Source organism: Zeus faber (genome assembly GCF_960531495.2).
Source record: "Zeus faber genome assembly, chromosome: 7".
Taxonomy (NCBI): Eukaryota; Metazoa; Chordata; class Actinopteri; order Zeiformes; family Zeidae; genus Zeus; species Zeus faber.
Window position 1 is genome coordinate 28263667 of NC_137203.1, and position 71351 is coordinate 28335017.

General features: G+C 43.0%; 6 protein-coding genes across 6 annotated transcripts in view; 1 reads left to right on the plus strand and 5 right to left on the minus strand.

Moving 5' to 3' along the window:
* The window catches only part of LOC307233100 (prominin-2-like), a gene marked incomplete at both ends in the record, with an annotated part of 20149 nt that extends 13569 nt beyond the window's left edge, over positions 1-6580 (minus strand). The window contains 8 exons of the mRNA XM_080004313.1: positions 1775-1843; positions 2181-2365; positions 3964-4053; positions 4136-4199; positions 4998-5118; positions 5249-5454; positions 5923-5969; positions 6349-6580. Coding sequence (XP_079860439.1) covers positions 1775-1843; positions 2181-2365; positions 3964-4053; positions 4136-4199; positions 4998-5118; positions 5249-5454; positions 5923-5969; positions 6349-6580 — 1014 coding nt within the window. The remainder of the gene's footprint in view (positions 1-1774; positions 1844-2180; positions 2366-3963; positions 4054-4135; positions 4200-4997; positions 5119-5248; positions 5455-5922; positions 5970-6348) is intronic.
* Positions 6581-10320: 3740 nt separating this feature from the next.
* Positions 10321-18215, plus strand: LOC307232305 (transmembrane protein 150A-like; the record flags this gene model as incomplete). The annotated part of the gene is made up of 7 exons (XM_080003260.1): positions 10321-10456; positions 10586-10633; positions 11479-11565; positions 12203-12270; positions 14500-14627; positions 15291-15468; positions 17887-18215. The coding sequence occupies exons 1-7, from the start codon at positions 10392-10394 to the stop codon at positions 18213-18215; spliced, it is 903 nt and encodes a 300-aa protein (XP_079859386.1). The 5' UTR covers positions 10321-10391.
* A 532-nt stretch (positions 18216-18747) lies between these two features.
* Positions 18748-27356, minus strand: rnf181 (ring finger protein 181). Its single transcript, XM_080004085.1, has 6 exons — positions 26801-27356; positions 26419-26523; positions 25062-25195; positions 24500-24615; positions 24337-24411; positions 18748-24256 (listed from the first exon to the last, which is right to left on the minus strand). Exons 2-6 carry the CDS (start codon positions 26502-26504, stop codon positions 24197-24199), a joined length of 471 nt encoding a protein of 156 aa, XP_079860211.1. The 5' UTR covers positions 26505-26523; positions 26801-27356; the 3' UTR covers positions 18748-24196.
* A 1069-nt stretch (positions 27357-28425) lies between these two features.
* Positions 28426-34468, minus strand: vamp5 (vesicle-associated membrane protein 5). The gene is made up of 3 exons (XM_080003407.1): positions 34237-34468; positions 31778-31915; positions 28426-30278 (listed from the first exon to the last, which is right to left on the minus strand). The coding sequence occupies exons 1-3, from the start codon at positions 34237-34239 to the stop codon at positions 30120-30122; spliced, it is 300 nt and encodes a 99-aa protein (XP_079859533.1). The 5' UTR covers positions 34240-34468; the 3' UTR covers positions 28426-30119.
* A 5496-nt stretch (positions 34469-39964) lies between these two features.
* On the minus strand, positions 39965-48871 carry vamp8 (vesicle-associated membrane protein 8 (endobrevin)). Its single transcript, XM_080004043.1, has 3 exons — positions 48651-48871; positions 45723-45890; positions 39965-43169 (listed from the first exon to the last, which is right to left on the minus strand). Exons 1-3 carry the CDS (start codon positions 48663-48665, stop codon positions 42984-42986), a joined length of 369 nt encoding a protein of 122 aa, XP_079860169.1. The 5' UTR covers positions 48666-48871; the 3' UTR covers positions 39965-42983.
* A 13841-nt stretch (positions 48872-62712) lies between these two features.
* ncaph (non-SMC condensin I complex, subunit H) overlaps positions 62713-71351 on the minus strand; it is a 15870-nt gene continuing 7231 nt past the window's right edge. Inside the window, exons 9-18 of the mRNA XM_080003360.1 lie at positions 71061-71260; positions 69327-69472; positions 69125-69231; positions 66497-66616; positions 66252-66359; positions 63975-64097; positions 63758-63868; positions 63521-63597; positions 63058-63133; positions 62713-62961 (exon numbers count right to left, since the gene is read on the minus strand). Coding sequence (XP_079859486.1) covers positions 62902-62961; positions 63058-63133; positions 63521-63597; positions 63758-63868; positions 63975-64097; positions 66252-66359; positions 66497-66616; positions 69125-69231; positions 69327-69472; positions 71061-71260 — 1128 coding nt within the window. The 3' untranslated portion in view covers positions 62713-62901. The remainder of the gene's footprint in view (positions 62962-63057; positions 63134-63520; positions 63598-63757; positions 63869-63974; positions 64098-66251; positions 66360-66496; positions 66617-69124; positions 69232-69326; positions 69473-71060; positions 71261-71351) is intronic.

Here is a 71351-nt window from a genome sequence, read left to right on the forward strand (position 1 = left end):
TGTACCTATGATGAAAATTACAGGCCTCTCTCACCTTTTTAAGTGGGAGAACTTGCACAATTGGTGGCTGACTAAATACTTTTTTGCCCCACTGTAACTATATAATAACTATAACTATATAACTATATAACTAATAACTATATAATACAAACTCTCATCTCTTGACCTGATATGTGCATAAGTATATTTATGTGGCATGCTGGATTTGTAATAGGTCCCTGTTTAAGGCTTCTTTCTTAGGTTTTCATTTGGATCTATTTTAATTGTTATAGATATAAAATTACTTATCCCCATATCCAGGACAACCGGCTATAAGCTCCTTATTCTTTAACACCTGGTCTATTGATATCCCTGCATATATGAACATGATATCAACTAATAATTTAGTTGTGGTTAATTTGATAAGCAAGACGGAATGGGTATAGTGCCCACTCTGCACAAAACCCAGCAAGCACCATGATATAATTTATCTATAAAAGCCATCTATGATTGGGATTATATATATATTTTACTGTACATATGGCCATCATGTTTTGACTCGTCATAAATTCAAGTTCAAGTTCAAGAGATTATTTGTCACATACATATACATACGGTCATACAGTACATATATGCAGTGAAATTTCATGACACCCGGTGATTACATACAAAAAGCTCAATAAGCTCTAAAAATACTAAAAAATACCAAAATGTGCATAATCAACACAAGGTGCTCGCGCAGGCAGCCGCAAGGGGAGGTGCCACAATCGCGATTCTGGGTTCTATAATTATATAATAGAATTAATTGACTGTGTTGTATTAAATATACATTTAAATCCTCCTAAATGAAACTTACCTGAACTTACGTACCTCCAGCACTTACCTCACAGAGTAGAAGTCCTGGCTATTACAATTATTAGAAGATATTAAAACTTGGTCAATATACACACACACACACACACACACACATAAACACACACACACACACACACACACACACATACATATACATATACATATACATATATATATATATATATATATATATATATATATATATATATATATATATATATATATATACACACACACACACACACACACACACACACACACACACACACACACACACACACACACACACACACTAAAGTTGGACATCTTGAATAGAATAGCCTACTGTGTAAAAAGTGCAAGAATATCTTTGGGTGTTTTCAAGAGAGATAAGACAATTACGAGCCGAAATCAATATCCAGACGGTTGAACCAATTTGTCTTGATAACCACACATTAACTTTAATTTGTGTGTGTTTTAATTGAATAAGTTGCTCATTCAAAATTCCTTTCTACAATGGACGCTGCATGTGTTTTAGACACCATCAGCTCTATTTCTATTCATTCCTATCCAACTCAAGATCCGCCTTAGTAGTCTTATTATTGAACCAGGATGTCCGTTCTACCCACCTATTCCAATCAGGGACACTTAAAATATCCCAATTTAAACCGGAAAATGAATGCGCAATTGCCCATGTATTCTGCTTATTCAGCATGGCTATGGCTGTAATTGTGATAAAAACTCAGTTATTATAGGATAAAAATACTGTGCCATACATGTCATACACTGTATGTCCATCCTCCATCCAATTGTATTCTTATTTACAGAATATAGTTCCTTATAACGCTATATATACTCTTTTCCCCCTCATTCAACATTTCCCCCAAACACTTATTAGATGTATGTTATCACATCAGCGAAAGCCTTTTCCGGGTGACAAAACAAATCTGTTCATCCTTACTTGCTCGACAAGGACACTGAAAATACTCTTTGGGGGCATGGCGTCCAGCTTGTCCTGCACGCTAGGAATCTGAAATGACAAATTTGGAGTCAGATCGGGTGGGAGGCTCCATTCATTACAGGCATTGTGTGTGTGTGTGTGTGTGTGTGTGTGTGTGTGTGTGTGTGTGTGTGTGTGTGTGTGTGTGTGTGTGTGTGTGTGTGTGTGTGTGTGCGTGAGTTTGCGTGCGTTAGAGACTAATCGTCCAAGGGTTGGGGGGAATTAGGGCTTCAATATCAATTCAATTTAAATGACTGAAACTAAGACCAAGAGTAGAAGCACAGAAGTAGAAGCGAATAACATAGTCAGTTAACTATTTTGTTGTGATATATTAGTGTGTGCGAATTAATCAAAGCAGAAGAGGTACCTCGGTGTAATCTGCGTCTGTCTCCAGGTCGCTGGAGTCGGGGATGCCGCACCCGGGGCATTTCTCCAGATTCTTCAAACGGCCCTCCAGCTCTTGCAGCCCCTTCTCTAAGGTTTGCTGTCGGCTGCTAAGCGACAGTCTCATCGTCTCCATGATCTGCAAGTTGTCAATGCTACCGCTTGCATCTGTGGGGTTATGTAAGTCAATGTTACACAATTATTACACAGTGCTGTGGAATGCTCTATTCTGATTGGTCAATTAGGCTGTATCGGAAGCATTTCTGATACTGGTATTGGAACAACTCTATTAATATTGACCGTTATCACGGGCATGCCACTTCTCCCTGTCTGTCTTTACGTCTCTTGTGACTCAGTCACGCCGCCTACATTCTAATGCTGACACTAGCTTGTGGCGCCATCTTATGATGCTATATAGAAACTACCATGGAAGACTTAAAGAGATGAATGCGGATGTGTCCAATTTCAACTTTACAACAGTAAATAGGTCAGTCATATGTAGGAAGAATAGTTTGTTACGTGGTAGCAGTGTAAGCTACATTCTCGTGGACTGTTTTTTTAGTGGATGATCTTAAACTAAACATACTCCTTATGAAATTGTTCAGAATCATTCTGTCTCAGTGTTTCTTTCATTTAGTAATTAGCTATGTAATAAGCTGGATAATGGGCAGCCAGGCAGTCGTTATTGCAAAATAACCCCCACGGTGTGATCAGGGCATGTATTCACATCCCTCATCATCACTCCGCCGACATGCTGATGCTGTCACCCGCTAGTGCCGCCATCTTGTGACGCTGCATAGAATTTAAGAGATGAATTACGGATATGTCCAATTTAACAGTAATACCAGTAAATTGGTTCGTAATTTGTAGAGGAAAGTTGTTTTTTTGTAGAGCGAATAGTTCGCTACTGTACATTGCAGCGTTATCTACGTTGTTGTTGAACTATATTTTCCTAAGCAGAAGCTTTTAAAAACGAGTACATTTCAAATATATATTCCATCTCATTGTATTGTTTTATTTAGAAAGTAGCCATATTTAGCAACCCGCAGTGCATGAAGTGGGCCGGTACTCACTAATATGCAGTACCCGGCACTTACACGTTTTACTCTTTGGTGTACCGGTACTTTTTCTTACGGACCAGCACTCCTCACAAGCTGCCGGTGCTCTGTTCTGTCCTCTCAAGTGGACGTATAAAGTGGACGTATTGTAAAATATATCATAGTTTATTGAGTCGGAGAACACTTTTTCCTTTAATTATTAGAACGCACCAGCAGCGAGCTCCTCGGCTCGAGCTGCGAGCTCCGTGACGTAGGCGTCCCCGTTACCCGTTTCTCCAAACAAAACAAATAAAAACAGTGTGTTTTTATTTCTTATGTATTTATTTTCCTCCATTTCCTAATAGAACAAAACAAAAAAAAGATCTGTGCGCCCTGTGCCGTGCCCTGACCCGCCAAGTGTTATATTTTATAAGAGCATAGCATGCAAGACACAATGTCCAATTTTCTACAGGTTGCTGGGTAAATTCCGGTTTTGTTGGGACTTTTGTTATATTTTTAACTATAATATGATTTGTTTACCTAGCTGATGATGATAGAAATGACGATAGACGTTGAAGTATGTCAGCTAGGGAGCAATAGGCACACCCTGGTGTGAAAGGGGTGTTTCCAAAACAAAAGATCATAAAAACAACACACGTTTGTTTTTTTTGTTTGAAATAAGACCGGTCTGCCACCACGATGACACTGCAATGCCTCTGACGTACAAACCTTCTACTGCGGAAGACAAATTTGCGAGAGCTTTCCGGAAATCGTCGCTGAGAGACGCGATTATTGCCGAGCCGATGACGTCGTCCACCTCTGTAAACACAAAGCAACGCACGCTGCTCAGGATACAGAACACTCACGGAACGAAAACCAAAGACCCACAATTTTTATTTACCATTTATGGTCTTTGAGAGTTCAGATTTTGGAATTTTGTACAGTTCTGTGATCGATTCCATTTTCTGTGGGGAAAGGGGAAAAAAAACGGTCAAATTTTAACTTCTCCTGTGTGTGTGTATATACAGTATATATACTTATATACTGTGTGTGAATATAATGTTAATAATAATAGTAATAATAATACATAAAAAAATAAAAATACATCACAAAACAAATAAACAAACAAATACATAAAAAAATAATAGTAATAATAGTAATACATCCAAAAATACATTACAAAATAAATGAAAATAATAATAATAATAATAAAAAAATTATAAAAAAAATACATAAACAAACAAATAAACAAACAAATGTATATTTATTTATTTATTTATTTATTTATTTATTTGTTTATTTATTTATTGTTTCATATTATGTTTATGTATGCTTGACATGGGTGATGTTATGCTTATGACACAAAAGAAAATCTGTCTCAGAAAATAGCAGCATGCCAGCAATAATATGCGTAATAGATAGATAGATAGATAGATAGACAGACAGACAGACAGACAGACAGACAGACAGACAGACAGTTAGACAGACAGACAGACAGACAGACAGACAGACAGACAGACAGACAGACAGACAGACAGACAGACAGACAGACAGACAGATAGATAGATAGATAGATAGATAGATAGATAGATAGATAGATAGATAGATACTTTATTGACCCCCTGAGGGTTAGGGTTAGGTAAATTTCAGATATGAGTTATGGGCTATAATATTAGCTATTACCTTTTTTTCGAAGGATTCACTGTCATGTTTGTCAGGATGTTCAGATATCTCTAGATCCACTTCCCCTCATTGTGTCCTACCTGGGGAATGGAGCGCAGGCCGTCCTCGATGGCGCCCATGTTGGCGTCAAGCTGCTGGAGCGCGGGATGCATGTTGTCACGGGTTCGGTCGTTGGTCGAGAACGCTAGGATCACCCCGATCCTACACACATGCAGAAATGAAACAGTTACACAAACTCACTGTCTGAACTATTGTATAAGGGGCCACAAATGATCAGTTTGTTTCAAATAAAAAGAGAAAGGAAAATGGTTTGGGGAGATGGGGGCGTTACAGGAGCAGGAGCGTGACGAGGATGATGCATCCCGCCGCGGCGACATCCCTGTGATGACGCCAACCGGACAAATGGTTGTACAGTCTGAAGCGGCCGCCGCTGTGGAAATGCCGCCACGCCAGGACACCGCCCACTGTGGGCATGAGCAGCAAGTAGAGCACAGCCAGGATCAGACACACCAGGTACCCTGCCTGGTACTGCACCAGCTGTGGACAGGAACAGCAGGTCACACACACACACACACACACACACACACACACACACACACACACACACACACACACACACACACACACACACACACACACACACACACACACACACACACACACACACACAAATTGGTCAATACTGCATGTGACATCATCAAATCCACTGTACTAACAACTGAGAACACAGATTAAAATAAATGTACTGTATACAGTATGTGGCACCATGAGGGGACAAAGCCCTCATGGTGGACATGCCCTCCTTCTGAAATATGCTGCAGATGAGATTATACTGCGTGAGAAGAAACAGCCAAGACACATTCCTGGTGATAAGGTTGAAAGGCAGTCATTCACCACTCACATCACGAGTTAACTAATTCCACAGATAATTGACGTCAAAGATTATTTAGAAAAAAAAATGAAAACACAAGAAATGTATAAATAACTGATATCAATTTTATGTACCTTAGCCATGTCTTGGTGCTCATTCCTCAAGGCTTTAGAAACAATATCTGAAACAGAAAATGATAATAAGCATCATTGTGGAACAATGATTCTCAACCTGTTTTCATCTGAAGGACCCTCAATTTTATACGCATTAGGTCACAGATCCCCCTTTGATAACATTTTGCAACAAAGCAACAAAATGATGTTACAGTAGATATTATTTAGTCCAAATTTCCATGCCTTGTCTATTGTTATGGCGATAACAGCTCAAAGCAGCCATTATTGAACATTTTCTAACTGAAGTTGAACACTACTAATAATTTTGCTGGGGACCCCCTCACGAGGCGTCCCTTAGGGGGGTCCCCGGACCTCATGTTGAGATCCACTGACCTAACTTATACCTTTCTCTTATAGATCTTGTATCTTTTTTTTTTTTGGTGCTACCTTGAGGAAAAGGATTGGGTTGCACGACTTGGAGGAAGGAGCGGCCGAAGCGGTACAGGGGAATGAGTCCGTCCGGAGAGCGGCGCACCCGCCGGACCAGAGGCTGCAGGAGCGACGGGAAGGGCGGCGGGTCGCTGCCGGCGCCGGGGCAGCGCGGAGCGGCAGCGTCCGGAGAACCGAGCCCGAGCCAGGCGGCGAAACACAGAAAGACACCGATCCAGTGGCCCCGCATACTGGCACCCTGCAAACGAATGATGGAGTGAATGAGATTAGATGATAAAAAATAACGAATAAATAAATAAATGAACAAATAAATAAATAAATAAATAAATAAAACTTAAAAAAAGGGAGAGCGAGACAGATATTTGATGAATGATGCCATTTAAGCACAAAATGATGATTATGATTATTTTTTTTATTATTGTCAATGATAATAATAATCAAAGTGTATTTAATGAAAAATATAAATAAAGTTTCGGGTCACAAATTATGCCAAGATTTTTTAGTCTTGAACTACTCTAAGCAATTCTCAAGCAACTCTCAAAAGAATCGTCCCAATTGTTAAAGGCCACTTTCATATTAAACTTCGACTTTATATCGTCGACAATATCAACCACTTCAAACTATATTGCGGGTAATACATTTACATCGAAATAAATCAGTATGGAATGGCACATATTTTACCTTTAGTTTGAAATTAAAACTGCCAACACCTTTAAGGACTGTAGAGACTCACCTGTCGTCTCCTGATTCTGCCTTATTTCTTGTGATGGGATGTGTCCCAAAATAAGTCTGTTAACTATAATAGCTGGTGAAAACAAGTTTTTCAAGCCCCAATCTCTCTGTCTGATCACGTCCTAAAGAAACAGAGTAGGACACAGGCCACTCAGTAATTGACAAAAAACACCCACCTTTTCAATTGAAGTTTATGATGATATTTAATACCGCCAACGTAAATATATGTGGCCTTCATAACACGTGTTTTGAGGATTTATTTGAAATTGCAAAATGGTTATTAAAATTAAATTATTATTATTATTATTAAAAAAGGCAAAACATTTCTCATTATTATTTTATTCTGTTGTTATTATTATTATTATTATTATTATTATTATTATTATTATTATTATTTCATGGCAACTGGGTTCAATTACGGGACAAACTGCATGAATAATATCAGGGCATAATACACAGCTGTAATCATACTGACAACGGGTCGCAATTCTTCAAAATATCATTACTAAAATATCACTTTGGTCGTTGTTCTCTGCGCGCTACCTATGGTGCGGTGCGTTGAGTAGAATTAAGACCTCACAAAGATGGCGTCGGTAATTACGTGTCTGCCTCAGTGAATGGAGGCAACCAGGGTTTCTACGTCTGTGGCGCAGCGGAGGCTTTATTTCCGTAGAACATTGTTTATCTTAATACTCATCACACCTGATTCAAGACATTTATTCTTCAGACCTCTCAGTCGTTTTTGCTGTGATCTGTTTTGTATGTTGTGACTGCTGGACTGCTGGTACATTAATGTTTGACAAGTTAGTAAAACAAAATTAAAAAAATAAAAAATAAAATAAACAGGCGCAAAGAGATTCTATACAGCAACTGGCAAATCAGAACACAACGGGACATTTTAACTAATGCACTTTTTTTTTTACAAAGCTATGTTAATATTTATAGTTTGAATTGTGTTTTCTTCAAGTATGTTTTCCTTGCACTGCATTCTCTGTCTGGTTGTAAGATTAAATAATGTAAGGCTATTTAAAATTACTTTTAGGAGGATTTAAATCTATATTTAATACAACACAGTCAATTAATTCAATTATATAATTATAGGACCCAGAATCGCGATTGTGGCGCCTCCCCTTGCGGCTGCCTGCGCGAGCACCTTGTGTCGATTACGCACATTTTGGTATTTTTCAGTATTTATAGAGCTTATTGTGCGTAATCACCGGGTGTCATGACATTTCACTGCATATATGTATGAACGTATGTATATGTATGTGACAAATAATCTCTTGAACTTGAACTTGAACTTCATTCGCCGTGAGCCGCGAGTGCGCCCATCTCGCTGACGCGGAGGACCGATTTTCCGAGTTCCACCTTCACTGGAACGCGGCATCACTTTTGGTCCTTCCCCAGATCCCGTACGCGCCGGCTCCGAAGTACGGAGTACAGACCTAAAACCAAGACTAGTAAAACCCAGGTGTATATGGACTCGCGTCGATATACCCCCCAAAAAAAACACACACAGAACCATATATCATGGACCTCGCGCACGGGAAAATTATTACGAATTGATATGAACAGGCACAGATGGGATAGAAACCATACGTGTCGCGTCTGGTGGGTAATGTAGTCCTTCTTCGTCAACAGCCTGGCTTGAAGCAACGCTAGAGCGTCTCACCAAAAACTACAAACAGTCGCCCAGTGAAGCGGCACCTGGCCTCAGGAGTGGGGTTGTTTTTTTTTTTTTAGGGGAAACCAAGGTTGTTGGGAGTCGGTGTTGGACACGGAGGGACCGGGGTAGGTGAGCGGCGACATTTGGATAAATGGCTACCTCACAGTATCACTCGCACGATAATTATTTTCATTTGATTCGCATATTACTGCTTATTGGGGGCTTGAGTGTGTGTGCGTGCGTGCGTGCGTGTGTGCGTGTGTGTCGGGGGTGGGGGGGTGTCCGGCTAACCGGCTAGCTTCAAAGCTAACGTTAACTCTCCAGCTTCCAACAGCTGTCCACCGAACTGATGCTCCATCCTTTACCCTTCCGCCGTAGCGTTACCAGGTGTAACAAATGTACGATCATGTTATTTAAAAATGAAAAAAACCCAAAACGAAAAAAAAAAAATAAACCATGGCTGGTTGTACGATTTAAATCCTGTATTCGTCAACTGCCTTCGCTCGTCAACAGAGGCACCATTGACACGGGTCGAGCTGGAATGCACAAAAGAACCTGGACGTTAAGTCGTGTTATTATGGACAGCAGAGCATATGATTTAAGAATGTAATAGTCATGCTCAGTTAGTTGAAGGGGAAGTTAGTTTGTGTAGCACATTTCACACACAATGGCAATGCCAAGAGCTTTGCATTAGGCATGCCGTGTATTACATAAAAGCAGAGAACAATTAAATCAATTAAAGGGAAAAGTTACAACACATAAAAGACACGATAAAATCACAGAAGTGCGATTGTAAAACAGGCTCACGCAGTTTAACATGGCTGCAACCGTCTCTCTCTCTCTCCACTTTTCACAACCATACAAAGACATAACTTGAATTTAGAAAACCTAACTATCCTTTGTATTAATTAGTATGTTATGTACAGGGCTCTTATAGATAAGGGCTAGTGTGTAAGGTATGATAACACTTGATATCTTGAGTGCCTTCCAGCGATAGATACATCGAATGTGGATGTTCTCATTAGAAAGTAGAATTCTTAATCCAAATAGTTTTCTGGCCAAGATCGCCTGTGAGAGTGGTTAGAGAAGTTTGTTCACAGTTCAGTATAATCCCCCTTTTGAGCAAAAGACGGAATTGTAATTGGACACTGTTGCTAAACGATACGGCCGCGGTGGTGGTTGGTTGGTCGCTGCTTTGTCATAGAACTGACCTTGGTGGCGTTTACATTCCCGCAAGTGAAGGCATCAGTTTTACTACTTTTTTTTATTATTATTATTATTTTTTTTAAGAGGTACACATCCCGGCTTTGAGCATTCTTACCCGTCATTAAAACCTCTGATTGTATGGTAATTTGAAAGAATCACACCCTCTGTCTCTCTCTGACCCTTTCAGATTGTGGCTGGTTGCAGGGCTCTCTGGGGCACTAGAGGTGTGTCATTTCCCGTCCCCGTTCCCCCCCACCCCTCCCCTCCCCCGGTGTGTGTTTTCCCCCCTCCCTTCTCCCTCTCAGCCGCCCCCCCCCCCCCCACCCCGTCCTTGTCGCCAAGCTTGTCCACCCTCACCCAAAGCCCCGCCCTCCCCACCCCCCACCCCCAATGCTTCGGACGGGGCCCGCTCACCGCCACCTCCGCCGCTGACCTGATGACTGCCTGGATCGTCCTGCCCGTCAGCCTCTCCGCCTTCTCCATCACCGGAATATGGATCGTGTGAGTGAAAGGGTCAATAGAGGGCGGTCATGGGAGGCTTTGGCCACGTTGAACGCTTCTGTGTTGTGCTCTCGTGTTTGTTTTCTGTTTCAGTTTTTTTGACATTTGTGCCTCTGTTTTCTCTCACAGCTATGCCATGGCTGTGATGAATCACCACGTCTGTCCCGTGGAGAACTGGTGAGCGATGAAGATGATGATGATGATGATGATGAGGAGAATAATTTCGTAAGGGGCTTGGGGAGCAGGAAGTTGTGAAATGCTTTCAACGCTTTAATTATCTGAACCTCGAACCAGGGTTCTTTCTGGGTCCTGAGGTGCTTGAATTTCGTCCTCAGAAATTTAAAGTACCGAAATACCTTGAAATTACCCTAATTTTGTGCCACGGTGCTTGAAAAGTCCTTGGGGTCCCCTGGTTTTGTTATTCAAATCGTAACGTAATAAAATATTATTGAATTATTCAAATAAAATTTTAATCAAAAACAAAATAAATGTGGCAAGTAGTTCTAAATAAATAATACAGTTTGTGGTGTTGAATGTCTTCATCGGGACGTCCTGTCGACATATTTTACACAATGAATATTTACCGTTTGCTTTGGGTCGAAACTTAAATATCCAACAAAAACACCAAACTATGGATGAACTGTATGTGTCCCAACGATACATCATCTTTCTTTTTCTTCTCAGAGTTGTAGTCACTGCGGCTCTGTCTCCGCTCCGTGTGTGTGAGTTTACAAGCCAAAAATTGGCAATTACCGGATAACTGAAATGTTGTATAATAGATATACTACATAAATAATAGAAAATGAGATTACAATTAAATTATATTCAAATTATAAAAATCACCTTGAAAATGTTTTTTTTTTATATTTGTTATGCGTGAAGTTCTTGAAAATGGAAAAAATAGTGCTTTAAAAAGTACTTGAAAGTCCTTGGATTTGAATGCGATTCCAGAATGAAACTTGTTGAACCTCATCTAGGAATCTACGTCCCATTAAAATGAACTATGCTGTTGACTCTCGCAGGTCGTACAACGTGACGTGCAGCGAGGAGCTCCCGCGGCCGGGCTTCCCCAAGACATGCTGCACCATCCAGGACATTCCACTCATCAGGTCTCCTCTCCCATTCTGCCTTCCTTCACCACCTCCCCTCCCTTGCCCCTCTGAGTGTGAATTAGCAGCTCGCATTAATACTGTTACTAACCTGCTAAGGATTTGTTCCAATCTGCAAAATCTGGCTTTGCGCCATCTTTCAGCACAGAAAGGCTTTTGTCCGCGTTTCCCACAATGACATGGGAGTCCGCCAAGACACACTGGCCTCTGTGTACATACGATCACATACAGTGGAAGTAACCGATCCGTCTCGAGCCGTTTGTCTGGCATCCAAATCAACAGATAAATTGAAATATTATAATAAATAGAACGTCAATTGGGTGTTTTTACATCAGTTGGGTTGAGGCAAACTGTCTAGCCTCTCTAATGTTAATGGTCCTCTCTTCTGCAATAGGTAGATGTGTTGATAGGTTATCCTAAGCTTATACTATGATAGAGGCATAAAAAGGTAAAAAAAAAAGGCAATTTAATTGTTAATTGCAACTAAATTTCCATGATGGTTCTAGCCCTCTACATGTGGGAGTTATTTGAACCATTTTCAGGAAGCTGCTTGCTCTTTAGTGTCATCCTGTGTTATGACTCCTCTTCTTCCTGTTTTTGTTAATGACTTGTTTTTCCTCTTCCTCCATCAACGCAGTAAGTGTGGCTCCTTCCCACCGGAGAGCTGCCTGTTCAGTCTGATCGGCAACGTCGGAGCTTTCATGGGTGAGGCCATGCTCCCTTTTCTACCCCTCAGTGTTTGGCTCTGTAAACACCACGTGCTGAACCTGGATGAAGCCGGTCTGCTGTGGCTCCGCTAATCCCTCCCAAGTCGTTTCGATGACGACTTGAAACAGAATGGGTCCTTCTTCGCTTACCGTGCATATGCACAAATCTGTGCTTAAACCAGTGATTTTCAACCGCCAGTGTACTGCGAGAGTCTTCCAGGTGTGCCGTGAAAACTCTTCAAATTCCACTTGGAAATGGTGGAAATGGTGGAAATTAACTTTTGTGTTGGAAGATAAAAATTGCAAGGCTGTGCTAATTCATCAGTTCCAGCCAGAGCACCAGCTCTCCGTCCGTCAGAACAAGTTTAACTCTGAAAGTTGTAATGAAAGGGTTTTTTTTGGGGGGAGGGGGGGGTTTCGGTTCTCGATAAGTCACTCCATAAAGAGTAATTATATTTTCCAACTCTTCGTTAATTTGATTCAGTTGATTTTGGGAGTGGAAGATTCGCTCCCTCGCCCTCTCTTGTTGCAGTAGCTCCCAAGTCATTTACATAAATGTTTGTTACGAATGAATCGTTTGGAAATCACTATTATAAAGAAACAGTTCTACATGTTTCAAATGTTTTATTATTATTATTATTATTATTATTATTATTAACAATAATAATAATAATGAAAATGATGATGATGATGATGATGATAATAATAATAATAATAATAATAATAATAATAATAATAATAATAATAAATATAGCTGTAGGCAGCAATACATGGGGACCATTTTTTTCAAGTTCCCATGGAATGCAGCATCAGTTCCTGCTGACACTCGACATTAAGAGAAAACGAGTTACAATTTTCAGAGTTTCCCTTGAACGCATCATCGGCGGACGTAATGACCCAGTGGCACGAGTTTTCGAAGTCCTGGTGAAACTCAGAATTACTACCACAAGCTGATACACTTGTTGCCTGTTATGACTTTATCCGAAAAAATTTGGTGGCTGTCTCGTAGCTAGTCCGTGGAGTCCTGCCTCACGGTGTCTGTGGAAGGAAATGACTCAGTGTGGAAGTTCCCAACAGCACGGTTCCATTCAAAAGGATTAAACACTGCATGTCCCTCAGAGATATTAACTTTTTAAACTTTTAGAACTAAAATAAAAGGACACAATTCAGACCTGTTTCTCTGGAGCTGCAAGCGAACTCCATGTGTGAGGACTCCAACAAGGAATATGTTTTGGACTGTTTTACACTCCTACAGTTTGTGTTACGCTTGTGTACCGCAAAATAAGGAGGAACGCGGCACCGGGTTAGATGTGTACAGAACGCGTTTATATTTACAAAAAGTGCAAAAGGGATAACATATTAAACAAAACGCTCTGCCAACATCAAGCAGGTAAGGCGATACACACACACACACACAGTTTGCAACCACTACAGAGCGATGGAGTCCACACTATGTCGCTCTCACCGTGCAAATGTGTGTTCGTAGCCACAACCTGCACATTTATAACAAATTGGATAATGACTTGAGCCACGAGATGTCTGATAGGTCTGTCTGTCTGTCTGTCTGTCTGTCTGTCTATCTATCCATCTAATATTATTATTATTATTATTATTATTATTATTATTATTATTAATAATAATAATAATAACAATAATAATAATAATAATAATTGTAATGTAATGATATTTCACAGCCAGCTGTGTAGACTGTGCCAGCTGCTGACCGGTTGGGAGATGCAGACCGGTCTTTAAATAGCCTGTGCTCCCTAATCAATAATGAATGTGGTCCTTCTTTTTTTTTTTTTTTTTTTTTTTACTTCCCTTCCCTTCCCTACCCCCACCCTCCAAACCCCCCCTCCCACAACCTTCCCTCTCATCTTCCATGACCTTCTCTCCCTCCTCCCTCAATCTTGTGTCATCTACTTGACTCCCCTTTCTCTCGCTCTTTCCCCCCAACTCTCCTTCTGTTCTCCCCTCTCATCCTATCCTCATCATCCCTCCTGTCATCTCTCCTCCCCTTTTCCCCCACCCATGTCTTTCCTTTCTTTTTTTTTGAGCACTAGAGGGAGCGCTTGTTTATCACAACCTGATTAAAACAAACACAATATTACATTTTTGAGTGTCATTGAGAGTGTTGGGTATAAAGTCATTGTAATGTAACAATGCTCACATCACCTTTTCCTCCCCCTTCCTGCTCTCTCTCTCTCTCTCTCTCTCTCTCACCCAGTGGTGATGGTGTGCCTTCTGCGGTACGCCCAGGTTATCGAGCACAGCCACCGCTGCTGGATCAACACCAGTGCCCTGGTGTCAGGCTGCACCAACGCTGTGGGCCTGGTCATGGTGGGGAATTTCCAGGTGATTTTCCCACACGCTTTCAATTTCATTGCAGGGTCCCACTTGCATGGATGTCGGTCGTATTTATGGGTAATTCAATTTTTGATTAAAATCAAATTGGAATGATAAAGAAAAGTAATAAATTCATATTTTACCTCCAATTACTATGAAATCCATAGTGTTAAAGGAACTATGGCCTCAAAATCCACTGTGTATGACCCGATTTTGCTTTAAGGAAAGTGAATGTCTTTTGTAGAATTCAGAATGGGGACACTGAAGATGTTGTTTAATGCGGTTCAGGCTTGGATCACAACGATAGTTTAGTAAACTTTTGTTGTACAATGCTGAAGATAAAACATTCAGAGGATAGAGGATTCTTTTGCCATACATTTTTTTTTTGTTGAAAACCAATATTAACAAAATCTTCTAAATTCTTCTAAAATCTTCTTGTGATAGCTCATCACCTAATCTACTGTCGCGGGACTTGCTAGTCGCTATACACTCCAGAGCTGTTTGAGAACTTATTTTCCTCTGTAAATTACTAACTTTCTCACCGACACCGGAGTCAAGCAGAGTGGAATTTTCCATTAGCTGGTGGAAAGTGTTTTTCAAGTGCTTCATGGACCTTATATCTGTGCACGTCCATAGTTTTCCATTTCAAACGATACTCTGCACTCTCGACAGGTGGACCACGCCAAGTCCCTGCACTACGTGGGTGCCGGCGTTGCGTTCCCAGCGGGACTTCTATTTGTGTGCCTGCAGTGCGTGCTCACCTATCGCGTGGCCCTGACGGCGCTGGACTACTGGATGGCCCACTTCCGCGTGGCGCTGGCGATCGGAGCCATGGTGTCGCTCGTCCTCAGTATCCTTTCTAGAGCCCGACCGAGGCCAGATTTTCGGGTCCGATGCTGATCCCGATTTTGGAGAGTCCTAGCCGACCGATGACCAGTGTTTTGACGGATATTTTGTCAACAAGTGCAACACATTCAAATCAATTTGAAAAATTTACATCTTATTGAAGTTTCTATATTTGAGAACATTTAACTTACAACCAAAAAATAAATAAAACAAACACACAAAGACTTTTTTGATAGATAAAAGAAATGTAAAAGATGATATTAAATTAAAAAAATATATTTTGTATTGTTTTTGTGAGTTCGAGTGAACACATCATCACTTCCGTTAAACGTAGTGTCAAACAGACAAGTACAGGATAAATAATCAATGTTTGATTATTATACTTGTTTAAAAATCGGGATACATCGACTGCATAACTGCCGATCCCCATGTGGTCAAAAAACTCAGATAATGGCTGATATGTTGGCCAAACCGACATATCAGTCAGGCTCTAATCCTTTCTGTGCTGCCAGGGGGCACAGGAAAAAGGATACGTAGATTTTGATGACCACTGATTTTCTGAGTCTGAGATTTGTGTACTAGGTTATGTGGCCGTATGATTCCTATAAACCGGTGTTCCCACCGGTCCTTATCTTTTTCTGCCAAGGCAACCCTTTACGTTTACATTTAGTCATTTAGAAGACGCTTTTATCCAAAGCGACTTACAAGGGAGAATAAAATTCAAGCTACATTGCAACAGAAACATTAGTGTAACAATAAATAAATACAACACAATGAAGTTAGCCTATGGCACACCATTGTTCACCACTAAAATATCAGAAAACCATAGAATTGTGTTCATTATTATGGCCTGCTAATAGTGAGTGATGTTAGATCCGCAAACAATTTGTTCATAGCTAAGAAATTTTTTAAATGGCTCGGGAGTCTGGAGTTAATCAAGATTCAATAGGTTTATTCGTCACATACATATACATACTTTCATACATATATGCAGTGAAATGTAATGCAACGCACCCGGTGATTACGCACAATATGTCCTCGGAAAATTTCTTTCTACTAGACCAACTAACTGACTTCTAAAACGTAACACAGTAAGTCGAATAGTTATAGAATAAAGTAAAAATATATAGAATGAAATAAAATAAAATAAAATAGAATAGATAAGGGGAATGGCTTACGTATATGGGGTAGACTTATGTATATGGGATAGGCAATTATGTATATACAGATATGTGCATTAAAGTGGCATGTGAATGAAGTGAGGTAGTGTTTGTGGGATAATACAGCACAGTATACAACGGTACGGCGCAGCAATACGGCATCACGAACAAACCTGAACAGTGACAGTATGCGGTACAGTATGCTACATATAGTACAGTAAGGTAGTGGAGCCTATGTGTGTGGCTCAGTGAGGACCCCTGGTGAGGTCAGCATTGACAGTTCTTATGGCTTGCGGGAAAAAACTCAGTCTCAGTCTCTCTGTTCTCGCTGTGTGACTGCGGAGGCGCTTGCCTGACCGCAGCAGCTGGAACAGTCCGTTGTTGGGGTGATGAGGATCCTTCATGATCCTGCGTGCGATCTGGCGAAAGAGTGGGAGAGCGAGTCTTCAACTTCCAAACTGAAAGTAATTACCGACAAAAACATTTTAGGCATTTGGCATTCCACCAAAATAGATAATTTTGACAGAATTAAACAATTCATTGTGAAAATTACATTCACAACTCGGAGCCAAACCGACTTTCGTCCATCGTTCACCGGCAGTCCTCCCTCACTCACCATGCACTACACCAACTGAATCAAATGAACGAAGAGTCTGAAAATGTAATGACTCTTTGCTGAGTGACCCGCAAAGAACTGAATCTCAAAAAAAGTTGAACCCGTATATCACTACTGAGACTTATCACTTTCAGTGTGAAACTTCAGCTTGTTCTAATGAACACAGCGTTGGCATCCTGACTGGAAGTGATAGCACATTCCAGCCTTGTAAATTCACAAGAGCTCCATTATGTCTTTTAAGTGGCATTTGAAACATTTTCACGGCACACTTAGCAAGCTCTCACGGCACAGTGGTTGTAAAATCACAGAGGCAGAGAAATAATAGGATTGTGAAAACCGCCACGAGCTGCCAGTGGGAGTCGCTCTTGGGTCTCGAAGCCGCATATTTTGTAGACGCTCTTGAAAAGTGGGGGTTTTGAAGGACCAAGTAGGTAGGAAAAGAGATGCGGGAGGGCTTTTAGATGAGCAGCGGATAGGTGCTTCATGAAACATGAGGTTCTGTCATATGGGTGTCAGTAGATGGCCCTTCGCTCCCTCTTTCCACTCGTCCTTTACAGTTCAGGGCCTATTCTCTCCGGTGGAGAGAATAGGCCCTGTTGGCTCCTTACGGCAGACATGTTGTCGCTCCTTAACGCGCTCCTTCCAGGCGGCATTTTCTTCATCCACGAGAGCTTCGTGCTGCAGCACGCGGCCGCCATCTGCGAGTGGGTCTTCACCGTGGACATCTTGGTCTTCTACGGCACCTTCACCTACGAGTTCGGCGCCGTCACCAACGAGACCATGATGGCCGGCCTGCCGCAGAGCCACCTGCACCGCCGCCACCACCTCCACCACCACGGCTCCGGGGTTATCATGGGCCCCGGGGCCCATGGCGCCTCGCTCGGCGGGGGCTCCAAGGGGCCCCTAAAGTCGCCCGGCGGGAGCAGCACGTCCACCCACCTCAACTGCACCCCGGAGAGTATAGCCATGCTGTAGCTCCCCCCCGCCCCAGGAGGTGCGATGGGGGGACGGGACATGTGGATTTTGGTGACGGGTGTTGGGAGAGACCACGTTTGATCTCTATCGCTCTTTTGTTTTCTTTTTCTTCCTAAATGTCTTCACAAACCGTCCCTTTACCAGCTACAGTCTGATCCTCCCCTTCGTACCCACCGAACTGACACTTGAACGAGAGTTTAATGTGTGAAGGAGCCGGAGGAGCATGCGTTTAGCGAATGTTTGATTTTATTATTTTTTTAAATGTTTTTTTACTCTGGGAATTTCCTCCCCACTGGGACAGTGTTTGGCTAAATGATGACATCCGTCGTTTGGATTTAAACCAGCGTTCATCCTCTTGCGAGAGGTTTTATCGGCCACTAAAATTGTTTTTTTTTTTGTTGCACCCAAAACCCAGACCCCCCCCCCCCCCCCACTCACTGATCTTTGCACGTCACACTTTTGAATGAGAAAAAAAAATAGTCTAGTGTGTGTCTGAGTTCTTACTAAGCATCATAGGTAGAAAATCTTGAATGTCTCCAAAGTGATTAGTTAAGGTAGTTAACGATGACTGTAACTCTGACAGGCTGTGTATGACCATGGCCTTAAAAAGACAAAAAATATATATCAATCAAGTATCAATTCAAATGATAAAAATTGTGATAATAGGATTTGTGTGCACATAATCTGCCTATAATCTGGATTGGATGCCCCACGAAGGCAGGTGATTTTAATGATTTTGTTTCGTTTTTTTTATTTATCAATTTTTTTGTTATACATTCCATATTCCTCTGTGTTTTGTGCCACCTTGGTTGTTCTCACCAGGTCCTAAATGTGTTTTTGCGTGGATCCTTTGCATAATCCTGCAGGTTTTGTTTTGCCTTTGGACTGAGTAGGTCATGTTGCATCTCAATGTCAAGCTCTTTCGTATTTCACCCTCAACACCACTACTGCCACCCATACACACCCAGGTCATGTGCTTTGTATTGTTTTTGTTTGGATTTTTACTATTATTTTTCTCCTTGGCATTTTTCCATCTGAAAGTGTCTGGCACACAGCAACTGCCAAATCAATGGACATGAATGAGGTGTTGTTGGATCCGGGGCATTTCAGACATCTTGTGGCCCAAGTTTGATTCAAATTGATCTCTATTTGGAGCACGAATTATTGCAAATACTTGTTACCTCATCATCCAATTTGTCATATATGTGCAGATTGTGGCTCTGGAGGGGCTTTTGCATGGGGAGAGGTGTGCTGCGTAGATTCCATTGGTCTGCAGTGGTTTCTTCGCGCAGGATGTGCGCTGGGTCGAGACGATAGACAGCAGGAGCTTATGCTGCGTGTCACCAGAATTCAGAGAACTAATTTGTCACAGAGAGTCGTCATTATGTCACTGCGTCATGATTGCCCAACATGGCACCAAACGGTCAAGTGGAAACACTGCAGAGTACCCATTGGTCACAGACAATCGCCTTTCCATTACTCCGTCATCATTGTGCAACACAGCACACTCCCGAAATACAAGCATACTTTCACATGGGGCACGTTGGGCGGTGCGCTACGCTCTACACTCCATTGGTATGTATTGGTTGCTTTGCACAGAAGCTGCGCTGGGTAAAGACGAGTGACGGCACAAACTGATGCTGCGTTCCGTGGGAACTCGTAAATTTGTAATTGGTGTCGGTAGGAAGTGATGCTGCGTTTCAGGGAAACTCGGAAAACTAATTTGTAACTAACACGATTAACTTGGACCCCCTGCATCGCCTGCAGCGTTATTGTCCCCTGCGGTTGTTTTTGTTCAGATTTTTATTATTTTATCATTTTTCCGGCTGAAGGTGTCTGGTGCACAGCAACCAACAAACATGTTTATTTGGAGTATTGGTGAAAAATTGTATTATAGTGAAAAAAACATTGCCAATCTACAAGGAGTAGCCGAACATTGGCGGAGCGGGGTGGGCTGGGGTGGTGGAGCCGGCTGAGGTGGAGCGAGACGCTTTGTGACATCATCCAATTTGTTATGTGCAGGTAGTGGCTCTGGGGGGGCTTTCCCATGCCGCGCATTGCACTGCGGTCCAGACTTCATTGGTGTGTATCAGGAGTATCGAGAGGTTTATTTGTTACATATACATACGTTCACGCACCTGGTGGTTACGCACTGGTTGTTTCACCCAGGATCTGCGCCGTGTCCAGATGAGAGGGAGCTGCTGCTGCGTTCCATGGAAACTTGGAAAAAAGTATTTTGGCTCGATAGGAAGTGATGCGGCTTTTCACGGGAACTCGGGAAACTATAATTCGTGTTGGTAGGAAGTAATGCTGAATTCCATGGCAAGTTGGAAAATTAGTTTGAACTGATTCTGCGTTCCATGGGAACTTGGAAAATTGTAATTCGGCTCGATAGGAAGTAATGCTGCGTTTCACAGGGACTGTAATTTGTGACTTAACTTGGACCCCATGCATTGCTGGCTGCAGATATTTTTATTATAATTATTAGGTGACACTTTTGATACCATCTCATATTTTTCACCAGGTCAATTATGTTTTTAATGTACAAGAGCAAGGCTTTACCCATGCAATCCAATAATTAAAGGAATTGGGGTGCGCGGCACCCTATCAAGGCATTTTTAGAGCACAGTAGATAGATGTTAATTTGAGAGAATGTTTTATGGTTGTGAAACAGGCATCGATGTGAGAAGTTGTTTGCAGACCTCGCGCCACAGAAAAACCCTTTTGGCCGTCACATGGCCTGACTGCCTAAACCACAGCTTTACGACCAGGCACCACCTATTTATTACTGTGAGAAGTGAAACCACTGATGGCGTAAAGTTCAAATCTAAGAGGAAACGTTAAACGTTTTGATGGCCCAGATTGTTTTGGTGGGTTACTGAAACCCTTTTCAGAATTTCAGATTTCTTTGTGCCTGCCAATTCGCTGTCCTTTTTATACACACACACACACACACACACCGATCAGCCACAACATTAAAACCACCACTGATATTGTGTAGCATTCCCTCGTGCCGCCAAAACAGCTCTGACCCGTGGAGGCATGGACTCCACAAGACCTCTGGAGGTGTCCTGTGGTATCTGGCACCGAGAAGTTAGCAGCAGATCCTTTAAGTCCTGTAAGTTGTGAGGTGGGGCCCCCATGGATCGGGCTTGTTGTTCCAGCACATCTTTACTCTTGCCCATATTTCCTGCTTCCAACACATCAACTTCAAGGACTGACTGTTCACTTGCTGCCTAATATATCACACCTCTTGACAGGTGCCATGATCGATGTCATTTACTTTATCTGTCAGTAGTTTTAATGTTGTGGCTGAGCTGTGTGCATGCACACACACACACCTCAAAAAGTTGTCCCGCCACACCTACCTCAACACCCCCCCCCCCATTGTTGTATTATCTGGACTAACTGGATTGGTGTATTTCAGTCGAAGGTCAATACAGAGTATACGGTAGAAGTTGAAGTCCCTATTAATCAAAAATAATTGTGTTTTGAGTTTGTCACACCACAGAAAAATGTTATGGGGATGCTCAGCAGAGTGGAGATCGCTCCACACACAATGCGCAGTTTGCCTCCCTGTCTGTCTGTCTTCTCCCTCTGCATTATTCTTGTGGGCGCTCGGGCCCGGAAGTACCCACGATCGGCGCCAAGACTTGGCATGAGTTCAGGGAGGGGCCATGCCAAGTAAGACAGCTCAATGTCATTGAGTCATGATCTGGGCCCTTACATAAAATCCGGACCACAAAAGGTGGTGAGAAACAGTTTAATGGTCTAAATCAAAAATCCAGTACTACAATGTTGAGGCTTTTCACGTTTTCAGCAATTGCCATCCAACATGTACAATGTTTAGAAACAAATCTCTGAATTCACTTAAGGACTTTACCAAAAGAAGTATTTCAGATGATAGTTGTTTTAACCGAATACAAGAGTTTATTTTTTCTTGTGCATCAAAGATGTTTTTCGTTACAGCTAAATTCACATCTACACTGGAATTCTACTGGGGTCCCTCTGGAGGAAACCCTGTCATCATGCACTATTGGGTTGGTTATTATTTTTGCCTTAACTGCGACGTTTCTGTGCCAGACATGGTTAAACGGTTTTGTACAGTCTGATGTGTTACTGATGTAGCCCTACTGTATTTCCAACCTTTTGTACCAAGGTGCTGTGGTGGGAACTTCCCTCTGGCAGTTGGTGTGAACCCTCCCAACTGGTTAGATCCCCCCCCCCTGTCATCACTGGACAGGCCAGAAATGTACAAGTGGCTTTACAACCTTGTTTTAATTTGTGTCAGCTTTTGCACTTCACTTGAATAAATAGCTAGAGCATGTTTTTATTAGTGCAAAAAGGCTGCCCCTGACCCCTGGATGTCCTCAGCAACAATACAGAATAAAAGACATCTGCAGTGAAACTGAATTGTATGTAAACCTCCCTCCCTCCCTCCCAGAGTACAAAAACAATGTAAAACCGGTATTATTCTCACATGTATTAGTCACTGACATCCCCTAAAAAAAACAAAACGCAGAATATTTTGTTTTCTTTTATAAATCCTGTAAATATATCAGATTTATATTCAAATATGAAATTAAAAGGAAAAGTTATTCGCAAATGTTGTCCTTGGTTTTTTGGCGTCATGACGCATGCAGTACAGCATTCTTTGAGGAGCAAAATGAAACACTTTGTGCGTCAGGGCATTCATATAAGTCAAGGCGATTTAATATTTGGGTGTCTATTTTGTGATGAAGGGCTGGTTTATTCCCCAAACAAATAAAACACGCCAGCAGGAACTCTCCATGCAAGGCGAGGTGATGCAACAATGGGACATTTCGGAAAAGTCCCACTGCTGGTTCTCAATCTCGACACACAAAAGCCAACGCCTTTTATGCTCCAAAGAAAATCTGGTCTGGTCATTCAGTGCTTGTTTTCCTAAGTCAGTTTCACACAATTCCTTTAAAAGGAATACCTGCTAAATGGTTTTCAGTTGTTGAATTGTTTGGACAGCACACAATGAATGACTTCTCATTCAAGGAAACAATCCAAGAATTGATTCTTAAGATTAAGGATAAACACATATATACACACAAACAGACCTATAGACAGCCGCAAATGAATCCAGCCGCGCATTGTGAGCCAAGTCGTAACGTACTGTGGCTCATCGGGTTTATTCGACGGGGCGTGTAATAAATACCCAATTACCAACCCCGACATCTGGGGTGTTTAAACAGACTTTAGCCTGTAACAATTATTTCAAATGACATCTTGGCCTGGTGGGTATGGGAGTGACGTTCTGTTTTGACAAACCCACCTCGAGTTGGATGATGATGGGTCCTAGCCCTGAAACACCCAGCATGTCACTTCCAATATGGCCTGAAGCGACACACTGAAACCACACTGTGCTCGTATATTTGCTCTCACTCCACGTGTTAGCAAATTACTTGCATTGGGTAGATCCTGCATATATATATATATATATTTTTTTTTTAAGCATTGATAAGCAGTCATCAGTCGTACCTGAGATGCGATGCCTTCCAAGGGGTTCCGACATTTTCATTGGACAACAAAAGCAAAGGATAGAATCTGATCATTTGTAGTCAAAACATCTCATAAAATTGGGTCGAAAACAATAAAAAGTTAACAACGAGGGGCAGAGGAAAGAAAAATATTGAATTGTCTTCTAGGAGCAAAGTGGTTCAATAACCCCGTCTGTGAATATTTCATATCTCTTGGAATGTAGGTGCAAAGGAAATAGTTTTGCATTTTGAGCCGACCCGCTCAGGAGCACATGCTTTCTTTGGAAAAAGGAAAAAAGGATATTTTGCCTCCTAACAAGATAGAAATGAATCAAAACCAGATGGCATTTCCAAAAGAAGAGACGTGGCGCTTTACAATTTTCCCAGCTCATCTACCTATAAATGTTTTCCTGCGCAGCCTTGAATGGAAACAGAACCGCCGTTTCAGAGGCCAGAGTCCCACACTGCCGGCTGTCATGTGTACATCGCTCCGTGTAGGTCCTCCAGTCTGTGCACCCTCTGCTTCCTTCTCTCCTGGAAGCCAATGAAGAAGCAAGACCGGTCAGAGATTGTGAACTTCGACAAGAAACAATGACGTATTTTCCCCCGCCCACCTTGTCCTTTTTGAACTCCTCATACTCTGGGTTGTCGGTCGGTAACTCGAGGCGACACAGCGGACAGGAGTTAGTCTGTGATGGCGAAATAATACAAATTCGGAACTTCATTTTCGGTCGGAGGTGGATGCCAACCGTTGAATTACAAATTCCTGCGCGTTACCTTCCCCAGCCAGGGCAGGATGCAGCCCGAGTGGAAGAGGTGTTTGCAAGGCATCTCCCGGACGGTCTCTTGTTCTTCAAACTCCAGTAAACACACGGGACATTTAAGGCCTTTGTCTGGCAGGACAGAGGCAGCCAGGTTATGAGATACTATGCACCAGAGCTTTACTCTACTCCAGGTAACATGGCCAAAGAAAGGCAGGAAAGGGCAAGGCAAGCTTATTTGTATAGCACTTTTCATAAACAAGACGGTATATTAAAGCAAAAAATAATAATTATAATAAAAATGGGTAAAAGCATATAAATAGAAAGCTACAAACCAATGACAACAACATAATAAAAATCATAGAAATGACAGGTTTTAGGTGCAATTTAAAACAGGACGGAAATCCACTCCCACTTTGGTATATTGGGACTCTAGCTCAACTAGAAACTGAACATGCCTGTTATGACACTTAGCGATGAAAATTAATAATAATAATAATGTAATGTCATGTAATAACAAGTGAATACAAGGGAAAGCAGCCACAAACATCAAAAGGGCACACGTCAAAAGCTCTCACCTGCTTGCTCTGGGGAAATAATGACGACAGAAAGGGTTTGCACTGCGGTTTTGGCAGCCGGAGGAGGAAGACGCTGGTCCCAGTCCGATGCGTCGAATGCGTCCGAGTCAATGTCCAAACCCTGCATCAAGGACCTGTGAGCAGGAAGGTCAACAGTCATTTCCCACCACTATCCCAAGAAAACGTGATGACCACGTTTCTCGACGACTCCTCCTCTACGTCAGTGTTTTTCACCGTGTGACGTGAGAGCTCACCAGGTGTGCTGTGAACACTTTTCACATTCCACCTAAAAAATTTAATCATGGAAATGGGCTTTTGTGTTGCAAGATCCAAAATTGCAAAGCAAATTGTAATCCGATCACTTATATTCGGCAGGTACATTTACATAAACAACAATTTCTTCTTCAACGAATTCATCAGTTCCCGCCAGAATAGCAGCTCTGTGTTCAGACTGAAAATGATAACTCTACATAGTGCGGAAAGGTTCCACTCTTTTTTTGGGATTCAGTGCTTGACGACTCATTCAGTAAAAGGAGTCATTTGTTTTTCAGACTCTTGGCTCATTCCATTCAGTTGGTTTAAATCAGAAGAGTCAGTTTCGGCTCTTGGTTGTGAGTGAAATTCTTACTAGGATCATTTAATTCTGTTAAAGCTATTTATTTTGGTGGAATGCAAAGTTTTTACAAAGTTTTAATCGGTCGTATTCAACATTTGCGGGAAAGGCCTCAGCCCTTTGGTGGCACTTGCCTCACAGTAAGAAGGTCCTGGGTTCGATTCCCGCCTGGGGCGCTGTTGGCACCGTGCTCCGGCGGGTTATCTCCCAAATAGGAGCCTTTCTGTGTGGAGTTTGCATGTTCCCCCCGTGCTCACATGGGGTTTCCTCCACCTAACGTCAGTAAGGACCCCCACCAAAAACATGCAGACATCATCGTCTGACCAGCGATGGACACTCATCACCTGCTCCCCGGGCGCGTCCACGTATGCTGCCCACTGCTCCTGGCTGCCCCCCCGGAGGAAGGACAAGCCAGGATGGGTCAAATGCAGAGGCCTCATTTCACCGGCCACCATCCAAAGCGTGTGCGTGTTTTGTAGTGTGGTGTGTTGCGTGACAATTAAAGATTCTTCTCCTAACATAGTCAGTTGTTGTTTACAGTTTGTGAATTGAAGATTCACTCGCTCGCCCACTTTAGCCGGAGTGACTCCAGAGCCCTTTCCGATATGTGTTCACTGTGAACAGATCGTTTACAAGTCTTGCATCGCATGGTTGAGTTTTATTTTATTTTTTTAATGGTTGACAGGACAGCGGTGTGCTGTGGAATCACTATACAATTGGGACACGCCGCTCTATAACCCTCACCTGGCCAGTTCAAGAAGGGCATTCTGGCGGTACTGCTCCTCGGGGTTGGTAGGCTCGCAGTCATGCTCATCGAAGTAAGATGCCATTTCCTTTGCATTCAGACACCTTGAAGAAAAACATGAATAATATGTCTCGTTATTTTGTAAAACATACCATAGATCGATATATGGACAGATATCAATACAAATTAAAATTAAAAATAGACAATAAATGTGTTTATTTTTGTATTCTAAATGTAAAAATAGTTGATTGGGGCATCCCTTTTGTGAATAACAATTATTTGCAACAATCACTATTCAACCACTCCCGGAAGTCAGCTGTTAGCCATAGCCATCGGAGCAGTGAACTCTGGCTAACATGCTAAGATAATGTCCACGCTTACCTGGCGCTGTCTCCAACCTTTTGGTTGTTTCGGCGTCGCCTCCTCAGCCTTTGGCAACATGCAGCCTCGGACGGGGCGGACGGGGCGGCCGCAGACCGACGCGTCGACGCCTGTTCACCCCGGACTCGCACGGCGACAACGCGGTAGCTCGGTGGCGCTTCCGAGGTTGTGACGTCAGACGCTTCGAACGGCCACTGGGCCCCACGTGACCGGAAGTGGCTGAATAGCGTTCGAACGTTCCGGCGCCGACGGAGATTGAATGAACAAACACACTTGTACGACGCGTTATGACGTATTGTCCCGCTGATGACGGTGCGGGTTTTTTTTTCCTTCTCATCGCGCAATCGCACCGCCCACTCAGATTCAGCGCTTTTGACATAAAATGCAAATCGTGCGGGAGACTTCGATTACTGAGCGCGAGTATCCGAATATTATTGCGCATGCATGAGATTGGAACTACGAAATGAACGAGCCGTGCGTGGGGGCAGAGCTCCGTCTCCCGCGGACCGACCGCCAGGCGCCGCGGACCGACCGCCAGGCGCCGCGGACCGACCGCCAGGCGCCGCCGTCCTCCGCGCTCCGCTGTCCACCGCGTAGCCGCTCGTCAGGGTGGGAAACGCCCATGTCCCCTTCCGGGTGGCAGCGCGGCGCCACGTGACATTTCTGGCCAATCACAGTAGGCCGCATTCAATCATGCGGTTGATCAACTTGTCAACGTCATTATACGTTCAAACCATGAGAAAATCAAGTCATTTACAGTAAATGTTCTTTGGCAAAACATTCATAAGATAATTAAATGCGTGACTTTCTGATAATAATAATAATAATAATTATTATTATTATTATTATTATTATTATTATCATTATTATTATTATTATTATTAATTGTTATTACGAATTATAATTACTATTATAATAATCATTGTTAATAATAATAATAATAATGATTATTATAATAATTAGTATTAGTATTAGTATTATTAGTATTATTAGTATTAGTATTATTATTAGTAGTATTTGTATTAGTATTATTATTATTATTATTATTATTATATTATTATTATAATTATTATTACTATTCCTATTAATAACAATAATAGTAACAATAACTTATTGTTACTGTTATTATTATTATTATCATATAGTTAAGCATCTCAATAAGAATTAAAGAGTTTGCAGTCCTCTGACGTCGTTGGGGCTGAGACATTATGCAAAAAAAAATCTATCTGAGTAATGAGGAATAAACTATGATACAGCCCCGTCCACCGGTAGGCATTGTGGCGAGCCAAAGTAAACATCATATTAATCAGAGACCACGTTGCGAAAATTCAAGTCAAAGCAGTAGGTTCAAGATATAATGTAAATTTGATTATAATTTATTTTTCTTTACTTTTATTTAAATAAACTCTCATGCAGCACTGCATTGCATATATACTCATCAATTTATTTTTGCTATCTATTACATCTATTATATGTTTATTAAACCATGTAATACATTTTACAATAATAAAAATAATAATGTTGATGATAAAAGATGTGCACCTTTTATGACCTTTTATTTATGGAAAGGATGTTTACTATTATAAACAAGAGGCAAACAAAAATGCTTTAGAAAAAAAAGCAGAGAGATTTGAGGATGTTTATTAACATTCTGTTGTAAAAACAAAAACACATACAAAAAAACAACCCAAAACAACAACATTTTAAGCTTTTGACATCTTTTACAAGAGATTTATTCTTTCTCAGCAGCAACATTTGTACACCGAGCATCACATTCAGCATTCATTCGCCACGGCTCCATACACACCAGACCTTATATAAGATAAAAACGTTTTTCATCCCCAAAATATTAACAATTCCTTATCAAGAGCACATCCAGATTGAGTCAACCGGTTACTTAATCACTCTCAAAACAAAACATTTACTCTTTGGTCTCTAGCCGAAGCAATCTGCAAAATAGACGGTGAAGACCTTCCAATATTCCAAAAAGCTACACTTCCAAGACCAGTGGTATTCAAACTGTGCGGCGTGGCCCCTTGGTGGGGCGCAGAGGAGCCCGAGGGGGCATAAGAAAATGTATGATTAAAAGCTCAAATAAATTGGCACTTAATATATATTTTATGGACTAATCTCACGTGACTTATTCAATTTAAATAAATATTTTTATTTCAAATTTCTAAATCGAATAGTACAATAGTTCATTAATTTGGCACAATCTAATTTTCATTATTATTATTTTTTTTTTTCATTAATTCGGCACCTTTTTGCCCCTGGTAGCCTGTGTGAATAGGCAATTAAAGCCACAAATAAATGTGACTGCTCTCCCTGGTTTACTATAAACGACATTAGTTTGCGTATCACACCTTTGCTGTCATGCCAAGTCCTTGAAATCCTAGGGAGAGGGGCTTGGCAAAAAAGGTTTCAATACCACTGTCCTAGAATAAAGTGGAACCAATTGGAGTAGATGTATAGCTATCAACATGCTTTTTATGCATTTGCTCAATTACATACATTTAGTTAGAATATTTCCAGCGGGGAAAAGTCCAAATAATGTGATTTTTTTCCCTTCATTCATAGAAGCTTTCACCAATTGAAATGTCAAGTTATGGCAAAAAAAAAAAACAGATCACAAGGGCAACATATACTGCATCATTTACACAATTTCACCTCAGTTTGTTATCAAGAGGTGAGGATGGCTGAGAAGTTGTACCTATTATAACGTTAATGAAATTTAAATCGTATTGTATAACAATACATGCCATTCTGAACAGTTATGCCAATACTCTTACAAGTTACCTACAAGTTATCACCAAACAATAGACTGGACTTTATGGAATTAAATGCATTTTTCAAGCACTTCTTCTCATCAGGAGTGCATATCACTAAGGTAACACCTCATTCTTGAGCCACTGAGCGATAAGAAACCAGTCCATTGACCACAACAGTTCTCATGACTATTAAGACGGATGTGTGCTTTCAAACTCGGACGGGCTGAGAGGTAATTTCTTTTTTAATGGATAGAAAAAGCAGCTGGGCATGGATGGTACCATTTAAAACTGAAGGCCGAGACAAACTGTGAAGGAAGGGCGAGCATCATGTGAGACCCTTAAATTCCTCTAAATAAAAAAGGTCAGAGAGCGGGGAGCACACAGTGCTTGAAAACCTGCTCACGTGACACCAGTTTTTTTCCCATTGTACTCCTTGTTTTTTTGTTTCACAGGAAGCCAAAACTTTCCTCCGCTTCCACTATCACTATAGAATTTTTCAATTTTTATCTTATTTCCCCAAAATGCCACTTTCGCTTCAGTTGTGACAGAAATTACTCGCCCTGCAAAGAGCTGACAATGGCGTGTATTATTAACCCGAGGATAACGGCTCCCGCCACCACTCCGACGCCAATCAGCACCACTCTCATCTTCATATTGTCCCATTGCTTCTTTTGCTTCACCTTCTGGGTGGTCTTTGAGAAGGCTTTACTCTGGAAATAAAGAGGAAAAAACAGTTCTCAAGTGGTTGACATGTATTGCACAATTCTTAAATGATATCATTAATTATTATTAACACTTGTGATCTTTCAGAGAAGACAAACCTTCCGACATCCGCAGCCCTGCTTTATGAAGCTATTTCAAATGCAGGCAGCTAAATCCGTTAAATGGATTGTGGACCCGTTTCAGAATCGTCCCAGGGTCCTCTTCCTGAAACTGAACCAGAGTTTAAAACACTCTGGTTCGGTGACAAGTCGGTTTAAATAATCCCGGACCGACGGTCGGATTCGGAATATTCCTTTCGCCGAAGGTTCGGAAAATTTCACGTTGATGGTTTTTCAACCAATTGTAAATCAGATATGGACTTGTGGAAATGTGCGTGTATCGCAATTATTTTTGATTTTTTCGTTATAACTATGTTTTATTTTAATGTATTTCATCTCTTCTGTGAGGCAAAAAATGAAACAAAAGGTTTGCACAGTTAACAGGAAGTGAGTCCGAAGTGATGTTTTTTTTTTAAAAGGAATTCATATTTAAAAACTATGTTTATACTCTTTTTTTCCGACGTTGAAAAAAAAGTCGTTATCGACAAGATATATTGTTAAAAACACCAAAATAAACTTGTGAAGTGAAGTGACTTTGCTAATGCACCTCATTTATCTGATATTGTAAACGTTGTTTATGTTACTGTTGAGATACCGATGCAAAATATTATTATTATTATTATTGTTATTATTATTATTATTATTATTTTTATTTCTATATTTGTTATATTGGTATACAATATTGTTTCCATGGTTTGTTTCTGGAGTCGGTGTAGGCCACGACCCTCAACTCCCTTTATGTAACGCTCCACCCCATGACGGAGCCATGTGGGAAGGATTTGACCCGCTGGCCTGACCCCCCCACCCCCCGGACAGACGGACGGACGGCAGGCCGTGGACCCTGCTCTGCTCTGTCCTATACCTATGAAGACCATTTTGCATCATTCATCTTCCCACACAATGGGAAATACCTTTCTAATAATAGGGCCATTAACCACAATCAGGATGTAAATTGTACATTTGTTTGTCCTCCTCTGTTCCACCTCAGCAGTATTTATAGACATCGATGTAACCTTTCCTTGTATATTCCCTGGACGCAGCAAACGCTCTTAATCTTGCCCGGCATGCTGTTTTTTCCCCCAAGTCCACTCCATCAACTCGGCCAACTCAACCGCCCAACTTTTTTATTAATTTATTTATTTCGTTTTTTAACCTGTGCTGTCAGCATGCTGGGCATACAACACAGAGTATGTGTATGCCATTGCATCTAGGACAGGGTTAGTCTGCAAATGGAGTTCAAGTTCTCTACCTGCAATGCAACAGTTTATCTTAACACTTTGCTCAACCGCCCAACTTAGCCCTGACCTTGTGTCACACACGGCTGTTTCCCCAACGTCATAAACAACCGATGTCTGATCGCTCAGATTGTCTCTCTCCGCTCACTGTACCTTCATGTGCAGCTCGTCCGCCCTGTCTTCCAGTTCGTCCAGTTTCTCGGACCTCTCGTTGGCCTTGTTCATGTTTTCCAACATGATGACCTTCACCTCCTCCACCTCGTCTTGGGCCCGCTGCAGTTTACTGTTCTCCTGTGCCGCCAACAAGAACCAAAGTCCCGTGTCAACAAATGAGGCCTTTTTTTTTTTATACATGGTACTCATTCTATTCTAATATTCTGTAATGTATAGAGATCCGATGGAAATGCTAAGGTTGAAAGAAAAAGCCTGATACTGCTGTATTCAGTTGGCTGTTGTAAAAAGCTCCGAATGGTGAACGAATGGGGCAGTTGGCTATTTGTCCAGTCCTTTGGGTCTTTTAAAATAGACATTTCATAGGTCTTTCCCAATCGAAAAAGCAACAAAGGCCTATTTTGCAGCCTTATAAAAGGTCTTTACAAGTTAAATAAAACCACAATGCGCATTAAAAGAAGCAGGTCAATTTGCAAAACCATTATTTGGGTCCGAGACTTGCGAGTTTTGCTGAGAGCAAACATCAATTGCGTCATGAACAAGTCAGGGCAGCTCTGCACCGCAGAGCAAATAAAAATGAAGCAGAGCAGGTTATGAGTTCAGGAGACTGTTTACTGTGAGCTCTAGGCCTGTCCTTGTAGAATGTCGGCACCCCTTAATATTGGCATTGTATTTTATTTGGAGTGACATGTAGTTTGAGATTGTCGCCTTGTAAGCCACAGCACAACAGGAAGTTCCCACAAGTACATTCTCTGCCTCTCAAAGTGAAACGCAACCGCCGAAACAAACCCGTTCTCTACCTCTCAAGAGCCTGCAAGTCTGGTTCATATTCAAATTTTGTTCCGGTTTATTGTTTTTATTGTTTATGGTTAGGTTATTGTATATTGACGGGTTAGGGCACTGTATAGTGCCATTTCTTCTTGCTTATTGTTGACTGCTGGCTTATTTTATTTATTTATTTTTATTCTAGATTTATACTTATTGCCTATCAGTACATTGTTGTAATAGCCAATTTTATTTTTTATTGTTTATCTTAGGTTTATAGTATTTATTGTTTATTGTACATACCCTATTTTTCTATCTTCAGGTTAATCCTCAGCTTTACTGTATATTTCCAATTGTTCAGGCGATCCTCAGGTTTTTTGCATATTGCCATTTCCTTTTTTCTATTGTATTATTATGTTATTACTATTATTGCCTATTTTTCATGCATGCTGCTGTGACACAGATTTCCCTATAATTATCTATCTATCTATCTATTTATCTATCTATCTATCTATCTATGTATCTATCTATCTATCTATCTATGTATCTATCTATGTATCTATCTATCTATCTATCTATCTATGTATCTATCTATCTATGTATCTATCTATCTATCTACCTATCTATGTATCTATCTATCTATCTATCTATGTATCTATCTATCTATCTATCTATCTATCTATCTATCTATCTATGTATCTATCTATGTATCTATCTATCTATCTACCTATCTATCTATGTATCTATCTATCTATCTATCTATCTATCTATCTATCTATCTATCTATGTATCTATCTATCTATCTATCTATCTATCTATGTACTCAAGTGGCAGTTTTGACACTTTGACACTGGAGTTGGTTGTTTTTTTTTTTTCAAATCCCAAAATAAATCCAATAGTCGAACAATGGCAGCCTATGTGTTTATAATTTGAGCACAGGAACTGCTGCCCCCCATTCCTCTTCACCTCCTTGCTTCCTTCCTTCCTTCCTTCCTTCACTCACTCCCTCACTCTCGCCCAAATGAGTGTAGCTGGCACAATTCAGAGAAAGCTCAAATTCCAATGCAAGATGTGTGCTGCTATTCAACAGGGTCTGCCAACACAGTTTATCACGTTACGGGGTGTATTGTTACAGGCTCTTAAAATGACTTTATTGTCATTCTTCTTCTTATTATTATTATTATTATTATTGTTTACATTAATAAAACTGTAACACTGCTTTATTGTAGTTTAATAACATTGTGTGATCAGAAGTTTGGATGGGGAAGGTATAGTGATCATTGGTTTTGTCACAGTAAACAATTTAGACGATATTGTTTACAGTGACAAAACCAATGATCACTATACCTTGATACAGATAACTTGATATTTTTTAAGGAGATATTTACACAATATTCAACAAACAATTATTAGTAATGTGGACATTAATAGGCATCGATTAGAACAGTCTATGATGCTCAGGAAATGGCAATACTTCACTGTTATGTAAAATACAACATGATCAAGTCGCGATAATACAATATCGACCCTCATGTCGTAACATCCATGCATGCAGTCGCACTATTCACTTGGAAGGACTTTTCACACCAAACTTGCGCCAAGTTACTGACAACAGCCTGAACTTTTTACAGCAGAGTTAAAAATAAGAATAATTGGGAAACTTGACGCACACTCACCATGTTTTATTTTTGTCCTCGAGTCGCACTCCCCGCGTCTCAGAGATTCGCACGACTCTCAAAACGTCCCGCTCCGCGTCCGAAAGGTCGCCGCGATCGCGCTCCCGTCACGCCTATTTAATCGCACCTTCCTTCCTGTTTTGGCGTCTTTTATTCTCCGCCACGGGTCTTGCGTTCCCCTTTCTCCGCCGTCGTGCTCTCCTCCTCACCGCGCACTACCACTGCCCTTCACTTTCGCTCTGTTTGGTGGAGGTGTAACGTTGGTTTTGGTGACACCCACCAACTTCACCACCCCCCCCCCCCCCCTTATCTGGAAGTGCACGGCTCAGTGCGTGTGACGTCACATCGCGGCCAGCACTCACCGAGCGACAATCGACACTTGTTGCTTTCGTAGCGAGGGCATTGTGTAGCTACGACAACATTTTGCAATGACTTGTGCACATCTTTAAGAATAGCTCTCACACATTTTTCATCTTAAAGTAAATACAAGCTCATAATAAATGATATCTACATATTTATCTTAATTTCTTAGTTTGTATGTTTTATATTTCCTTCCAGCACTTTATCCCTGTTATAGTTTGTTGCCCTCTATCTTTCAGTGGAACGTGTTGAATCCCTGCTTTCTTTGTAGATGTATGTTTACACTTATAATAAAAACAAAAACTAAATGAAAAAGGTAAAGGAAAAAGTAAAAAGTAACAGTGATGCTCTGCTGTGCCCAGTGGAAGCCAATAAATAACAAATAACACATATTGTCATGAATCTTGCCAAGCTCGATCTCTGGAACGCTCGTCATCTGGTCCGCATCAAGGAATGAGACGAATGGAAAACGGCTTTCAACACCCCCGGGGACATTGGGAGTACCTGGTTATGCCCTTTGATCTCACCAACGCTCCTGCAGTCTTCCAGGCCATAGTGGCATGTACTCAAAGACTTCATTAATGTATTTGTTTTTATCTACCTGGATGATGTCGGTATCTTCTCCAGATCTGAGCAGGAGCACGTCCACCATGTCAAGTGTGGTCTCCAGAGGGTTCTGGATAACAACCTGTTGGTAAAGGCAGAGAAGTGCGAATTCTCCTTCTTGGGCTTTGTGGTTGATGAGGGGAGCGTGGGAACTGGCCGGTACCAGTCTCCAGGAAGAAGTTGCAGCAGTTCTTGGGGTTTCGCCAGCTTCTACTGAAGGTTCACCCAAAACTATAGCCTGGTGGCGGCACCACTCACTCATTGACCTCCGTTCCTTTGGTCACCTGTAGTGGACATGGCCTTCGTGAGTTAAAGAGATGGTTCACCGACATTCTCAACCTGCCTGACCCCTCCCGTCAGTTTGTGGTGGAGGTGGATCAGATTTGGGCGTACCGCTGATGGCAGTTTCGCCTACACACGCCATCGAAGTGGCGTTTTAAGGGACCCCCGGCACAGAGACACAGGCGACGGGGTTGTACACACACCAGTTTATTGTAGAGAGTGGTCTAGTTGGAATAAGCCCAGGAGCAGATGGGCATGTGTCATGACAAGGGCTTCTCTCCTGAGCGTGTGTTGGGATGGGGGTTTTACCTGTTGCTTGTTAGACCAACCAACCAACCAACGAGCAACAGGTATGCAGCCACTCTGATTCTGGGCCCCAATTACCGAAACCCAGGACAGGTGTGGTTGCTCAAACCACACCATCGGCACACCACAGGATGGTACTCTCCCAGAAAGCTGCTGTCGACCAAAAACGTCACCCCTGTGCCTTCTTCTCACGCAAGTTATCCTCTGCAGAACGTAATGTAGTTTCTTGATGAATTTGATGTGTTGATGAAGAAGGAGTGACCGCTGACGCTGACTTGGGTAAAATAATAGGTTTATTACAAAAGAACAGCATCAGACTGGACTTGCCCAGGATGCCCAGGAGAGAACCGAGCCGGATGGATTCTCTGTCGAATGAAACTTGGGCAGGTGCTTATATGCTTAACCAGAGACAACGTTGAGCCTCTGATTCCCCTACATAGGTCACCGTTCACGTTTTCACCTCCCTTATCACCGGGACCCCTGACAATGGGCTCTGTCTTTCTCTCTTGAGACCCCTGTCTGTTATTAATTATTATTTTATACAATGGGCACCGTCTTGGGACGGCACATATTCCAAGACACCTCAGTCACTATGACATTGAGAACTGGTAGCTGTTGGCAGTCAAGATGGTGTTGGAGGAGTGGAGTCACTGGTTGGCCGGAGCAGGGCAACCGTTCATTGTCTGGACTGACCACAAGAACCTTGAATATGTCCGGTCAGCCAGGCGGCTGAGTCCCAGACCTTCAAAGAAAGAACACCAATCCTGGTGCCCTTTCTCACGTCTACCAAGCACAGGGTCATCCTTCACAGCCAGAGGAGATTCTGCCCCGATCCTGCATAGTTGGTGTGGATCGCTGCAGGGAATCCATGGATCGTCCCGACCTGGGAGTTTGTGGCCGCGTATCCTGTATGCTCACAGAACAAGAACTCCCGTTAAGCCCAAGCTGGTCTTCTCCAGCCTCTTCCCATTCCCCGTCGCCTGTGATCCCATGTCTCTCTGGACCTCGTCACTGGGCTCATCACCTCGGAAGGTAACACTACTATCCTCACTGTGGTAGACAGGTTCTGCTCACTTTATTCCACTGCCTAAATTGCCCACAGCCAGAGTGCTAAAGTCATGTTATATCAAGTGTTTAGAGTGCACAGCCTAATAGAGACATTATCTCTGATAGGGGGCCTCAATTCACTTCTCGTTTCTCGACTGAGTTTTGCAGTCTGCTGGGGGCCACAGTCAGCGTCTCTTCGGGTTTCCATCCCCAGTCCAATGGTCTCACGCTTATACAGTCAGTCGCCTACTGAGGTCCCGGCACGGAGGAGGGGTCTGAGTCAGTGAGTGTAACACATACTGTATATAATACATACAAGACATATACAGGACAGCCATTAGTTGCTGCAGCCCACTTTTAGGATAATGCATGTTTTTCTTGAAGTGGCACGGCAACATGGCAACCCAGAGTGGGAGCTCGCAGCTTGTGCGTTCTAATAATTTAAAAAAAAAAAAGTGCGCTCTGACTCAATAAAATATGATATAGTACCGGCCCACTTCGAGCACGAAGATAAAGAAAATAAAGATGTTGGGGCAGGGGTAGCTGTTTCTAATGGAATTCTGGGACTTTGCAGACAATCTCATGGATTTTTACTTTAAAGCGTCAATGAGGTCGAGGGCTTTATCAGAAGAGCAACGATACCGATTTTTAAAGTGTAAAGGAAAATGAATATCAAAGAGAGGTCAATCATCGCTCTGACGACCAGAGGCTCCTCCAGCGTTGTAAAGTTTGCTCCGACTGTGGCTTTTATACTGACAGATGAAAAAACAACATCTGTGTTGTAGACTTTTCTAAGAGCATGCTCAATTAAAATTCCCCTCGCAGCAATCTTAAGCTGTTTATTCAGTATGGAGCGTTCTGCCAAACAACCCCGATCACCAAAGGGTTCCATTGTGCTGAGGAGACGGCCCAACAGCACAGCCAGGAATGAAGAAACCAGTGCATTGAAACCCTAAAATGACTATACAAACGAATTCTGAACCCACGCGGGAGAGAAGTCGTGGTTGGGTTTGTTAAGAGCTTTTGAAGGGCTTTAATATGTAATACGTAACAATATGAAACATGATCGACTACGACTACGAACTTTGCAACATAAAATTTGTGTTTAAAAAAACAATGAAGTAGTGGTGAGGAGGGATTTAAAGCTGAAGGTTTCATACCAGTTATCACTGTAGCATTATACTGTAGATATTGTTCGAATAACACAAAGGTAACAAAATTAAATGAGGTCAAAGGCTTCATTAAAAAGTTATTTTTCATTTTGAATCTGTTTGCATGGTTTCCAAGAGGAAGTTTAAATTGGCAAGCATTCATCAATGTATTTACACAAATTTTTGAGCCTAGCCCTCGGCTCTTTTCTTCATCTAAATGATCAAGACTTTCCCTATTTGATTGTATAGATTTTTTATTTTTCCATCATATCAGCTCTTATCCCATTCTGTTGACTTCCATTCTTATGTCAGGATAATTTGATCGAGCAAATAAGGACATGTGCAGGGAAGTTAAATCCATTAATGCAGCCCCGAATTAAGGTTGCTCTCAAGCATCTGCCCTGGTACACATTTGAGAAGATATAGGTAACATACAGTATGTGGTTCAGTGAGAAGACCCATTAATAGATAATTTAAACATTTTATTATGTATAAATATTTTAAATAAATATTATATACAGTATAGAAGAATATATACAAGAGAATATATATTTATGTATTTATTTGTATATATTTTTGAATTATAATTGTATTTTTTGCTGGGGAAAAATAAGTGGTGTAGATCCATGTGGATTTATCAATCAGAACCAAGTCAACATTGACTTAATGAAAAAAAAAAAAAAAAAAAAGACTGCTGATGTCCTTGATGACATTTTTATTTATGACAATTGTATAGTCATGTAAAAACCTTTCGGTTTGCTTTTATGACCTCTGCTTTTGTCCATGATGAATCAATTGTTTTTGTCCCAACGAGAGGCGATCGCACGTGAGGCCGTGTCTGCTCACCCGGAGCTTGCCGACTCTCCCAAGCCCTGGCCAACAATGGGCTTCTTCGGGACAGAGCCTCACACAAAGGCCACATTCAGCACACTGAATGCAACACGGACGTCAAATGATGGCTTCGTCAGGTCCGCATGACGGAAAATGTTGAATCCGGGCCGATTTCCCGTCGGTCATAAATACTTTCAGTGTTTTGTTTTTTGTGTGTGTGTGTGTGTGTGTGTGTGTGTGTGTGTACGTACGTGTATCAGGCCATGGCACCAAACCAGGCTCCCACAGACATTCACAGTCATGGACAAGTCTCCAATCTCTGCTTCTAGTTCTGTGTCCGACCCTGTTGACTAAACAGCACGTTTGAACTGCTGAGATCAGCAGGGTGATCACGTTGTTGAGTCAACATCGGTCAAGTAACCTCTAACACTCTTCTCGCTGACGGTTTCAGATGAGATGTCAGGAGTCGAGGGCATAACTTTGGGTTGAATATCGATCCTGAAGAATCGAAAATAATGAACGAATCATTATACCGAGTGACTTTGTCAGGGCACCGACTCTCAAAAACGAGACAAATCTTTCATCACTCATCTACTAATGCAACTTAATGGTGGGGCACGACCAAGTCTTGAAGGAGGGGAGGGAGTTTGAAAGTAAAGAAATTAAATTTTCTTTGCTCACTTATGAGAGTGAAATTGAAAAAAAAAACAATGAAATTAAGTTTTATAACAGTTAATATTGTTTTATTCACTGTAAAAGTTCAAGTTCAAGTTCAAGAGATTATTTGTCACATGGATTATTAGACTAGCTACAACCCACCCAGAATTGACACCCTCGGTCAAGTGAGAAATATGAGAAGAACATATGAGAAATATGAATATGTCCAGATGGCCTGGAGTCAAATTTATTTTTATTATTAAAAAAAAAATCCTTTCTTTGTCTTTCTATTTTTGTGGCGGCTAATAGAATGTTATCAAGCTGTTATCAAAATCATGGCCGCCGCACCACAGGGGGGCGGAGCGTCTCTCAAACCTACTTCCTGAAGCTTTCCCATGCAACCTCATTTTCACTCTCCGTCTCCACCTGGTGACAAACAAACAAATAGACCCCGAAAGGAGCCGCAGGGAGAAACACCACAGCTGAGCCTAAGTAAACAGCATTTATTGGGTACAAGAAAATACCATTTAACACCATATACATGAACAAGTGTTTTGTTTATGATAGCTCCAGTCATCCAGATTGGTCACAGAAGTTTGTATGAACATTCCCAAAAGAGATCTATCGATTCATTTGGTTTATGATGTCAAAACCCCACAACCCAGAGTTCCGCATGTGAAGGGGTCATTAAAGGACGTTTGTTTGTTTCCTTCAACAAAAAAAGAAAAAAGAAAAGTGACCCCTTGACACCTCCAGCTGTTGACACCCCAGCTGGTGCAAACTGGAAAACAGTCAGGGCCACCCCCATGAACGGACAGGGGTCAGTAAGTGTGCGGGTGTAAAGGATACTCTATACTAGACGGATTATGCTCCACTTCCCCCAACTACATTAAGTCACAAATTTACAATAACTTTTTAATGTTTTTCCCCTCTCTATCTACATAGTCCTATACGGCAGTTTGGAAAAAAAAATTCTCAAACATTTTCCTACTACACTTTTTAGAATTAAATGATCCCACGGCCCACCAGTAAAAACGGCAGAAAAATGTTAGAACCGTGCTTATTATTATGGCCTACGAATTGCGATGCAAGACTTGTAAACTATTTTTTTTTCGTAGTGAACGACTCTTTCAAATGACTCAGATGTCGGGCGCCACTCCGGCGAAAAAGCGGGGCGAGCGAGTCAATCTGCATTTCACAAACTGGAGCCAAACCAGGAGCAGTGAGCAGCATTCGTGGACGCGCCCGGGGACCTGGTAACGAGTGTCCATCGCTGGTCAGAAGATGATGTGTGCATGTTTTTGGTGGGGGTCCTTACTGATGTGAGGTGGAGGAAACCCCATCTGAGCACGGGGAGAAAATGCAAACTCCACACAGAAAGGCTCCTATTTGGGAGATAACCCGCCGGAGCCAACAGCACCCCAGGCGGGAATCTTGTTTTGATTAACACAGAGCTGCTATTCTGGAATTAGATTAAGTATAGCTTGCAATTTCGATATTGCAACATAAAAGCGAATTTCCAGTTTTATATTTTTATAAATTAAAATGTATATATGTAATTTTAAGTGCAATTTGATTTTTTTTAACACTGGTTGAAAAATGCTGCACTAAGTTAGTAGCTGTAAAAATTATGAGGAAAAAAAAAAAGACTAACTGATGCAATTCAAGGCAACTCTGGTGAATTGTAACATTTCAGAATTTATTCATTTGTAAAATTTATATCTACAATCAATCACAAACTCCTTCATTGGTCCATTTTGATTAAAAACGACGAGAAAAAAAAAAAAGAACAGTGACTGTTAAATAAATATCCAATAAAGAGGACGTATCCCTTCATCGACACAGTGGTTCACAGCCTTGACAAATGTACAGAGGGGGGTGAGGAGGTTTGGGAATATGTACAATGATGATTACGAAAATGACTGGTGATTATGAACAATGCCCGGCGACGATCCTTTTTCCTGGGGAAACTTCATCCACAGATAGAAACGTCCATTGATATTACGGCCTACCAGTACGGAGGTTATTCTTCCACCTAGATACGTATTAAATTAAAATAGCGACGCCTTGTTTTTTAATGAAGTCACAAGAGAGGGAAAATGGTCGATTTCTTGCATCAACCGGTCAACTATTTGACTTTGAAGACAGATTCCTCTCCATGTAATGTCAACCAGTGGAAGGCTCTCGAGAATGGACAAAGTTCGCGTGGAACCCTGGATGTATCAGTTCACACGAGGTTGGGGCGGGGCATAAGGTAAGCGATCTGTTGTCACTCAGCTGGTTGGCTGGAGGGAAGCCTACATTGGAACACAAGCTCATCCGCACGGGCGCACGTCTAAAAAGCAGCGTATCGCTTTCTCAAAGCTCCTACACTGTACTCTATTATCGGAAAAGAACGATTTAAGAAAAACAAAAATTTGGGTTCAGGCTCCACTGTAATGTATCCTCAAGAAACCACATATCACATGGGATCGTAGTATTTTTCCTTTCTTTTTTGGGAGGTGAAACTCAAAATCTCACTGATATAAGGTCAAATTATTGTTATTTTTTTAAACATACTAAAACATTTTTTTAAATCAAAACATAGTGTCATTTACAACATATCAGCCTAGTGTGTATTTTTTTGCTCTGCATGAGTCACCGAGTCTAAACTTCTCATCATACACAATGTCATAAGCACCAGGGAAGGGGTGGCACGTGGGGGGGCTTCATAATAAACATTAGAATTGACATATTAAAGGTAAGACCAAACTAAAATAAAGAGAGAAAAAAAATTTGATATTGTGCTAATAATCAATGTTTTACTTCATTGCGTTTTACTATTATTTGTCACAGTAACAGTAAGTAGGGAACGGTAAGTACAGTAGAGATCCATGTTGATATATCAACAAATGTTTTGAAGAGTAGTATTGATCCCTAAATAGTCAGTTTATAATACAAGGTCAATTCGATGGTTTTCACTCCCCCACAGCCGATATTCATTTTAAAAAGTGTGCCTTTGTGAATGAGAAGCGACGGTTACTCTACTCATGTGTGTGTGTGTGTGTGTGTATGACACCCAAATATCTACCAGAGATGGGAGGAACCCGTAATCACCCTTTTCCCAACTACACAGTAAAAAAATCCCCAGAATTCCTCTTTTACAGGAAGAAAGAACCGTTGTTTGGGAAACCCGGGGGACTGAGGGAGGGGGGCGGTGTACAATTTCCCATGAGTCGAGTTAAGAGTACTCTGCTGAAATCGACTTCTTACGAATTGAGTAAAATGGGATTTATGTCAAGATAGTTAAGTTGCCCCTATGCGATTGTGATATTTAATGTTGCTTCTCAAAATTTTAAAATCACCAAATTTCCATAACGCGAGACAAATGTTGGCCAAGAAAATCCCACACGTTACAAGGCCTTCACCTGACATTTAGAGATCTGGATGTATGTCTTTGCGGGCCACGCACTTGAGCGAGTATACCGTAGATATGTGTGTATGTATGTGTGTGTGTGTGTGTTGTTTTTACGGCTTGGGGGTGGGGGTGACTATGGGGGGCAGGGGGCTGCTGACGGGGATGACGCCCGTGGCCAGCAGGATGATGATGAGGATGATGATGAGGACGATGACCACAATCACCACCACCAGCTTGACGTTCTTCCACCAGTAGGAGCGCGCCACCTTCTGGGAGGTCTGCTTGAAGTGCTGTGCCTGGGGAGAGCGGGGAGGTCAGGAATGTTAGGAAAAATGTCATGAACAATTAAATACGAAAGTATAAAAATACACAAATAAATTTACAACCAAAAAACGGAAAAGAAAAGACAAACGCAAAACAGTTACAGGGGGGTTATTGCTTGGGACTTAACATACACATGAATAATCAGTCAGGAAGGTTTCATTTGGAGCACGAGAAATGAAATTAAGAATTAAATGTAAAAATCAAAATTAATTAAACAAACAACACAAAAATAAGAAAAGACAAGTGTAGTCACTTAGGACTTTTTTTGGGGCGGTTAAACAAATCCATATTAGGTCTAATGTATACGGCCGATTTTCCCTAGTTAAATGTTTATTGTTCGTTATAGGTTTATTGGCAGATTTTCCAAATGTCTTTGTTCATTATACTGTATATTGCAATTTATTAATATTCTCTGACTGTATTACTATTCCCTATTGTTTTTAATGTGAACTCCTGTAACACTGCGATTTCCCTCCGGGGATGAATCTACCTACCTACCTACCTACCTACCTACCTATCAATCAATCTACTTACCTACCTACCTATCTACCTACTTACCTACCTCCCTATCTACTTACCTACCCATCTACCCACCTACCTACCTCTAATCTATCAATCTACTTACCTACCTACCTAGAAGAATCTTGATTTGTCATGCAACACACCACACTACAACACATACACACAGACATGCACATGCTTTTGGATGGTGGCCGGTGAAATGTGGTCTCTGCATTTGACCCATCCTAGCTTGTCCTTCCTTCCTTCCTTCCTTCCTATCTATCTATCTATCTATCAATCAATCTACCTACCTATCTATCAATCTACCTACCTATCTACCTACTTACTTACCTACCTACCTACCTATCAATCTACCAACCTACAGTATCTATCAATCTACTTACCTACCGAGAAGAATGTTGATTTGTCATGCAACACACCACACTACAACACATACACATGCTTTTGGATGGTGGCCGGTGAAATGTGGCATTTGACCCATCCTGGCTTGTCCTTCCTTCCTATCTATCTATCTATCTATCTATCTATCAATCAATCAATCAATCTACCTACCTACCTACCTACCTAGCTACCTACCTACCTACCAACCAATCTACCTACCTACTTACTTACCTACCTATCAATCTACCTACCTACCTATCAATCTACCTACCTACTTACTTACCTACCTACCTACCTATCAATCTACCTACCTATTGATCTATCTATCGACCTACCTATCTATCTATCAATCTACCCACCTACCTTTCTACCTACCTATCTATCTACCCTGCCTACCTAATCTATCAACCTACTTACCTACCTACCTACCTAGAAGAATCTTGATTTGTCATGCAACACACCACACTGCAACACCATGCAACACATACACACACATGCACATGCACATGCTTTTGGATGGTGGCCGGTGAAATGTGGCCTCTGCATTTGACCCATCCTGGCTTGTCCTTCCTTCCTATCTATCTATCAATCAATCCACCTACTTACCTCCCTATCTATCTATCTACTTACTTACTTACCTTCCTACCTATCTACCTACCTACCTACAGTATCTATCAAGCTACTTACCTACCTACCTAGAAGAATCTTGATTTGTCATGCAACACACCACACAACCACATACACACAGACATGCACATGCTTTTGGATGGTGGCCGGTGAAATGTGGCCTCTGCAATTGACCCATCCTGGCTTGTCCTTCCTTCCCTCCCATCTACCTACCCATCTACCTACCCATCTACCTACCCATCTACCTACCCATCTACCTACCCATCTACCTACCCATCTACCTACCTACCTATCAATCTACCCACCTATCGACCTTCCTACCTACCTATCAATCAACCTACCTACCTACCTACCGATCGACCTACCTATCTATCTATCAATCAATCTACCTACCTACCTACCTACCTATCGATCTATCTTCCTACCTATCTTCCTACCTACCTACCTACCTACTAATCAATCAATCAATCAATCAATCTATCTATCTATCTACCTATCTATCTATCTTCCTACCAATCTATCGATCTACCTTCCTACCGACCTACCTTCCTACCTACCGATCTACAGTACCTATCAACCTACCTACAGTACCTATCAATCAACCTACCCACCTACCAACTTTCCTACCTACCTACCTACCAACTTTCCTACCTACCTACCTACCTACCTACCTACCTACCTACCTACCTACCTACCTGCATGTGGGCTTCTGACACAGGATACTGTATTCATTCGTTTGATTTTATGTCTTTATTTAATTTTACATACTCAAATGTATGTATTTGTGTATGTTTTAGTCTATAGCCCATAATGAGTTGAATAAACCCCTCGGATTGATTGAGGAAAAGCTTTGGGGACGGCTATCGGCCGTCATGCCCGTAGGCTTTAGGTAAATGAGTTTAGACTGTAACCCCTTTTTTTCCATCGTACAGTCTCATCATGCTATTTGAAACACAATATAAATGTCTATTTTCTGAATACACAGTGAGACTGACCCCGGCCTGCAGGTCCTCTGACTTGCCCATGAGGTCGTCCAGCCTCTCGCCCCGGGCCAGGATGCGCTCCACGTTCTCGGTCATGATGTCCTTGACGCCGTCCACCTGGCTCCTCAGGGCCTGCACCTTGTCCTGCGGCAGCGGGGCCTCCGCCCCAATGCCCCGCTCCTGGAGAAACAGAGAAAAAGCCAGACGTGAGGAGAATTTCAGCCAAAATGTTCTAAATCTAAGATCTGTCTGTCAGAACTAACTGACTTAATAACTGTTATCAAAGTCTTTGTAGTTTCTATGTCCCATCACAAAATGTGATTGCTAGCTAAGTGTTAGCATTAGCATGCGGGCAGTGTGAAGCAAGGGATGTGAATACGAGCAGGGAGAAGTGGTTGCCTGTTGTGACTGGTTGCCCAGTCATTATAAACAGACAATGGTCATTATTCTGAAATAACTGACCGGTGATTGACCAATGAGAATTATTGAGAAGTATTCCACAGAGCCGTGTAAAAAGAAACATTATCGGCCAGCTCTACTTAAAACAATTACCTCAGTAATTACATAAATTCTTCTAGATTTACCGTATATAGTAGTTATAGTGATGACATTGCAATCAAGAGATTCAAGAGGTTTATTTGTCACATACATAGATGCAGTGAACTAAACCTTTAATAACTTCCCCTCCACTATGTATTCATCTCATGATATAGAACAGCCCTTAGACTCTATCCAACATGGCCTTGCCTGAAAATTTATTTTTATTTATTTTTATCCCCAAGAAGAGGACGTAACAAGCCGTTTCCGGATAGGGTGCGTATTGAGCGGCTTCTAACCGTATTCCATCCCTCTTGTGCGATGTGTTGCGTTATGTTTGCACGGTGCAGTGGCCCACAGCCAAGACAAATCCTCCCATAATTGACTTTCTTGGCGGATCTATCTCAAACCTTCAATGGGAAACATTTCTCTGAGAGAATATACTGCAGAGTCCGACACTTGCCCGCATGATGATCAAACTAAACAGAGCTGTTCTGGCTTATAAGGGTGTCTGCAGGTACCAAGTGAGTCCATTGTACACTCATTTTAAATTACATTTAAGATCTCTGGACAAATCATCTCTCTCCAATTCAATAAAGGTAGAAAGTAGAGGTAGAAACTGGAAAGGTTAATCCATAATGGTGATTTCTTAAATGATTAGTTACAGTTCAGATAGGTATGAAGTCAGTTGGTTCATCTAGAACAGACACAGTAGGTGTAGCAGCTGAGTATTAAGGTAAATAACTAGGTTTGGCGGTAGGCGTTGGGTTAATAACATCAAAATCAGCTTCACATTGAAACTAAGACCTTGTCAATCCAAATTTAACACCATTTAACTACATATCAAAGTCCTAATATTTGTAAAATTGACTTTTTAAGGACTTGCAGGCCCCCTGCTCAGGCCCTGTTCTAATCTAACATCTGCACAACAGCCCGGTGGGCCTCAAGAGCTTGTTGGCACTCACGGCGTGTTCTGCGTTCAGCCGACGCTAACCGCTTTGTGTTTGCGCCAAAAGGAAAAAAGCAGATAAGCGATGAGGTCATTGTCATGGGCGAGGCCCATCTTTGTATTGGGAATTTAGGATCCAATATTGGAACAGTAGTATTCAATGCTTGGTGCGTTAAGGGTTCCCAATGTCAAGAGCCTCCGCCACGCCGTAAACAAACCGGTGTCTTAGAAACCGAGGCGGCTTTTGGCTGCGTCACCATCTGCCTGCCTTCCCTCCCTCCCTCCGCTCTTCTCCTCCTCCCTTTCTTTGAACGACCGGTGCGTCAGCTGGCGTCGGCTGCTCCGGGCACGCCATCGCAGGGTCGACAGCTATCAAATAACCGGCTCAGAGAGAGACGGCAATCCCTGACTGAACTGCTTTCAGAACCGATATGTACATATAAAATGTGTCCAACAACGAATAATATCCATTTGGCAGATCGGGGAATGCCCTCTGAAATGAAAATGCAGGTGAAGAATCATATGGCTTTGCCCAACAAAGCCCTACACAAAATAAATCATCCAGGAGTTAATACAGAGAACTGATTTCATTTGATTTCAGGGCCCCCAATCTATCCAAATGAGAGGTTACTCTGACATGGGAGTGTCCAATGTAAAATTTGAATTTGCCATTTAAATTAACCCCTTAAAAACCACATCTGATTTGGTCTTAACGCCATCCATCAAAAGTGTTGCGACGATACATTAATTTAAAAAATGCTTTTTAAAATAATTTTCAGGGCAAAATAAATAAAGGGAAAGCTACATAATGGTGTTGAGATCGTTTGAGGGTGTCAACAAATCCGAAAGCTCGCCCCAGAATTCCATTCAACCACCCCCACGTCGGGACTTACCCTCAACTTGGATCTAAAGCAGGCATTACACTGAATCCGACAAACGACAACAACTCACTGGAAGTCACTATTCACAATCAATACATCTCTTTTTGTAGGAATTCATGTGTATATTTAATTTGTGACTGACCCACAACGACCTTATGCGACGCTGGTCTTGCCTGGAAGTGGGGTGTCCCCGCCGCCACAATGGAAACAGCACATAGAGGACGTACGTGACGCTAATACATTGAATGGCTAGGCTTCTTATAACTTGCCAGCTAAATAAAGTATCAAACTGGAGGTTTTTTTTATTTTATTTTAAATAAAATAAACGTAGGGATTACCACTTCGACGTCGGTTTTAAGGGGCCTGTTCTGGGTGCGACCAACTTACTTCCAACGTTCGACCGTTTAAATAGAAATACCAACCACAATAACGACAACAGAGACCCCAATTAGCAGGAAACCCACTTCTTCTTTAATGGATCGTGGATCATGCCACGGAGAAACCCAACCTGTTGAAGGCGGCCCAAAACAAACGGACGGTGGGTTTAATAAACAACAACAGCGCAGAACCTACCGGATCGACATCCATTACTTTGGAAACAATGGCCCCGCTGACCGGACGGACGGACGGCTTCGGTTTCAGCTTAGTTTTGAAGTTTCAACTGGAGTTAAAGACGGTTTTCACTGCTTGCTCGTTTCCTCCTCTGGTCAACTTCCTGGTTCGGGTTTTTTTTTTCTCTTCTCAAACTGAATTCCATTGCTTCCTCCTCCTCTTCCTCCTCCTCCTCCTCCTCCTTCTTCTTCCACTCCGTCCCCGATACCTCTTTCGGCCGCAGGGTGACGCGGCACCGTCTGCTGCCGGTGTCGGCTTCGCGCTCGCCCGTCGAGGTGGTAATCCACGAGATTATTTCGGTTTTTTTTCCTGTATTTTCTGTATCTGTATTTTGATCCTTTTTATTTTGTAGTTGTTACTTCCCAAGAAACAGCCATTCCATGTATTTGCGTGATGTATGTGCTCTTCTATATGCTTGTTTTCGTTGTTGGTGGCGGGGTCCGCCACAAAATAAAATTGCACTGGCTGGGGAGCGGTTGAGTGCCTTGCTCAAGAACGCTTCAGCACGCTACTAGCCGGGGATCGAACCGGCAATCTGTCGATCACAAGATGACCCGCTCTGCTACTTCTTCTTATAATTACTACTTTTGATGAGTGCTGTTTGGGCACAATCAAATGTGTTTTAAAGGGTTAATTTAAATTGCAATTTCAATTTTCGGATCAAACTTATACAAGATTTGTGTTTGAAATATTTGGATTACCGCTTTAAACTTTTCAGATGAACCTGGCCGTTATGTTAAATATGTGCATGATGACAAAGTCATATACTTATACCTAATGAAATCCAGTGGTGGACAGTTACAAAGGATTTGCTTATCTTTTTGAAAATGCAAACGGCTATACGCTGGGTTCGTCACATGAGAAAAAAACAATCACAATAAACTACTCCTCCTTGTGAATGAATACAATCTTTATTGAGGATTTTTTTTATTGTCTTCCTTAAAGCAGGGTTGTGTTGCCTGTTGGGCATTTAAAAGCTGGAGGTGTGTAACTGGGATTTTTAATTCTATTTAATTTTGTGGTGTATGATGGGCATCTGCAGCCTCGTCCGTGTGTACACTTTGATTCCAAGACCATTCACGAGCGTTCACCGGAACTATACGGGTCACAGGACTGTGGGAATGCTGGAGCATTTTTGTGTGACTCCTCCTCCCAGTAGCTTGTTGTGGTGCCACGGCCCCCGACCAACCGGTTTTACAGAGTTAATGGTAATGGGGGGAGGGAGGTAAACCTTGGATATAATAAAGCGCTAAGCTAAAAATAATCTAAAAATATACACCCTCGTGCTGCCTTAGCGGCTCTGACCCGTCGAGGCATGGACTCCACAAGACCTCTGAAGGTGTCCCGGTGTCTGGCACCAAGACGTTAGCAGCAGGTCCTTTAAGTCCTGGAAGTTGCGAGGTGGTGCCCCATAGGATCAGGCTTGTTGTTCCAGCACATCCCACAGACGCTCAACCAGATTGAGATCTGGGGAATTTGGAGGCCAAGTCAACACCTTGAACCCTTTGTCATGTTCCTCAATCCATTCCTAAACATTTTAGCAGTGTGGCAGGGCGCTTTATTCAGCTGAAAGAGGCCCCTGCCATCAGGGAATACCGTTGCCATGAAGGAGTAAACTTGGTCTGCAACAATGTTTAGGTAGGTTGTACGTGTCAACGTAACATCCACATGAATGCCAGGACCCAAGGCAGCAGAACATTGCCCAGAGCATCACACTGCCTCCGCCAGCTTGCCTTCTTCCCATAGTGCATCCTGGTGCCGTCTCTTCCCCAGGTAAACTACGCACACACACCCGACCATACACATGAGGTGAAAGGAAATGTGATTCATCAGAGCAGGCTACCTTCTTCCATTGCTCCATGGTCCAGTTCTGACGCTCGCATGCCCATTGTAGGCACTTGTCTGCGGCTATGCAGCCTAAGAAAGCTCAGAAAGCTACGATGCACTGTGTGTTCTGACACCTTTTTATCATAGCCAAAATGAACTTTTTCAGCAATTTGTGCTACAGTAGCTCTTCTATCGGATCGGACGGGCTGGACTGCGCGCCCCACATGCCTCAGTGAGGCCTTTGCTGCCCATGACCCTGTCGCCAGTTCACCAGTTGTCCTTCCTTGGACCACTTTTAGTAGGTACTAACCACTGCATACCGGGAATACCTCATGAGACCTGTCGTTTTGGAGATGCTCTGACCCAGTCGTCTAGCCATCACAATTTGGCCCTTGTCAAAGTCGCTCAGATCCTTACGCTTGTCCATTTTCCTGCTTCCAACACATCAACTTCAGGAACTGACTGTTCACTTGCTGCCTCATATATCGGGACCTCTTGACAGGTGCCACTGGAACAAGATAAGCAATGTAATTCACTTCACCTTATAGTGGTTTAATTGTTGTGCCTGATCGGTGTAAATATCTGAATGAAAACAAAACAGTTAGATAAATAAATAAATAAAAAAATATAACAAATTATTTAAAAAAATATGTAAAATGTAATATATATCAAATTTATTTACGATATCCCAAAGTTTGGTTTGGGCCAGATTTCTTTTGCCATTTTGAGAAAATAACAAATTAAATAATGACTAGGAGTATATATTTATTGAACATAACAACTGTATGGGTTATTAAATGAAAAAAAAAAAAAAAAGTCAAGTGGGGCGTTACAACAACATTTATCAACCACCCAGACAAACTGCGAAGACAAAATAAGCCAGCCGGCTCACTTCCTTGATGTCTAGGTGAAAAGGTGAATATGTGTTGTTGTTTTAACCATCTTTGAAATGTTTAGAGAAATTCGGTTGCATAACTTAAAAGCCAGCCAGCTTGATCGCTTGCTACACGAGTGTCAGTGTATAACCTGAGGCTCAAGTTTGAAAATCCAGGTGGATTTGTTGCGAGGCGACGACGAACAAATGAGAAAAAGGGCTGACCCGAAACAAGCCGTTATTTCTGTTAAACCTATATTACGTTTGGATGCCATGAATGTCCTCTACGAGATCCTTGTGTTTGTATTCTTCCCAGGTAATTATACTAATACACACCATTTCCACTGGTGTGTCGTGCTAGGGAAATGACCGGGAATTCTTTAGACAAAGGTCAACTTGATGGATGTTCCAATCATCCTTTATAATCCATCTACTATAATTAGAATTGTATCATTAATATATGTACTCAGACCAAGCTAAATTTGCTAACGTTAACTGATCATACATACATAAATACAACGTATAAATGTTGTTATGGTTACAGTAAACAAATAATTTCTAGATTAACATGTTTTTGTATGATTGTGGCGTGGTGTGTGGATGGGATGGTTTGAGCAGCCACACCTGACCTGGATCTAGGTGATTGGGTCAGGGTGGCTGCATACCTGTTGCTGATTGGTTGGGCTAACAAGCAGCAGGTTAAACCCCCCATCCACACACACATTCAGGAGTGCAGCCCTGTCATGACCTGTTCGATCTGCTCCTGGCTAATTCCACCTAGCCTCCTCTCTACAATAAACTGATGTCTACAACTCATCATCATCTGTGTCTCTGTGTCTCTGTGCCGGAGGGCCCTGAAACGTCATTTGGGTGGCGTGTGGTAGGAGGAACTGCCACAGTGGCACCTGAACAGGGACTCCGGTACGAGGAAGGGACGTAAAGGGGCCGTCCGAAGACGCCCTGGAGCCATCAGCGGGTCAACGGGCAGCCCCCGCACCAACCCTCTCCCAACTGGCAGCAGCAGCACCTAGGGGTCCGGCGGAGGACTGGGGGAGAACCAGTTGCAGCAACCACGTTGGGTAACTGTCTGCGGCTAGCTCCACCGCCCAGCAGCCACCGCCGGGACCATCCAGCAGCCAGGCCACCCCTCCAAGCAAACCCTGCAGCAGTAAAGTCTGGCCACGCCTTCACCAGCCAGCGCAGCAGCCCGAGGGGGGTGGAGTAGGCTTCGACCAGGTATTCTTCCTGGCCTCAGTTTGGTGTTGGGGTATGTGGATGGGATGGTTTGAGCAGCCACACCTGACCTGGATCTAGGTGATTGGGTCAGCGTGGCTGCATACCTGTTGCTCATTGGTTGGGCTAACGAGCAGCAGGTTAGAACCCCCATCAACACACACTCAGGATAGGAGCCCTGTCATGAAATGTTCGATCTGCTCCTGCCTAATTCCACCTAGCCTCCACTCTACAATAAACTGATGTCTACAGCCCAGCTTCTTCAGTGGAGGGGGGGCCCTGAAAATGCCACTTGCAGCTGCTGCTCAATCAGCTGCGGTAACTAGACCAAGGGGCGGGGGCAAGTGTTTGATCACACACTAGACCTGATTCTTTAACATCAACCATGGATGTCATAAGGAACGTGGTGGATGCAACATGTCTATAAGAGGCTGGCTGCTCAGGGGGAGGAGGACACAGGTGTGTCTCAGGAGAGACACATGTAACAGGTGTGAAGTGGGGCCTCAAGAGCAGATAACAGTAGGGCGTCGATGCATCTTAAACTTTCAGACATATTGTTTTTACATATTAATGTTTTTTAAACAATCAATCATATGAACCAACACTTCGAGTTAGGGTTTCAGTTAGAGGTATTTAAGTGTCATCAATAGATGAAATGTTATTTTGAATTCCCGGGTGGACGCCTATAGGGAGAACAATATGGGGCCCAAGATTGAGACCAGGTGAAATACCGGCAGGGGTGAAAGGAATTGCCTACGGCGACAGACATTTCTGTGAGAGATATGAGTGGAAACAATCCAGTGCTGATCCAGAGATGCCAAGCCAGTCCCTCAGCGGGTTGATCACTATGCCTTGATACCGGATCGACCATGTCAAATCCTAAAAGAATTAGGATTGAGCAGTTTCATTCAACTGCAACACAGAGGTTATTTTTCACCTTTGAGAGTGGTTTCCTGTACTGCGGTGTTCACAAAGGCCAGATTGAAACTTTTCAACGGTGTTGTTTTGATTCAAAAACAACCTTCTCTAAAACCTTTCATAAAAGTTTTGAAATAGATCAAAAGTTGTTGTGGTGGCTAAGTGGGGTTAAGAACGAGGCTGAATTATATCTTAATTGAAGCACGGTGGAACTGTACCTGTGACTAGGGAACTGTTTAAGGTAGCAAGGAAGCTTAGGCCAACAGCCTCCAGAAAATGCTTTAAGAGCCTCGTTGGGACTTTGTCCAGGCTGCACTTCATATGTGTTGTTTGTCTTGTATGTTTGTGTGAACAGCAAGTTTACGGTCTGCCCATAAGATAAGAGATAGGATAAGATAAACCTTTATTAGTCCCACAACGGGGAAATTTATCGTCATCGTTCCAGCAGCAAAAAGGTGACAGCAGAAAATAGAGAGCATATCAAGGTACACACTATAAACAATATAAAATATATATGATCAACATCCTATGTTTTATCAAAACAACATTTTCAGCTCAGCACTTCTTCAACCCTCTCATTTATAGACAGGATGGAGCCGTAAATTAAAATGCAGTATCTAGGCGAGGGATCTTTTGGCAGTGTCCTTGCATGTCACTGCAAAGACTCAGGACAAGTGACCGCTGTGAAGTCGTACTTCCAATCAGACAAAGACACAGAGGCAAGCAATTCTGAGGGAGTTTAAACTGCTGAAGGTAAGGATCTCCCCAGCAATACAGGTTTCCTTTGTTTTACATAAATACTCACAATTATCATGCAATAAGAATAGTAAAGCACTTCTCGTAGGAGAAAATTAGCTACTTTGTTCTGTTGTTTTTAAAATGTTTTTATATATATTAGACAGTTTATCAACAGTTTATATATTAACGTGCTTGATGTAAGATAAAACAAGATTCAAAAACACTATAATCCCTGTGGGGAAATTCAGGAGTGCAACCACGATAACTTGGTGAAGATGCTGTTCCATGATGGACAGAGTCTGCTTACAGTCTCTCAGCTGCAAGATCATTTCATCATTGACAAACTGAAGGGTTATCAAGGTCTGGAGGGGGTGACCCTGAAGAAACACACCTTCCAGATTGCCATAAAATACATTCACAGTAACAATGTAATTATTAACCGCTCCACTGACTGAAACCTTATACTGTCAAACACACCAACTTGATTTTGATGAATTAATTTAGGGCCACAATGTCTCAAAGATCCGTGACAGTGTAAAGAGTTCATCCGTAGTTCCACGACCAGGACGGAATCCGTATTGTTCCTCCTGTATCCAAGGTTTGACTGAATGTTCACTCATATTAGATCTACAAGGCGTCATCTAAAAGTTTGTTATGTTTCCGTGCTTCAAGCACACAGGAATTTTTTGGTTTCATGTTAAAGGCAAAATGAATAAATAAATAAATACATCTACAATTAAGTTAAATATACTGTACATCTTTTGATGCACCTAGACATATCATCAGTGATGGAACCTGGGCTCATTGGGTGTTTTGGGCCTTTCAACATCATACACCCTTACCCAGGCGACCCAGCCGGGATTGATCAAGTTCCGACTTGTGTCTATGTAGCATGTGCCCACGGATCACCCCTCTTGATCCACAGCCATCTAGAGGCCTTCTCAGCTGCCTCTGTTCTAGTTTTGATGGCCTTTCTCTGCCGTGCCCCTGTGATGCCAAGCAGGCTGTATGCTTTGCAGAGAGATCGTGCTGCGAAGTCTCTACAGCCCACCTCAATTGGCACACACCGGGCATGCCGGCCCTGTCTGCGGCACTCCTCCACTTAGTCGGCGTACTTGGCACGCTTCCTCTCATTGGCCTCTTCCATACGCTCCTCCCAACAAAGCAGGTGGTTCTTCTGGAGCTGACAGTCACTCCAGAAGAACCACCTGCTTTGTTGAATCTGAGAACAGGACTATGTCTGGTCTCAGGGTGGTTTCCACGATGTGCTCTGGGAATTTGAGCTGCTTCCCCAGGTTGGCCTTCATCTGACAGTCCGGCGCGGTACCAAGGAGTCCCACTGCTCCTCTTTGCCGGGGCTCAGGCTTCTCCCCTGCTCGGACGAACGCAATTGCCTGCCTTGCTGGTCGGAGAGGCTTGTCCTGGGTGATGCTGGTGAAGATGGCTTCTGCTATCGCCTTCAGCACCTGGTCGTGGCGCCAAGTGTGGCGTCCTTCTCCCAGGGCTTTTGGGCAACAGTTGAGGATGTGCTCTAGCATTCCTCTTCTGAGACACAAGGGACATGATGGTGTGTCAACCTTGCCCCAGCAGAAGAGAATGGATGGGCTGGGTAAGACGTCATAGACGGATGTGATCAGGAACCTGATCCGGTAAGGCTCAGCTTGCCAAAGCTCGGACCAGGAGATCTTGCAGTCCACTGCCCGTTCCCATCTCGTCCATGCACCTTGCTGTTGCATCCCCACCATCTGGCTAGCGCCCAGTTCCTCCACGCCAGCTCTCACCTCCTCTTGGACCAGTCGGCGTCTGTCTTTACCCAGGGCTTTGTCGTAGCACGTGGTTGGAACGCTACCAAGCCCTGCTCGTCCAGATGCCACTGGGCCGACCAGCACGTTGTGACGCAAGCGTGACTCAGCCTGCTCGATTGCTTCCCTTGCCCTCCACTTCCTCCCAGTCATGACTACGATGCCAGCCTGGGAGACTTTCGGGTCACTGGATTCCCTGTACTCCAGCACCTCTCTTGCATGGGTAATCATAAAGTCCTCATTCAGGCTGCTTATGGGGAGCTTTAGCTTGTTGTTCTGCCCGTACAGAGCGATGCTACTCAGGCTTCGTGGCAGGCCCAGCCATCTACGGAGGTAACGACTGATCCTCCTCTCGAAGCCCTCCACTGTTGTTATTGGGAACTCGTACACAAGCCGGGGCCACAGAATCCTGGGGAGAACACCGTCCTGGTAAATCCAGGCCTTGAATTTACCAGGCAGACCTGATTTGTCCACTGCTGTCAGCCACGCCTCCAGCTCCCGATTTGTGGCCTTGATGGATACAGCGTCCTTCAGTGTGCAATCAAAGGTCTTACCGAGGCTCTTGATTGGTTTCTTGGTGACTGATGGAATCTGGGTGCCGTCCAGAGAGAAGTGGAACTTTCTGTCACTGTCACTTTCCCTCTCTTGAGCACCAGGGACCTTGATTTTGCAGGCTTGAAACACATCCAAGCCCAGATGATGATCTTCTCCAAGCCCTGAAGGATCCATCGGCACCCCGGCACTGTCAGGTCGTCCATAAAGGCTCTGATGGGGGCCTGGCGGACTCCAGACTTGGTGAGCGACCTCTGCACTACACTGGCTGACTTGACCAGCATGTTCATGGCCAAGGCAAAGAGGATCACTGAAATCGTACATCCAGTGATGATCCCTTTCCCCAGCCGATGCCACTCGGATGTGACTGCCCCAGAGATGACCCTCAGCTTGAAACTCTTGTAGTAGTCCAAGATGAGGTCCCTGATTTTACCTGGGACATGGTGCCGATCCAGTGCTGTTTCCACCAGCTTATTTGGAATGGATCCATAAGCATTGGTGAGGTCGAGCCACAGCACTGCTTGGTCTCCTTTCCCTTCTCTTGCCTCTCTGATCAACTGCGTGACCACACCTGTATGCTCGAGGCATCTTGGAACCTTTGGGATTCCACCCTTCTGTACAGAGGTATGTACTCATTCTTCAGGAGGAACTCTGTCAACCTACGGGATAGGATGGCGAAGAATATCTTCCCCTCAATGCTGAGCATCACTGTAGGTGTTTCGGAGATGGTGGTCGATCTCCTCTTTGGGACAGACGAGGTGGCCGCTTTGTTTCTGCCCAAGCAACTGCTTTGTGACTCCAAATGGGTTTGCGATGAAGGCAGACCGTCTCTTGGCCCTCTCTTTCCCCCGCCGTCTGTGCCATTCTGCCCTTTGAAGAGTGCTGAGATTCTTCCTGAGCTTCTTCCTGCAGTGAAGTTTTGATAGTGCATCCCTTTCCTCTTCTCGCGCTTCCTTGTACTGGGCTTCAGGACCTGCAGCTCCTGCCTTATCTGGCTGATCTTCTCTGCCCTACGGTTGTTCATGTAGGGGGTCTTGGTCCCCACCTTCTCCACCCTACCAAACCTCTTGGCAGCAAGGCTGATTATGATGGTTGTCATGGTTTTGAGTTTCCTGTCTGCTTCGCCTTTGGCTACTTCTTCTAGGATATTGTCCACATCATCATCGGACTGGAGCCACTGTTTGTCCTTACTGGCCGGAGGTCACTTGACCCGACGAGGTTTGGTTACTCTGCCTGGGTCTGGGGCTGCTGGTTCATGGAGGCTCCGAGCACTGTGGGGTGACTCCGGTCCTGGCTCCTCCTGCGTCTCACCAGGGGTGATCCCTGCACGCTGTACCAGTTGCTCCTTCTGCAAGCATTTCATCCTGGCCTGGTGGAGGCCACGGTGAAATGTACACACACACACAGACACACACGCACACACACACACACACACACACACAGACACATATATATATATATATATATATATATATATTCGTTTTTGTTGTCTAACTATGACATGTTGATAAAATCAAATGAGCCCAATACAATCAACAATCTACAATCTACATGGCATCTAGGGAATACCAGGTGGAAGCTCTGGAATCCGGGGAACACCAGGTGGGAGCTCCAGCATCCAAGGAACGCCAGGTGCAGGCTGGGGTATCCAAGGAACGCCAGGTGCAGGCTGGGGTATCCAAGGAACACCAGGTGCAGGATGGGGCAACCACTCATGCCGGATGGGGCGTCTGGTTGGCTGCGGTGGGGTGGGCCTCCCCCTTGCGCGGGGCATGGGTGGGCATGGGGATCCTGCCGGCTCGCCTGTGGGGCAGGCAGCTTGGGCGGGGTGTCGGTCTGTCACCGTGGGGCTGGGATCCGGGCTGGCGGTCTGTGCCTGGAGCCCGCAGCCCGGGTTCTGTGCCTGCGGCTGCGTCTTGTGCCTGCATCTGGGGGTTGGTTGTATGTGTGTGCCCCTGGGGTGTGGGGTTTACTCATGCTCCCTGGGATCGTGTAATGCTCCTCGGGAGTGGGTGTGGGGGTTGCTCCATGGCCCTCTGGCTTGTCTGGGGGCCTGGGGGTCTTCTGTGGCCGCAGGGCTGGGGACTCTGGGCTTTCCTGCAGCCGTAGGGTGTCTACACCCTACGGGCTGCGGAGTTCGGGGGGGCTTCAGGGCCCTTTCCGCTGCTTGAAGGCGCCACGACATAAAACCAACGTTCTACACCAGTACCAATGGGAATAAGTCATGTACACTCACCGGTGGACATCACACACACACACACACACACGGTCCCATCACACACACACGCACACACCACCACATCGGCTTGAGTGCACCCCAGCACCATAGAGGGGGGTTGGTGGTGGTTCTCTTTAACTAAAAACTGTGCTCTTGTCATTCTACAAGTCATCCACAAGACAGAGTTGTTGCAGCAGTTCTTGATGATTTAAGAATTAATAAAGAGTTGCATTGTAGGTTGAGAACGTGAACTCCTCTTGCAGACCAACTCTGTCGTAGATGCAATGGCATACAAATACTCTGTGTTGTATGCCCAGCATGCTGATAACACAGGTGAGAAAAAAAAAAAAAAAGTAAATGCAAATGTAATGATTGAATTGCCCACTAGGGGGAGTTATAAAACTTACACCAGGCTATCCAATCTTATTCTAAATTTTGTTTTAAATGCCTTTACTGTGTGAGGAAAATATAGTGCGCAGACTGGCCATTGGCTATTATGGAATTACTGATAATGACTCCATTATTAAATAATTTCAACGATTATAGATCAAGTTTTTTAACCACTAATGATACAGTGAGGGTGATTTAGATTGGTCACCCTATTCTCCACTTTAATTGTACAACCACATAAAAACATGTCAATTTCTTACCAGTTTGGTATAAAAAAAATTACAATAAAAGTAACACCTATGGGTCTATGAGAAACAACCCAAATCATTTAAGCATATTGTGTAATCCACTGTATTTTAAAATGCTTTCTTTCTTTCTGACATGAGAATTTGCAAGCGGTCATTTCCATTGTCTTGGCTGTGATGTCACAATAATAAGGAAAGATGATATGTTCAGGTATTTGCGATCCTGCAATGGTGCAGCAACTCTGACTGTGGTAATGTCCAGCCACCGTCTCGTGTTGGGATCAAGACAACAAAAGGAAGAAGAACAACTGCTTGAAGCACACGATGAAGAACATCAGGAGTTGATGGGAAATTTTTTATTTGGAGTTTGAACATCGAAATGACTGTGATTTGTTCACTTCGGAAGTCAAGAGATCCTTGACATTTGTGTGTGTGTAAGCTTTGAAAGACCATAACATAAAATTGTTGGGAACCATTAGCCTACCTGCTGTGTGTACCCCTACCAATCTACATCTACATCTCAATGCAAACAAGACAAAATAAACAACTGTGGACTTCAGAAAGAAACACACACCACACATCCCACTCACCATCAATGGCAGTGCAGTGGAGTCTGTGAAGAGCACCAAGTTCCTGGGGGTGCACATCACAGACGACCTGACATGGTCAATCAACACCACCTCCCTAGCAAAGAAGGCACAGCAACGCCTCGACTTCCTTCGCCGGATGAGGAGAGCTGACCTCCCCCCTTCTGCCCTCACCACCTTCTATAGGGGTGCTTTTGAGAGCATTCTTACCAGCAGCCTCTGTCTGGTATGGCAGCTGCTCTGCTGCTGACCAGAAAGCCCTACAAAGAAGAAAGATCACCAAAACAGCACAACCATCCATCCAGGACCTGCACCCGTCTCGCTGCCGCAAGAGAGCCACTAATATCATCAAGGACCACACCCACCCAGCACACAAACTGTTCACCCTCCTACCTTCTGGCAAACGGTACCGCAGCATGCGGGGCAATACCACCAGATTCAGGAGCAGCTTTTTTCCAAAGGCCATCAGACTATTAAACTCACCAAACACAACATGAACACAACACCCACAAAGACCAACTGACTGCACAATATTTACATTTTTACAATACATATGTATCCCCTTGGTATACATACGTATCCTCTTGCTGCTAGCTTTGTACTGCACCTTATTACCTTAATAACATACCTCATTTGACTTCTTGAGTATATTAAGACTATCCTTAATCTTGTGTTGTTGTGTCTATTGTTGTTGTCTTTTTGCACTTTCACGTTATATGTTGTGTGTTACAAATATTACTTGCACATTTCAAGTATGGGGAAACGCAATTTTGATCCTCTGTGTAATTACGTGTTGCATGGTACGATTGACAATAAAGTACACTTTGAACTTTGAACTTGAACCATCACCACCTGCAGCTATACTGGAATTTGTAATTCTTTATTCCGATATGTTCAACATAACCAGGTGACAAATTTTCAATATAAGGGAAGTTTGTGGAGCTTCAGAGCTCAAACAAGGCATACGTACATATGCAATGATACAAATACACTATTTGTTTTTGCGCAGCAATAATTATTTTAGTAACTAATATTGATATGTTTTAATATTTGTAATATAATTTACAGTATATTTGTTGTAATAAATTGTCTCATGGGCTGGATGTGGCCACCGGGCCTGTAGTTTGAGACCCCTGTAATATATACATTTTCATATAATTATATTTTGTGAACTATTTACTCATACCTAATAATGATATAAGGTTTATAATAAGGTTTTTGTGCATCAATGATTATTACTACTACTACTACTATTACTACTATTAATGTATTTTAACATTTGCGATATATATATATATATATATATATATAAAATTCAATTTCTAATATATTGTTTTAATATAATTATATTTTGCAAACTATGACCTGGCAAAAGAAAACAATACGTCCTCCGACCAGCGGGGGCAATAGCTCACAGAACCAGGGGCCTCAGGAGAGAGGTCTGCAGCTGGACCCTTTTGGAATCTTCACTCATTAGATCCACAAGGCCTCATTTAAAAGCTTGTTCAGACTTTCACCGTGGTGTTAGGAGCAGCTCGGGGTTTGTTTAATTCTTCTTTCCTTTAAAAGATTTGTGCTGGTCTCTGCAGCCAACAGAGCACTTCCCATGATTAGCTCTGAGCTTCGATGCTACGTCGCACTCCAGCTGTGGGTGGATTTACTCATATGGGGTGGAGCGGTTCTAATTCTAATGTGTCTCAGCGCAGTACTGAGACAAAGCTGAACGGCTCGTTTCAGGGCGTTTTCTGAAACAGGCGGCTCACCAAAAACTGACCGCATCTACTTATTTTAGTTTGTGGGTTAGGAGGCCCATCAGAGACCCAAATATATGTGCACAAGCACTGAAAAGTTGAGTTTTGCATAATAGCTCCCCTTTAATAAGGCTCCATGATTAAATTGGGGGTCCAATTTTGACGCTTAGAATTGTGAATGGCTCTTCCTCATCTCATAATGTAGGCAGTTGGGGCTCGTGCGTTTCATTTGGATTTTGTAAAGCCCCATGTGTTATCAGAGCCCCATCAATTAAGTTAGTGTTAATGTTATTAAAACATGATTTAATGTGTCGCTCATTTTCCGCATGAACAATATAGACCTAATAAGTTATCTCTTTGCCCTTGGTTTGGCCAAATCTGTACTATATGAAACCTGTCTGAGCCCACAATTATTATTGAGAATAGGTCATTATGAGGGGATTCAAATCCCTGGGCTGTGATGAATGGAACAGCTCACACTGATTTTCCCAAGCTGTTAAATCTGGCTCAGCTTTCTGACACGCGGTTGGCAAGCCCATTACGATTTCACGCTTGCAAAACAGGACTTTTGACAGGCCGATCAAATCAAAATGAAATATACTCCAATAACAACTATATATATCAGACCAGTTTGCAGTAACAATTTGTGCTTTGCTTAAGGTTGATTTAGGCAATCACAGCATTCAGTAGTGAAAGGACATTGCATGATTTCGCTCTTTAAAAGTAAACTTTATAAAACTAAATATATATCCAGACAATACATTTTTGTGGATTTTTTTTTTTTTTTTTTTTTTTATTTCTTCTCACAATGTACATTTCCTTATCAAGAATGAAATTGACAGTTAATTGACATATATTCTACATGAAGCAGCAGCAACACAAGGTGTAATATCCTGGGAAAGAAACGCATAAAAGACAGAAAAAAAGGTTGGTTTAAGCACGAAAGAGTCACATATTAAAAAACCTCTTTAATTTAAAAGCTTAGAAACAGGAGTAAAACTCTGAGCCACCAATATGACTTGAGTAGATTAAAAAAAAAGAGCAAAGAAGAGTGTGGGTCGGCCTGTTCGGTTCCGCTCAGTGGCCTTGTTTGATGATTATGTCGGACATGTCGTCGACTGTCATCAGCACCAAATTCTATGCGAAATAACGAAAATCAATCAAAGCAGTTTCAAAACGTCACTCTGTGAAATGAAATGTTTTATTTTATTAATAAAAGGTGGTCAAACTCACCTTTTCATTAGCCAGGTGCAGCAGAGCTACGAAGGCCAGCGGTACAGACAGGTTTTGGGCCATGGTACTGGGCAGACTGGTACAACAGGAAAGCAGGGTATGAAAATATAATAATAATACAAAATATAACAATAATAATAACAAATATATATCCCATAATTAATGCTGTTACCACCTCCTCTATGAAGTTTGTGCCTGCTTGGTGTATGGGCTGATATAATTACCAGCCAGAAGATTTACATACATTAGCTATATTAAGTCAATTTTAAAAACATTTATTTTTAATGAACAAAAGGATCCTTTAAAATATACCACAGACTAATCTCGTCCACACATAGAGGCCACCTCCAGCATCTTCTTCATCTTCTGAGCCGTGTGATAGGTTATTACATCACAAATACAAGGATTCGACTCGCAATCATCCACTTTTTTGGGGATAAATAACCGATATTGGCGCCGCTACCTTTGCAGCAGGGACTTTGTAGTCTGACTGAAAACCTTCTCGTCAACCACCTCCGCCGTCTCCGCAGGCCCCGCCTCCTGTGGGGAGCGCAAAGACGCGTAAAGAAATGAACAGGCTGTTGGACTTGAAGAGATAAGAATGCTCTTACAAAATGGATAAAGCGGGGGGGGCCTTATTTTATTTTAAATTAAAAATATGAATCCTTTGTCCCAGACAAATACTGAACTTCCAACTTACTTGGGTGGCTTTTTCTGAGCTTTCTGTCAGCAGGGTCCACATGCTGGTCTTGAGTCTCTTCATGTCCATTTTCTTGGCCGTCTTTGCATAGTTGAGCTCGATCTTGTTGACCTATTGGGAAGCAGACGACTGGCAGTTACTGTTACTGTTACTGTGTAAAAGAAAACTAAATAAATCATTGGGAAAGCCCAGGGTGAAGTAATGCTGCGCGTCGCACCCTGTGCGGCTCGGGCACCAGGTCGTCCTCTCCGTACGTGGAGATTTCGTCTGGGTCTTGCGACGTGGGCGGCGGCACGTCCGAACTGGGGAAGCCGTCGCCGTCATCATCGCTGTCGCCTCCCTGGAGAGAAGTAGATCGGAGTCAATAACTCCCAATTTTCAAGATTCAATATTCAAGAGGTTTATTCGTCACATACATATACATACTTTCATACATATATGCAGTGAAATGTCAATGCAACGCACCCGGTGATTACACACAATATGTCCTAGACTGAACACAATAGCTACATAGCTACTTATGTATATGGGATAGGCTAATTATGTATATACAGATATGTGCATTAAAGTGGCATGTGAATAAAGTGAGGTAGTGTTTGTGAGATATACAACACAGTATACCTCCTATATATATATATATATATATATAAAATGATAACAGTAATAATAATAATAATAATAATGCCTTTGTGACACAGGTAAGTCAGCACTGCCAAGAATGCCTTTGTGACATGGGTAAGCCAGCACCCGGTCCTCCAGGTTGGGGGTTGGGCGTGGGGTTAACAACCTCACCCCGTAAAAAAAAGCATGTTACTGAAACAAAGAGAAGAAGCTATTCTGGTAAGGAGCAAATGGTGGGGACTCGTTGCCCAATGTTCCAGAAGGAACAAGAGGAACTAACAAACTAACTAACTAACTAACTAACTAACTATACAACAGTACGGCGCAGCAATACAGTAACACCGAACAACCCTGAACAGTGACACAGTATGCAGTACAGTATGCCACATACAGTACAGTAGGTAGTGGAGCCGATGTGTGTGTCTCAGTGAGGACCCCTGGTGAGGTCAGCATTGACAGTTCTTATGGATTGCGGGGAAAAAACTCTGTCTCAGTCTCTCTGTTCTCGCTGTGTGACTGCGGAGGCGCTTGCCTGACCGCAGCAGCTGGAACAGTCCGTTGTTGGAGTGGTGAGGATCCTTCATGATCCTACAGGTTCTGCTACTACACCTCCTGGTGTATAAGTCCTGCAGGGAGGGGAGTGTAGTTCCAGTGGTATATTCGGCTGAACGCACCACACCCTGCAGGGCACGCCTGTCCTGAGCAGTACAGTTCCCAGTTCCCAGTACAGTTGCGGCGGCGGGCCTGCTGTGCGCTGTGGCGTGACGCCACTCCACGCCACAGCGCACTCCTCCGGGTGCCCGGCCGCAGCAGGTCCGCTCCGAGGACGCACACTGGCAAGGACGCACTCCGGCTGACAACGGAGGAAGTTCCACTCGTCCTCCAGGTCGAGGCGTTCACGCAGCCAGCGAATCGGCTCCTGGGTGCCTTTCCTCCGGCGCCCTGCCCTTCCCGTATCCTGCCGACGACGCCACTTGTGTGAATCTCTATCCACATATACGGGTTTAGGGAGGGAGACGGAGTTGTTATGGCAGTGGAGAGCCGACATGGGAAGGATTTTCTTCAGAATGTGTCACTGGCAAAACAGGAAAATAATCTAAAAGGGATTAACAGAGTTTGTTGTGGTCATGCTCCGGACCGCAGGCATTTCGGCGCCATGCGCCTCAGCCCTCACTGAAAGACAAAACAACATATATGAAGACTCTCCCAGCCGGGTCCCACCAATCGCTGCTAAAGAGGCTGATTGGGCAGCACCGGTAAAGCTGCGCTGCCACCGAGCCAAGCCAGCCCTGTCCCTTGCAGACGTGGCTTAACCCTGCCCCCTCGTCTGCCACAGTCGTCTACTATTATAAGTGTCTATTTCAAGTTGAAGTTCAAGAGATTATTTGTCACATGCTGGGTTAGAGTACATTTCCCCGGCATCATCTATGTCACAAAAGTGATTCAATTTGAATAACAAAACCAGGGGGAATGTCACAGGTTTTCATTGATCATGTTTTTTTTCAAGCACCGCAGCACCAAAGGGGCTAATTTGAGGGTATTCCCTTACTTAAATTTCTGAGGATGAAATTCAAACGCCTCAAGGACCTGGTAAGAACTATATGTAAAGCAAGCACTTCACTTTTATGTATGAATGATGTTTGTTCCGGATCAGTTTTTTTTGATGATTTATTTGACGGTTGAAGAATCGGCAAACACCATGGTTCATGACTTCACAAATAAAATTGTAAAATAAATAAATAAATAAAAAAAGATTTCTGATTGGGTCCTTTAAATAGGCGAAATTGTTGCGATTCGCAAACATCTGACATTTTGGTGACTGTGCAGGAGATGTGAGGTGTTCCTGGAATGTTATATTATAAAGTTTTGAGACCTGTAGACCAGGGCAGAAGTTGGCCGTGTCGTTGGCGTTGTTGTAGTTGTAGTCTCCGATGCCTTCTCCCAGCTCCCCGGACAGCCGCTTCTGGCCTTCCTGACACAACTGGTATTTCAGAAAAAAAAAAAAAAAATACACCAATCAGCAATACGTGGTGAAATAAGGACCAATGTACCCGGTAGCACGGCTTGAATTCTATTGGCCGATAAGGGCTCAAAGTGGAAGGGGGGTGGTTCACGTACTGTGCTGGAGGGCTTGAGGCTGAGCTGGGAGAGGGTCTCAGGGGGGAATTGGAAGTCTGCCGGTAGCATGGTCTTCTTGTTGCTGGTGCTCAGGGCCGACTTGCTGTTTGTGGTGGCAGCCTGGGTGGGTGGGGGAGAGAGAGAGGGAGAGAGATTTATCTCCACCCATTCAACGCTGCTGTCTGATTGGGAAAATCCAATTTATAATGTGATTAGATTTAGGTTTAAGTTTGCTCCTTTGGATGTAATTTAAACATAACTGTTAATTAACTTGGTAATATGCATACTAGGGCTGTCAAACAATGGTTCGATATTTAAATGCTATTTGAATTGTAAAAAGAAAATGACATTCAAATCTGAAAATGAACATTCTGGAAAAAATAAATGCAATTTTATTTTAATGAACACATTGCGCACATCTACATACACCCTCTTTGTGTGCGCAAGTGAATGAGCTTTGTCCCCGCGCTACTCTGTATTCTCTATTTTTTTTTTTATCCGCCTGCTTCTGGTAGAGGCTCAGACTCTACAGGTGGTCCGGGCTCTGCCAACAGCACACTGCAGCCTGGTCTCACCGGGAGGCAGCACGGAAATTTCAGTTAAAACAATCGCTAAATTATATATATTTTTTCCCCTTTCCCATTCTTTATCACAACAAAGAGTAAAGAGTGGAGGAGCAGAAAATAAAAAAAAGGACCAAATTGTGTAATTATCGTCTGGATCTCTGCTCCCCGGAGGAGGAGGCGGCGGTTGCTGGGGGATCGTGAATAATGTAAATCGTCCAGATTTACAATATTCACAATCACCCTAATGCGCAATAACACAGCCCAAAAGTTGGTCAAATTGTAACATTTTAAAATTGTGATAGATATTTGAATATATTCAAATTCATGTGTTTTTCAGAAGCCCTAGCACATTTGTAGATGATACATTTGGAGCAGAGTAGCCCCTGCCTCACTCAAATTCACATGAAACAGCTTCCTATAATGCATGCAGAATATACAGTGGGGCAAAAAAGTATTTAGTCAGCCACCAATTGTGCAAGTTCTCCCACTTAAAAAGATGAGAGAGGCCTGTAATTTTCATCATAGGTACACTTCGACTATGAGAGACAGAATGGGCGGAAAGAATCCAGGAAATCACATTGCAGGATTTTTAATGAATTAATTGGTAAATTCCTCGGTAAAATAAGTATTTGGTCACCTACAAACAAGCAAGATTTCTGGCTTTCACAGACCTGTAACTTTTTCTTTAAGAGGCTCCTCTGTCCTCCACTCCTTACCTGTATTAATGGCACCTGTTTGAACTCGTTATCAGTATAAAAGACACCTGTCCACAACCTCAAACAGTCACACTCCAAACTCCACTATGGCCAAGACCAAAGAGCTGTCAAAGGACACCAGAAACAAAATTGTAGACCTGCACCAGGCTGGGAAGACTGAATCTGCAAAAGTTAAGCAGCTTGTTGTGAAGAAATCAACTGTGGGAGCAATTATTAGAAAATGGAAGACATACAAGACCACTGATAATCTCCCTCGATCTGGGGCTCCACGCAAGATCTCACCCCGTGGGGTCAAAATGATCACAAGAACGGTGAGCAAACATCCCAGAACCACACGGGGGGACCTAGTGAATGACCTGCAGAGAGCTGGGACCAAAATAACAAAGGCTACCATCAGTAACACACTACGCCGCCAGGGACTCAAATCCTGCAGTGCCAGACGTGTCCCCCTGCTTAAGCCAGTACATGTCCAGGCCCGTCTGAAGTTTGCTAGAGAGTATTTGGATGATTTAGAAGAGGATTGGGAGAATGTCATATGGTCAGATGAAACCAAAATAGAACTTTTTGGTAAAAACTCAACTTGTCGTGTGTGGAGGAGAAAGAAAGCTGAGTTGCATCCAAAGAACACCATACCTACTGTAAAGCATGGGGGTGGAAACATCATGCTTTGGGGCTGTTTTTCTGCAAAGGGACCAGGACGACTGATCCGTGTAAAGGAAAGAATGAATGGGGCCATGTATCGTGAGATTTTGAGTGAAAACCTCCTTCCATCAGCAAGGGCATTGAAGATGAAACGTGGCTGGGTCTTTCAGCATGACAATGATCCCAAACACACCGCCCGGGCAACGAAGGACCTGGAGTGGCCTAGCCAGTCTCCAGATCTCAACCCTCAATCAAATTCTTTAAAAATCAGACAATGTGATTTTCTGGATTTTTTTTTCTCATTTTGTCTCTCATAGTTGAGGTTTACCTATGATGAAAATAACAGGCCTCTCTCATCTTTTTAAGTGGGAGAACTTGCACAATTGGTGGCTGACTAAATACTTTTTTGCCCCACTGTAAGCTCTTGTCTAGCAATGCACTGTCAGTTTTAAAAGTGCCTTCAGAAAGATCCTTATAGTATTTAGCCTCAAAGCCTGTCATTTACAAGCCAAGAATGTGGGCGGGATCATGGGCCAAAAAAGAAAGAGATCGGCCATTTCAAAGCCTGTTGTGGCAGAGTTCTACTGTTGCGGTCACAAATGGCATGAAAGCAAAACAGCGGCTGCATTCGGCGTGAAAAATGAAGGAGAACCATGTCCCCTGCTCACCCATCACATCTTTCAGCGGGTGAGAGTTTCACTCACCCTTGTGGTGCGGAAATGGGTGTCAAAGTTGACGTCGTCGCTGAAGTCGATCTCAAAGGTCTTTTTGGGCCTCTTCTTACGCGTCTCCTTCTCTGGCAAGTGGTCCACTGCAAAAGGAACAACTTTTAGGAATATACCGCATAGGGTATATGTTAGTGTTTGTATGGTTTGTTTTCGGCGGTCGTACAGAGACGACACTCACGCTTGTGCTTGGGCTTGAACTGCCAGTACCCAGGGCCGGCCCAGGTGGCCATGGTGCGGGGGCTGAAGTACGAGTATTCCCGCGGCTGGGAGGAGAGCTGCAGGCACATGGTGGCAATGTCCCCCTCACTGATGGGAATCACATCCCTGTTGTGGGTAATCACAATCGGAGTCAATTAATTTAACCTCATCATAAACTCACTTTCTCTTGGTTTTAAGCTTGGGTTAGGGGACAGCAGCTCAGGAGGTAGAGCGGGTCATTTAGTGACAGGAAGGCTGCCGGTTTGATCCCTGGCTCCTCCTGTTAGCGTGCTGAAATGCCCCTGAGCAAGACACCTAACCCCCGGAGCTGCTCTCGATGAGCAGCTGTGCACCTTGCACAATTGCCGTCGCCATCGATGTATGAATGTGTGTGAATGCGAGCCATGTATTGTAAAGCACTTTAAGTAGTTGCGAGACCAGAAAAGCGTTTTATAAATGCAGTCCATTTACGATTTCATGAATTGAAGTTTTCAATTCTCCTGGTGACCACAAATGGAAGCTTACTTTATCCCTCGATAAAAGAAACAATGAGTTCACAATGAATTGAAAACGATGAGTTCAGCCGTCTTCCTTTTCTCATTTTAATATTGTGCAGTGCGGTTTCTATTCCATTAGATCCTGGTGTGGAGCGCAGCTAAGTTACCTGGCATGGTGACGTCTACTATAAACGGCATGTGACAAATGAGTAGCAGTACAAGCAGTTAGGGGAATCTTTTAAGCAAAACTCTTCTCCCTCAAAGGGGAATTTAGTGGCTTGCTAACTTTAGATTTTTTTTTTTTTTTTTTAAACCATGAAATGTTTTCAGGGTTAATTCTGGCACTACAATACTCCAAGGACTTTAAAGTACTTATTAAAGCGCCCTCCCCCCACACAAAACAAATATAATCAATTTTCAATGTGATCTTTATTTATTAAAATATGATCGATCTCTCGCACCTGTTTGTTCTGGGTCCTAGGCTGCCAGGGCAGTTCGGGCTACCGGAGTGCTGGGTTCAGGGTCTGGGGGAGAGCTTCTCCTTTAAACTATATATTTTTTGTCCTGTTTACACTGTGTCAAACAAATCTGTCCATGTCCTGGTGAGCACTGTTTCGGGGGTGGCCAAGCTGGCCATTTGGAAAAGCAGAAAGAACACTGTGCGGGGTGCAGATGACAATTGGTCTACTCTCAGCCCGCCTCAGGGTGGAGTTTGAGTTTTACAAACTGACCGGCAAATTGGACACTTTCAGGAGTGTATGGGATGGAGTGTACAGGATGATTCCCTCATTATTAACCTGTGATTTTCCTGTGGTACTCTCAGCTGTCTCAAACCTGGTGAAGAAACCAAAAGATCCCTGCGTACCTAGTTATCTCTGAAGAGGGATGTCTGTACTCTTGCTGCCTATTTACTGGTTGACTGATTTGTCTCTGGTTTCTGTTGTTCTCTCTCTCTCTCTGTCTGTCTGTCTGTCTGTCTGTCTGTCTGTCTGTCTGTCTGTCTCTCTCTCTCTCTCTGTGTGGGTGGGTGGGTGGGCCACCCGCCCGTTAATGGCTATAGTGTTTTGATGCCTCAATATACCCCACTTCGGGGGTATGGAAATGGAGCTGGAAACACTTCTGCTTGCCTGCCCCCCCCCCCCCAAAAAAAAGCAGATTGTCGTCACCCCCCCTCCCAGAAATAACACAGACATCTGTTCCCCCAGCTACAATCTCACCGTCCGCTGCCGGAGCCGGAGGCCTGGCATCCCTCCTTGTACTCCATGGGTCCGTCCCCGCAGTCTCCCTCCCTGTCCTCGAAGTCGGCGTCAAAGTCCTGGCCCGGGTCGGGGAAATCGTCCTCCTCCGGCTCCGACTCGGCGTGCACATCGAACACGTGCTCGTCCTGCTTCATCTTCTCCAGCAGCTGGTTCATGGTCTGAGCACAAAGAGAAGGGGAACCAATTGATACTTGAGGCTTTAATTTAAAATTAAACAATTAAACTATCCCCTTGGAATAGGTAGCTGCT

What these genes read in the sequence shown, in the direction of transcription:
- rnf181 (XM_080004085.1), bottom strand. Translation starts at nt 26,504, where the DNA reads ATGGCATCTTACTTCGATGAGCATGACTGCGAGCCTACCAACCCCGAG. An exon ending in TATTTCCCCAGAGCAAGCAG is followed by an intron (nt 24,616 to 25,061) that starts GTGAGAGCTTTT and finishes CTGTCCTGCCAG; the next exon opens with ACAAAGGCCTTAAATGTCCC. An exon ending in TCCTGCCCTGGCTGGGGAAG is followed by an intron (nt 24,412 to 24,499) that starts GTAACGCGCAGG and finishes TCGCCATCACAG; the next exon opens with ACTAACTCCTGTCCGCTGTG.
- vamp5 (XM_080003407.1), bottom strand. An exon ending in CGGACGAGCTGCACATGAAG is followed by an intron (nt 30,279 to 31,777) that starts GTACAGTGAGCG and finishes CTTTATTTCCAG; the next exon opens with AGTAAAGCCTTCTCAAAGAC.
- vamp8 (XM_080004043.1), bottom strand. An exon ending in CAGAGGACCTGCAGGCCGGG is followed by an intron (nt 43,170 to 45,722) that starts GTCAGTCTCACT and finishes CGCTCTCCCCAG; the next exon opens with GCACAGCACTTCAAGCAGAC.